This window comes from Anabrus simplex, chromosome 1 (genome assembly GCF_040414725.1).
Source record: "Anabrus simplex isolate iqAnaSimp1 chromosome 1, ASM4041472v1, whole genome shotgun sequence".
Lineage (NCBI taxonomy): Eukaryota > Metazoa > Arthropoda > Insecta > Orthoptera > Tettigoniidae > Anabrus > Anabrus simplex.
In genome coordinates, this window is record NC_090265.1 from 179,447,090 (window position 1) to 179,519,178 (window position 72,089).

Consider the following 72,089-nt stretch of genomic DNA (forward strand, 5'->3'; position numbering starts at 1 on the left):
TGACTGAGTAATTTGCACATCCAACAGACAGAGGAAATTTCACAGTTATGGTACTACTAGAACACTGTAAAACGTTGGACAATTCAGACATTGACCTATTTCTTGTAAAACTGAAGGCCATACATTTCTTTCAGGGTACGATTGAATGGATGCATTTCCGTCTTCACGGTCGTTAACAATGTGTGAAAGGTACTAATGAATTCTCTTCCTCGCAGCTTCACGCAAACAGAGGAATACCGCAAAGCTCTGTACTCGGATCTTTTCTTTTCGCACTCTTTTGTAACCCCTTCAACTCAACTTAGCATTCTTCCGTAACAGCACAGTTCAAAAGCTTATATTTTCTTTCTTTCTTTCTTTCTTTCTTTCTTTCTTTCTTTCTTTCTTTCTTTCTTTCTTTATTTTTCATTCATGTATTTATTTATTTATTTATTTATTTATTTATTTAATTTATTTCTGCACTAATTATTCCCCATGTTTCTCCTCTTTATCTGTTTGAGGTGAGCTCATTTCCTTTTAGGGAAAGCCCTTCTTTGCTTGTACCAGTCTGTATTTTATGGCCAGATGTCCTTCCTCACGCAACGTAAATTTTCAGGTGAAATTGTCAACCTGGTATTGACCAGCATTCAGATCAGAGCCGTCCGGGTGGAAAATAAGATGCTAAGTCACTATGGTAATCATACAGACACAATGTTGGCATGTGAAATTCTCTGGGAACACATTTGCTGCTTACCCGAGAAAAAACTCGAACATAAATCGCTCAAAAGTGTTACGCTCCAAGCTCCTTAAAGACAACTACATAAATCGCTAGATTTGCGGTAAAATGACTACCCAGATAAATTCCTGTTTCCATCAACAGTCTGAGATTGTTGATGAGATAGCAGTTGCACATTATGGATCTCACTCCAATGTCTATTGTCCTGTTTCCAAGGTCAGTCTGCTCACTGACCCTGCGAGTGGACAAATCCGCTTCGGTCAAGTTCTCTGTAAAGATCGATCATGTTTAGTCTACCTATCTAATTATCTGATAGAGCCCAGAAGCACGCAAACCGGCGCGTCGCATGCATCAACATTAAAATCTCTCTCAACCTATTTCTTCCATCGGTAACATATTGTATGAGTTTCAGCTGGAATTGTATAAAACTAATCGGAAGAGCTATCTTCAAGTACTTCTCATTTATTCCCATTCATTTTCTTCACATGTTCTCTTTGTTTGCCCCTATATATGTCAATTCCTTATTTAGGCCTTAAATAGTTTTTTTTTGTTTTAGATACATACTTCCTACTACATTGGATTGCCGCACCTAGTAAGCGCATTCGTATGATAAGGAAAATCACTATATTTATTGTTACGGGGTTACCCATGGACCAGTAGTGGTGAAAGAAGGTGGCGGGGTGAATGGGTCTAACTACAATGTCCAGAACAAAATTTAATATTCAAACTGAAGGTTATATTTAAAAAAAACTTTAACAACCTTTCACTTAGTGAGATAACAATGACAGTTCTGGTACAAGACTTAGGAAAAATCGAAGATTTCGGAACTTTAACACACTTGGGCTACCAGACCCTAGTTTTACAATTTTTGTGAGATCTTAATTCGAATTTACAAATGCACAAATTTACACAAGGGCAGAAATCCCCCAATACATGGAGCGCTTGCTCCCAACTCCCAATATCAAGCCTCCCAGAGGCATTCATTAATCTTATAAAAACTTTGAAAAAGAGCTAACAGGCTCTCAGTTTTCCAAGCCTATTCAAGGAAGCAGTATATTACAAATTCTGGTCTATGAAGGCACAACTTACAATAGGAAAATGATTATGCAGGGGTATTTGGTACCCAACCTATTGGGCCGTTGCGGAAAGAAACAGGTTAAGTAAATGGCCCGAAACACAAATTGAATGGAGGCGAGTACTTGCACTCCTAAATATGCATCCTTAAAACCTAAAGGGCACTAGGCCGATGAAACAGGGGCTATTCCCAAACTAAGGAGGTGACTCGTATACGAAAGAAAATTTAAGACATTACAGAAAGGAAGAAAACCACTTACAAAAGTAGTCACCTCAAACCAATATGAAGGGGAGCTCGAGAGGGTACATCACTCTCTATCCCAGATTTGCAGTTAAAGTTATATGAAGTTATTACAAAAGCCGGCAGAAGTTACATTTACAGAAAAGTAGGTTACATGTTTAAGGTTTCGGACCTCTCCCTCTGGTTAAACTGCAGAGCTAGCAAGAAATAAAGATGTGAATTGGCCATTACCTTGCTGAAGCACTGCTGCCTGATGAAAGAGACGCCTCCCGCCTCCTCCTTGACACACACACTAAGTTAGATGACGATCAAATGGCCAAGAGCCGTGAAAATCCGCATTTTATAAACCCTCGGGAAAAGTTCGAGACCTTTCATGAATAAACCAGCCACATATTCTTACTTTATTGGAGAATTTAAAAGTTACACTCAAAATAGAGGAAGAAGCCTGTGATAAGCGGAAAATTAATTAAAGAAATTAGTGATTGGCTAAATTCAAGACTGGCGGAAAGAAAAGATAAATATTGCCAACCAAAAAATGAATGAACGAAATTTAGTTTAAAAAAAACTTTTGAATGCAAAATTTCTTCAAATCAAGGTTCTTCAACTTCGCACCAGGGTGCATGATCATAGTTTATGAGCAATGACATCTGTTGAAGAAAGTCCAAACTTCTTGATAAAGGGCAAACAAAACAAGTATACATTCACACAGTACTGGAAACTTCACGTAACAAAATTACATCAAATTTTAGTGGTGCCATCTTCAGAGTAAATTTATAAGTTGGTCCAGTTTCAAGTCCACTGTTCCTCCAGTAGAAGAGTTCTATTAGGCGCAAGATTTAAATGTGCGGCGTAGAGGTGTACCTCCCGGTACATTTATTATTATCTTTTACGTTTCATAGCAAGTAAATCTTCTAAATAACCACGTATCTGTTCCATACACTGTGAGCTTGCACTCGGGAAATTGTAATTTCGAATTCTACCGTCGGCAGCCTTGAAGATTGTTTCCGTCGTTTCCTATTTTCACAACAGACAAATTCTTGGGCTGTAACATAATTTTTACAAATCATACCGCAGTGTTGCACAAGGTGTATATGCTAAGAGTGCATTGAAGCACAAGGAGGTTATTTCTAGCACCTGGTGTAAAGGTCAAGATCGTTTCAATAAGTAATGACCTTTGCATTTGCTTATATATGTAATTTGTTGTTTGTATTTACTCGTGGCGGGCTGATTCTTCGTGTGCCATTCTGTACATGTCCGACTGTGAAAATAATTTTTAAAGCAACTTCATACCACCGTGCCGGTGCTCATTAAAGCATCACACACACTTCACGTTCCTGTATGTGTTTCTCTTCCTAAAATCCACCTGTTACTATTTTCAACTATCAGCAGATATTTAAAGAAATAAACCTTCGTGGTCTGCACTGTAGAAATGGATCTTATTCAGATGGAATGAATGTTTTCCCTACGATGTTGATTTAGTACCTTAGAATAGTTTTAATAGCTCAAGTTGCTCGTGAAAATTCTGTTATCATGTGATATAGGACATTTTTCAAAATAATCTGTTAGAATATTCCCCACAACTAAACAATGAATGTTAAAACAAATATCACACTATAGGTAACAATACACATCATGGCAACATTACCACCACAATGAATGGAGCTTCCTTTATACATTGGTTAAACCATATTATTCTATCTGAATTACTTCTGAAGTAGCACGGGTTTAAAAATAAGCATGCAGAAACTGTATTTATACTTAACTAATAATAATGTCGTGTTGCGTCTGGGGAGGCCTGGTGCAGGTATTTCGAGTTGACGCCTTACAGGCGACCTGCAAGTCTGTGAGCATGGAGCTCCATCTATGATGATTCTAATGCTGAAGACGGGACAGACACCCAGTCACCGAGCAATCGGAATTGACTAATGAAAGTTAAAATCCTCGATCCGACTCGGTATCGAACCCGGAACATCTTGAAACAAAGGTCAGAACACTAGCCATTTAGCCATGAAGCCGGACAAGCCTATATTTAATAATTGTAACTTAGTAAACATCCGAACTTGTTTCTAAACCGACTTCCTCAACAACTGGTTCACGAATTTAATAAATAAGTTTCAAATTATTTAGAAAGATGAAAATTAAAAAATACTAAGTTATTTTATTTTTCGAGTTCTTACAGTTTGGTGTACGTCGCACCGAGACAGATAGGTCTTATGGCCAGGATGGGATAAGAAAGTCCTAGAAGTGGGACGGAAGAGGCCGTGGCCATAATTAAGGTACAGCTCCAGCATTTGCCTTGTCTGAAAATTGGAAACCACGGAAAATCATCTTTTGGGCTGCCGGCCGTGGGATTCGAACAAACTATATCCCTAATGCAAACTGACAGGTAGATGACCCAAACCCCGCCACCGCTTGCTTTTTCGGGTTCAGACGCCCGTTGAGCAAATGTCTTCATACCGCACGTGTGGACAGCATATTCAGTAACTCCAAGGTGGCTATGGTATGAATTCTTTCTGATGCATGTGAAATTTTGGAAATGAAAAGTCACACCTTAGTGATTCGATTTCCACGTAGAGATGGTGATGTAGTGATATTTGTTTTAAGAAAAACATCCGGGCAGCCATCTCCTTTAACACTAACTTTGAAATAATGAAGTTATTGGGAACAGAAAGACACGGGCCACAAAGGCCGCCAAAAAGAAAGACTCCCAAGGTCTCACAAAACCCAATATCGTCGAAGTTGGAATAGATAGGAAAATGAAAGCAAGTAGCCTGGCACACGTGATCCAGCTAGGGGAACCGTGGTCGCTAACGCACGCTCCCAACTTCAGAACCCTGGCCCCCGCTTTAGTCACATTTATGACACTTAGGAGATACCGTTGATATATTCTCCCACCTCAACCTATAGAGGGATTCCACATATAATAGGAAATCCCGTGGCTATAGTCACGATATCAACATACACGCTAAACTAATAACTTGAATTTTTTATATAGATACATAGTTACATATTAAGCTCACAGATCCATTTCTCACCTTTAAAGAATATTAAATAAAACACAAAATCGAAACATAAATTCCCTAAATATCCAAGTCATCGGATCAGGAATGGAATGAATGAAGCCGCCATCTAGCGAGAAGGACAGGAATCGTGCCGGCTGCCGAATCTTGTCGCACTCCCCTGGCTGAGTGATTAATGTCTGACAATTGAAATGATATTGGAGAGTGTTGTTCGAATTAAAGATGACAGGGAAGACCGGAGTACACGGAGAAAAACCTGTCCCGCTTCTGTTTTGTCCAACACAAGTCTCAAATACAATGAGCGGGATTTTAACCACGGAACCCAGTGGTGAGAGGTCGACGCAGTGCTCCCTGGGACACTAAAGCTTCTATGAATTTCCTCAATATATCGTACATAAAGAAGTTGACTACAAGGGCATAACACTGTAAAAATACTTACAATAAATGGAGAATATTTTCACACCGTTATCTGAAGCTTACACGAGAATTCAATAACTTTCAATGTCGAAAAGTTAGGGTTTTTTTATGGTGATTGGCTGGTGGATCATGACGTCATGTAATCAGCCGTTGAGCTCTAAGGTAGGCTGTAAACTAGGGAGCTGTTCCCGTTTTACGGGTCTGGACCTGCAAGCCGGCTGGGGATATTGCAATCTGGGATGTCGACTGTCTCTAAAATCCGCTTTTGATTAAAACTCTGGATCATTGTCTACCTGCGCCATTCATCTCACAATAGACATGGATTACCGTGCAGTTACTTGATCATCCATAGAAGAAACTGACAAACCGGAGTCTGTCTTCTGGAACAGACAGTCTGGAGAGATAAATATGTAGTATTTTAACGTGATTTAGGGTGGCATGATAGTTTAGCGGCATTGTCACTGGCTTCTCTCTATGCTGGCCATAGTTCAAATCCCGGCCAATGCACATGGGATTTTTGAAACCTTCTTGGGGTTTGGAATTCACGTAAGATTGGAAGTTCTATGGCTACTATCACTTTATCACTACCACATACAGAGCTATTTGGTTCCGCAATTCGAGTTGCGTAGACGAGACCTTGAGTTCGGGGGAAAATGGGTTCTAGTCCCACTGCCGGCAGTCCTGAGGAAGACATAACATGGTATCCCATTTTCTCACCAAGAGAAGGCTGTTACTGTATATTAATTGAGGCTATAGGTGCTGCCTTCACAGTCCTACCCTCTCCAGTCCTTGCATCGCCGAAGACCTTTCTGTTAGTGCAATGTTATAATAATAATAATAATAATAATAATAATAATAATAATAATAATAATAATAATAATAATAATAATAATAATAATAATAATAATAATAATAAAAATAATGTTATTGTATTTATGTCGCACTAATTACTTTTACGGTTTTCGGAGGCGCCAAGGTGCTGGAATTTTCTCTCGCAGGAGTTATTTTACGTACCAGTAAATCTACTGACACGGAGCTGATTTATTTGAGCACCTTCAAATACCACCGGACTGAGCCAGGAGTGAACCTTCCAACTTAGTCTCAGAAAGCCAGTACCCTAACCGTCTGATCCCCCAGCTAGGCACGATTTTAAGCCACTATCAAAGAAGAAGGAAAGTAGTCACGTAAAACTGCGAGCTTGCTGTCTGCATTCCTAACGTGAATTAAAAGTAAACGGCAGAAATATCACACAGGATCATTTTCTTAATAGTGAATTGTTATCTCCACCATACAAAACGCCTGGAGACCTGTTTTTGTACTTTAGAGCTGATACTCGAACTGTGGTTTATTCTCGTGTTCTTCGACACTCACTTCAGTCATTCCAATTGGATACGTCAATTTAAATCCGGAGGGAGTAGGCCTACCATTTTCATCATCGGAATGTTGGCCGACGTGTAGGAGAGGTGGTGATATACAATTTCTAATCGCTAGATTTAATGCCAATTCCAAACCTTCCCCGCAGTGTTCATATGGAATGAGGGCATATGTGATTCGTCCGTTGGATGAGGATCTTAAGACTTGAGCAGACCCTTGGTACTATCAATAGGAGTAGCTATGTGCCAGCACTGCGTTTCACCCTCTCCCTTCCAAGTATCATATATCACGTCATTCATTTCATCTCATTAACACTTCTGATGAAGTTGATATCAGGAAGGGCAACTGGTCGTAAAAAGTCTCTACGAAGATTCATCTCACTTCTTACCCGATCCCGTAGAGAAGCGGAAAAAGGAAGGAAAACATTTGTTTTACAATATGCTTTACGTCGCACCGACACAGATAGGTTTTATGGCGACGATGTGATAGAAAAGGGCTAGGAGTGGTGAGGAAGCGTACGTGGCCTTAATTAAGATACACTCCAGCATTTTCCTGGTGTGAAAATGGGAAACCACGGAAAATCATCTTCAGTGCTGCAGACACTGGCGTTCGAACCCACTATCTCCCGAATACTGGATACCGGCCGCACTTAAGCGACTGCAGCTATCGAGCTCGGTAGGTTGGACAAGAATAACAACCGAGGAAATGATTAGCTTCGTAATGACGTGTGTCCAACTCTGGTTTATATTAATAATGTCCGGAGAAACACTCAACTCACCATCCATATGGGTAAAAAAAGTACCTCTTCCAATGGGTTGTAATTGTCGATAATCGTATATCATACACTAAAACTGATTGTCATACCTTATGCTCTGATTATTATAGATGTAGAATGTTTTCATCTTGCCATAGAAGAGCCGATGAGAGGAAGAGGGCATCCTAAGGTAACATGGAAACAAACTGCTGAGGCGGCTTTAAGGAAAAGTGAAGTGCCATTACATCGGGTATAAGAACGTCGGACATACTCTCTCCGAGTTAGTCACGCCAACCCTGAGTGAGCTCGGGAGTGCCCGTTTTATAGATGCACATACGGCCAGGAAAGAAGAAAAAAAAAGTTTTTGTATTGTAAAAGAACATCTGTAGATGCCGCTATATTTGAACCAGGCATTGGCTTGTTGAAATTTATTCTCAGGTTGGCCTGCATGATCGCTGGTAGTAATTAGTCTTCAAGAGGAAGTTCAACGACATAAACTCTCTAACAATAGTTACATGGAGTAGAAACGGAAATTTTCCGAAACTTCGAAGAATGAAGTTACTATCAAAAACAACATAAGGGCCAATAAGGGCGTCAAAACGAAGGACTTTCTACTGCCCCGGAATCCAGAATCATTTGAGTCTAAAGAGTGCAAGATTCACTTGCAGGCAATTAAAACGATGACTTCCATGTGTATCAGAATCATTTGAGTCGAAAGAGTACAAGATTTACTTGCAGGCAATTAAAACGATGACTTCCATGTGTATCAAAGTTACCGATTATCGGTTCTTGGTTAACTAACCAAATCAATTATACGACCACAGACTCTGCTGAAATGCTGACTCACCAAATAGGCCGAGGCTCCTACTTGCTGAAAAACTTGGTGGACGATTTTCTCGTTCTTGTCTACGATGTATTATTTCATACCTTCGTAGATGACGTGGCTCCCAATATTGTTCTCTATCAAGATACTGGTGCTTGTTTGACGGCCCTACTATTTTACTCTAACTATTCTTCTATAATTTTCTATACACTTCAAGTCTCTCTTGCAAGTAGCCCAAGCCTCACGTCTGTAGGTGCTGGTATTACAGTGTCGGTATACCGTGGTCAGGGGTGTCGATGACCCTTTTATGCAGACGACCAAATATTACACTGAGGTGGGATTCCTGATTATTCCTGTTACCAAGTCAACGAACACGTAAATCACACTGCAATAAACGGTGATCATACTTACAACAATGCATAACGTTTAATTGCTCGCCGGAACTTAATTACCCTACCAGATGACGCTAAATATAGCAGTCGTGGGATGACATTCTTGCAGTAGTCCACCTGAATGCCGTGATCGTTAAAGCATCGAATCTACATGGCTGATCCTGTTGGTACCAGATTCAAGGACGTTGGCGTAGAAACTTTTCATCATCACAATCAGATACCGAGCGAGTTGGCCGTGTGGTTAGGGGCGCACAACTGTGAACTTGCAATCGGTGGAAAGTAGGTTCGAATCCCACAGTCGGCAGCCCTGAAGATGGTATCCGTGGTTGTCCACTTTCATACCAGGCAAATGCTTAATTGAAACCAAGGTCACTTCGTTCCCAATCCAAGCTCTTTCCTATCCCATCGTCGCCGTAAAATAATAATAATAATAATAATAATAATAATAATAATAATAATAATAATAATAATAATAATAATAATAATAGTAATTCTGGCCGGCAGGATAAGAGAGATGGTGTTATACAATTTATAAACACTTATTTGCGTACCTAAAACCGAGAATCAATTCGAAATGTCTCTCCTATGTTCATAATTATGGAGTTAGAGCGTATGATGTTCTTGATGGTGACTCGTCCGTCTGATGAGCTTTGAGCAGATTCCATGGTGTTATTCAACAAGAGTAGGCTACCTGCAGAGAGCGAGTTTCGCCTTCTGCCTACTTCAACATCATCATAATTTCACACCCAGACACGCAGTTCGCAATAGGTGTTAAACAGAAATACCATAACCAGGTGTGGGCACTCCTGGCACTTACAGCTATACAGTACTCTGAACAAATAATTCTTTCACTATTAATATTTTTATCATCGGGGTCGCTGTCCGACTCGTTGGCTGAAAGGTCAACCGACTGGCCTTCGGTTCAGAGGGTCCCGGGTTCGATTCCCGGCCGGGTCGGGGATTTTACACTTCATTGGTTAATTCCAATGGCCCGGGGGCTGGGTGTTTGTGCTGTCCCCAACATCCCTGCAACTCACACACCACACATAACACTATCCTTCAGCACAATAACACGCAGTTACCTACGCATGGCAGATGCCGCCCACCCTCATCGGAGGGTCTGCCTTACAAGGGCTGCACTCGGCTAGAAATAGCCACACGAAATTATTATTATCGGGGTCGCTCCGTGTAACGTGTCGCGCAGAAAGCTATTTTGTGCATACTCTCTGCAAAACGTAAACCCTCTCTACTTCCCAGAACTGAAGTATTGCACTCTCTTGTGCCAACAATTAGACCATTTCTAAACTAATTGATTATATGATCATCTTGTGCACTCCTTAACGACCGGCCTCAACAGAGCAATGGACCTTCAGAGCTTGCCATTCGATGTACTATTGCAACTGTGGTAGATCATACCTAAACCACGACGTAGGCAACTTTACTGATCACCAACTTTACATCGTCAGATATTACGCCGTCTGGCAGACGTAAGGTCGCTATTGATCACGTCATCACTATTGGGCAGTGAAATTGTCCGGTGAAACATAGTTATTTATCGTCGTTTCTTTTTGGTACTTGTTCATATATTAAAAACAACAGTACAGAAATGAGAAATATGAAGCATAGATGTGCCACCCTGAATAATGTGACGTATCCCGCACTTTCGCAGAACACCTAGCATGTTCCCATGAGCAAGGTAGGTAGTCAATATTGTTCGAAGCTCTTACTGCTATATCCGGCAACTATTACTTGTTTTCTTCTTGAGGGTGGATTTTCTCGGAATTTTTCGTTCTTAGGGAAATAAGAGTATCTTACTTCAAATTCCAAGCAACATGCCACAGCCGATATCAGTGGCGCAATCAGTTAGTAAGTGTGCGTTTGTTCCCTAGAGTGTGGTTTTGGTCCCCCCCTGACGTCTGTAATATTCAATATTAATATTAAATCTCGTTATCTCCTTATCAGTGGCTTTCGTCACGTCAATAGACACTTGTAGATACAAATTCAAAAAATCTATAGCAACTGAAAAATCGTTGAAGAAGTGACATTTTATTATTCCTATTATTAGGAGGAGAAGGAGGACTGGTAGTGGTAGTGCTGACCGAGTGGTGTAGGGTTACCTTGCTTGTCTCTTACCCGGAGGTCCTGGGTTCGATTCCTGGCGAGGTCAGGGATTTTTACCTGGATCTGTGGTCTGGTTCGAGGTCCACTCAGCCTACGTGATTAGAATTGAGGAGACATTTGACGGTAAGATAGCCTCCCCGGTATAAAAAAAGAAGAATAACGGCCGAGACTATTCGTCGTGCTGACCACACGACACCTCGTATTCTGCAGGCCTTTGGGCTGAGCAGCGGTCGCTTCAGGGCTGTAGTGCCATGGGGTTAGTTGGGTTAGGCTAGTAGTAGTAGTAGCAGTGGTATAGACTCCACTGTGATGGTGGCAGAGTTTCGACCTCCTGACCCTAAGATCGTGACTTGGAAACGGCAGACGGGGCGGAAAGTTTGAAGGGCGATAAAAATGAATTGAACATTCTATGTCGTATGATGTCAGTACTTAAAATATCTCTGGAGATCTCAGCCATAGGTCCCCCAACACTATTTCGATTTCTCTGCCACCTGGAAGAGGAAAATGGAGCTTTGAAATTGACAAGCACGTAGCTTCAGTGGCGTCAAATCAAGCTGCCTGTACACCGCAGCTAAAGTCATACGACCACAATACTCATATCTTGTGCATGTATTGCATTTAAATATTTGTATGACTGCTAAATTCATAATTAATCATAACTCAAACAGTTTTATGTGTTACACTTTTAGTTGTCCGGCTCCATGGCTAAATAGTTAGCATGCTGGTCACGGGTCCGATTCCCGGCAGGGTCGGGAATTTTAACCATAATTGGTTAATTCCGCTGGCACGGGATCTGGGTGTATGTGTCGTCTTCATCATCATTTTATCCTCATCACGACGCGCAGGTCGCCTTCGGACGTTAAATCAAAAGACCTCCAGTTGGCAAGCTGAACTTTTCCTCGGACACTCCCGGCACTAAAAGCCATATGCCATTTATTTTTTCCTATTTTTCACTTTCAGTTTAGTTTTAGGTATATTTAGTTATGAATTACTTACTCAGAATGTACTTAATATTATTAATTACTATTTTACTATATGTAATTTTTAACATTGTTTACCCTCCAGGGTTGGTTTTCCCCCGGACTCAACGAGGGATCCCACCCCTACCGCATCAAGGGCAATGTCGTGGAACGTGAAATATTTGATCGTTGGGATACAACTGGGAATGAGAACCAGTACCTCGTCCAGGTGGCCTCATCTCTATGCTGAATACGGGCCTTGCGGGGAATGGCTAGATTGGTAGGGATAGGCATGGAACGAGCAAGGAGGCAGCCGGCCTTTAAGTTAGGTACCATCCCAGCATTTGGCTGGAAAAGTGGGAAACTACGGAAAAACACTTCGAGGATGGTTGAGGAGGGACTCGAAACCCCGTCTACTCAGTCGACCTCTCAGGGATGAGTGAACCCCATTCCAGCTCTCGTACTACTTTTCAAATTTCGTGGCAGAGCCGGGAATCGAACCCGGGGTTGGCATCTAATCACACTAACCACTACACCGCAGAGGAGGACTGTTTAGTAGATTAAACACAATATTCTCGTCTATTTATATATAAATTTATTTTAATAATTTCAGTTGACATATAATTTTAATGCAGGAATCTTAATATATAGTCGTAAACAACTTGATGCAAACAATACATTAAAATGGTTAGATGTAAAGGAAGGCCACCCGGCTTTAATCTTGCCAGTATCAATCAATCAATCAATCAATCAATCAATCAATCAATCAATCAATCAATCAATCAATCAATCAATCAATCAATCAATCAATCAATCAATCAATCAATCAATCTTTTACGAGTGGTAGTAGTAGTGTAAGGTGACCAGGAAATCCGGGATATTTATTTTTTCGCAAATTTTTGTCCCTACATATCTCAAATCCAAATCAGCCCATGCCCAATTTTGACTATAATACATTTTCGTGTCCATTTAACTCTTTTGACTTAATATTAAACGTTTGCAGCACATTATAGCTTTTTATCTCCTTGCTCGGTATCACTGTTATAAAGAACGTTTGTTCACGGTTCACTGTGCGGGCTCGCTTTGTGTGTACACTAGGCTATAGGAGTATGAGGTGTCACATGTCACCTTCGTAACTTGCAACTCGATATTTGAAGGACATGCCTTTGATGATATGGTAAACTCTCGGTCACATTCTGTATATTTGCACGTGTTTCCAACCTTAAGAGAAACTTCACTACATTAGTCGGGTTTTGTGTCTGGTGATGTTAACACGTTGTATTTGTTAGAAATAAATGTAAAAAAGTTAGTCACCAGAGTGGATTTCATTTCCGCACATTTGTGAGAAGGGATGTGTGTGTGTGTGTGTGTGTGTGTGTGTGTGTGTGTGTGGGTGGGTGGGTGGGTGGGTGGGTGGGTGGGTGGGTGGGTGGGTGTAAAAGACACATCTCCTTCTAAACCACTGCAGCAATTTCAACCAAACTTGGTACACATGTGATGTATTATCTGGAGACGAGCACTGTGGGGGGTAAGCCATCCCTAGCAACCGTAGGGGGGAGGTCAGGGGTTTAGGTATAAATATAATCGAAAATAGTGTCGAATCAATAGTTTTCGGGGTCGCTGAAATGAATAGTGATATTCCAAAATTCTTAAAGTCGAAGTTCAGCCCCCTTTTGGGTGAGGGGCGACGGGGGAGGAGGAATTAAAAATAATCGAAAATAGTGTCGAATCCATAGTTTTCGGGATTGCTGAGATGAATAGCGACACTCCGGATTTTTTTAAATTCCAATTAAAGACCCATTTTGGGTGGTGGCCGAGGGGGAGCGAGACATAAAAATAATCCATTATAATGTCAAATCCTTAATTCTCGTGGTCGCTGAGATAAGTAGTAACACTCCGGAATGTTTGAAATTCGAAGTTCAGCCCTCTTTTAGGTGGGGGCGAGTGGGGAATGAGACGTAGAAATAATCGAAAATAATGTCGAATCCATAATTTTCGGGGTCGCTGAGATGAATAGAAACACTCTGGATATTTTTAAAATAAAATTTCGTCCCCCTTTGGAGTGGGGACGTACAAATATTACCGACAATCCGTAAAAATACTGAGGCAGCAAGATACCCCTGGGACCCCTAGGGAAGGGGCAGAATTTAATCTATATAAATAAATAGAAGTCGGTATGGAGCGATTTATATATATATATTTAGGTATAAAAATGAAAATAGATGTGAATTAGTGATTCATCTCCAGACCTTAGAAACTTAAAACTTGATACCAGAGAACCTGATGAGTTCAGGATCCCTAGAAAATTCGAAAATTCTTAAAATTTTCTGAGGGGGCCACGCTAGTGGTTTTAAATTTGGGACTCAGCTTAAGGACGCAGTCGGATATAATTATCCAAAACGATAACCAATAGATTTAATGGGCTTAAAAGTTCCCTAAAGTTCGTAATGTTTTACCCTCTCCTCCAAATCAAGAAGCGCCACAATCCATCAGACGGGCTAGAAAATTAAAATTTGGCAAAATTCCAGCTTTTAGCCTGTAACCGACGGAAAAATTCTGAGATGTTTAAATTTTTCATTTCTCCAACTCATGTGTAACTAGCATTAATAAGGAGGGACTACCATTGTAATTCCCTTCTTGATTTGACTAGTAGAAGTCAAGGCAGAATACAGTTTTGTTCAAAACTCTCCTACCCGATTGTGTCTGGCAGCAGGCAAGGGTGCAAGCTATTCAAATACATTTACCAATCTAAAATATAACTGGCATTAGGATAAGTGGCCTACTAATTATAACTGAATCTCACAAACTCGAGTGTGACTGGCATTAGACAAAGGGGCCTGTCATTATAATGATAACAGCACAACTCAATTTTGGCTGGCAGTACAGAAGACGCCTGCCATTATAATAAAGGCTCCTCAAATGTATTGTGTCTGGAAGTAGGAAAGGGGGGGGGGCGGCTATTGTAACGAAAACTCTAGAAATCGATTGTGACCGCGCAGTTTTGCCTGATGTTATAACATAAATTCCAACTCGATTCTGAATGACTGTAGACAAGAGAGCCTGATTTAATCATCACAACTCCACAGCTCGCACTTTCCTTTGAAAACAACGTATGAGGACCACCCTATGCTGTCTCTCGGAAGCACTAAGACACATGCAATTTAAAAAATTCACTGCGTGTACAGTAATTTACTTCGACATCCGTATAAAATGTAGAATACCGTAGCGAAGCACGGGTACATTTTATAACGTTTGTTGTTGTACTTGCTCTTCTTCATGGGGGTAATTCTGATATTAAGCATCATTTACGAAAATTATACTAGTGCTCTCCGTGCAAATGGATCAAGTTCCGTTTTTACTAAATGTTTCAAAAGTGAACTACTTGCCTTTCGCCTCTGTGGTGTAGTGGTTAGCGTGATTAGCTGCCACTCCCGGAGACCCGAGTTGATTCCCGACTCTGCCACGAAATTTTAAAAGTGGTACAAGGCCTGGAGCGCGATTCACTCAGCCTCGGGAGGTCAACTGATTAGAGGATGGTTCGACTCCTACCTCAGCCATCCTTGAAGTGGTTTTCCGTGGTTTCCCCACTTCTCTTCCCGGCAAATGCCAGGATGGTACCTAACTTAAAGCCACGGCCACTTCCTTCCCTCCTCCTTGTCTATCCCTTCCAATATTTCCATCCCCGATACCACGCCCCTGTTCAGCATACCAGTTGAGGCTGCCTGGGCGAGGTGTACTGATTTTCCTTCACACTTGTATCCCCGACCTAAAATCTCCTTTTTTTTTTTTTTTTTTTTGCTAGTTGTTCTACGTCGCACCGAAACAGATAGGTATTACGGCGACGATGAGACAGAAAAGGGCTAGGAGTGAGAAGGAAGCGGCCGTGGCCTTAATTAAGGTACAGCCCCAGCATTTGCCTGGTGTGAAAATGGGAAACCACGGAAAACTATCTTCAGGGCTGCCGACAGTGGGATTCGAACCTACTATCTCCCGAATACTGGATACTGGCCGCACTTAAGCGACTGCAGTTATCGAGCTCGGTACCTAAAGTCTCACGCTCCGGGACATTGCCCTTGAGTTGGTAGAGGTGGGATACCTCGCGGAGTCCGAGAGGAAAACCAACCCTGGAAGGTAAACGGATTAAGAAATAAATGAATTAAATTAGTTGTAACTGAAGGAGCATGTATTTACCAAGAAGGTGAACACAATCTTTTTTCAGATCTTTAGACTGTACTTCAAAACTTGTGTTTGAGCCTAAGTTTATGTGCGGCCGTACAAAGTTGGAGATGAATTCGTTCAGTGTTTTAAGTTCATTTATGAATAATCAATTACAATCCGATTTAAAAGAAATTAATTTCGTCTCAATAATGACAGACGCTTCAAACTATTAGGATATTTAAATATTTCCTACATTAGTAAGGTATTTTGTCCTGTTGAATAAGTATAACTCAAATCATTGCCTGGAGATACGGTACACACTATTTCTACATTGTTATTGAATTATTCTAAATCCGAGAGTAAAAGTGAAGGCAATATTGCTGATAGAACAAACTATACATTTGGGCGGCGGTTTAGAAAAGATTTCTAATAAATTTGGGACAAGACCTTGTAGGAGTAAGTTGTAATAACTTACACTCATTAATCGAAAAGTTGAAAATCCCATAAGCTGGGCATATTTTCATAAGTGGAGCAATGGCGGTGCGAGTTGGCCGCGCGGTTAGGGAAGCGCAGCGGAGACATTGGGTTCGAGCGCCACTGTCGGTAGCACTCAAGTTGGTTTCCCGTAGTTTCCAATTTTCACACCAAGGAAATGCTGGGGATCTGTACGTTATTTAAGGCCACGGCCGCGTCCTTCCCACTCCTAGCCCTTTCCTATCACCTCGTCACCAGCAGACCTATCTGTGTCGGTAAAGTAAATTGTATTAAGCGGATTAAAAGCGTTCCTGTTGATGCTGTATTTATAGTATACATTTTGCCCAGCTCCAATGGCTAAATGCATGCTGGACGTTGGTCCAAGGAGTCTCGGATTCAATTCATGGCCGGTATGGGATTTTAAACTTAATTGGTTAATTCGTCTGGATCAGGGGCTGGGTGTTTGTGATGTCTTCAACATTAGTAATCATCTTAGGCAGGGCCCCATCCTCACACAAACATGCAGGACGCCTGTTGGCCGTCTACTAGAAAAAGCGTTGGGAGCCCGCTTTCTCTCATTTGCATGACTTACCTGCATAAGCTTTGCACAGAGCCCATGGACTTGCATGCAGCGGAACTGGCAGGAATAAATGAGATTTCTTGTGTTTTGTCAGTACACTTCTGTCAGGGACTCGAGCACCGACAGGACTATAGACTACCCATTCTACTTTCAGTAATAATTATAATAGTTATATCAAGAGGGATTTGTGATATCAGAGTGAATAACTACTGGCTTTTCACCACGACTGCCATGGTTCCAATCCCAGACCTTGCATGTGGGACTTTTGGGGTTGGGATTCCTCGTAAAACTGGATCTTTCGTGGCTATGATCAAATAATCCACCAAACACGTAAAAATGGAAGCTAATTCTTCACTTGCTGAGTAACAATGAATAATAATAATAATAATAATAATAATAATAATAATAATAATAATAATAATAATAATAATAATAATAATAATAATAATCCGCCTCTGTGGTGTAATGGTTAGTGTGACTAGCTGCCACAGCCGGAGGCCCGGGTTCCCGGCTGTGTCATGAAATTTGGAAAAGTGGTACGGGTACTGGAATGGGGTTCACTCAGCCTCTGGAGGTCAACTGAGTAAACGGAGTTCGATTCCCATCTCAGCCGTCCTCGCAAAGGATTCCCGTGTTTTCCAACTTATGCGAATGCCTGGATAGTACATAACTTAACGCCACGGCCGCTTCCTTCCCTCTTCCTTGCCTATCGATTTCAATCTTCCCTTTGCTACAAGGCGCCTCTTCAACATAGCAGGTGACGCCGCCTGGGAGAGGTACTGGTCCTCCTATTCTACTGTATTCCAGACGAAATGTCACACACTCCAGGACACTGTCCTGGAGGCCGTAGAGGTGATTCCTCGCAGAGTCTGAGGGAAAAACCAACCCTGGGAAGTAAACGGATTAAATAAATAAATAAATAAATAAATGAATAAATAAATAAATAAATAAATAAATAAATAAATAAATAAATAACAATAATAGGCCTTATAATAATAATGATAGCAATAATCAACAGAGTAATTGTCTGAAAGTTCAGTTATGTGGGTTGAACTCTTCTTTTCGTAATACAGCTTGAAATTTGTTTTGACTTTTTCATTGTATTCCGAGTCAAGTGCAGTATTTTGGTCGCTATAACTTCTAACCCATTAAATTTGTCCGTGCAACAAATTATCTAGATCACTTTAGCCTCTAGATATTTTTGTAATTTAGTTAGAAACAAAATGCGCTCTTTTTGAAACCAGATTCATTCCTTCTTTCCACCTCATCCTCGTTATCCACAGATGCTTCAGAACGTCCACACATTTCATTGGTTGTAAAGAGAAAATTGTTGACGCAAAGTACAGTTCTTTCGGGATGGAATAAAGCAAAGGTTGAGATAATATTGTGTGGTGTGATAAAGATATCTTGATCCTTCATGTCACGCACAACCACTCCCTTTTATTTAATGGGCTGTAAACGAAACTGCGGTATCTCAGTGTGAAAGTCGCCGCTCTAAGCAGTAAAATGGCATTACACCAAGGTGGTCTGTAACCAAGAGGGTCATTTGGAGTTATCCTGCGCTCCAGTGGAAATCTGACAACGGAGAAGAAACTGCTCTTTCACCGTATGCGGTAAAACAAAGTACACTGGAATGCTATTTAATTACGTTGGTACAGTATGTGTTCAAAATGTATACCGCCAGGTGCCACATTATTCATAACGTTTCTGAATATTGAACCTGTTGTTAAACAAATTATGCTGTAAGAACACAAGAAATGACCTTAACTTCTCGCGTATTTTGTAGGTGGATCTCTAGAACACTGATTTTTTTCAACATGTCCCATATAGATGGCTTTCTTTAAAAACCTCCTAAGTCCGAATACTCTTCCTATCCATTATATTCCTTAAGACTGGTCACGCCTCCCAGTCCCATATTTATATGCAGTCCAAAAGAATAATTTTCGTTATGGTCATTTTCATCTGCCAATTTGTAAAGGAAAATGAACCTTAAATACATTATACTGTAGGAGTGTGTAAATTTGCCATTCAATCAACATCCCTACAATTCGGTATGTTAAGGTTCATTTTCCTTTAGACGTTAGCAAAGGAAAATGAACACAGCGAAAATTATTCTGATGGACTGCATACAAATATATGACCGGGAGGCGTGAACAGTCTTAAGGAATATAATGGGTAGGAAGAACATTTGGACATACGAGGATTCAAAAGAAAGCCATCGATATGTATTCTGCCGTCATCGAGAGAACCAAAACTGATGTATACAAAGAACATGATGAATCCATCCGCCGTCTCCACGTTGACTGGAGATTCACCGGGCTCCTTCCGAGCACATGACAAGAGCCACGTGGAGCTTACTAGAAACTTTTATTACCCCACCTTAAAATAAAGAAAGTGAGGTTGATTGGTATTAAGTTATGCCCCAACATGTAAATACGTATTAAATCATTCACAACGGCACATATAAGGAAGAGTTCACACTTTTATTATTTCAGTAAAATTAAATTCTAGAATGGAAATACCGTTTTGAAAAGACAATATTTTAAACAATTAAATAAGTACGTTACATAATTAGAATATGATAAAGGACGAACTCCTTCCAAGTCGGGTTTCTCTCCCTCCTCTTTCTCGCTGCTGTTCATATTAATGACAAGATGGCCAACATTTTTATCACAAAAATCGTCCGATTCCCAGAATCTCAGCTCTCTCTTTTTTTTTTTTTTTTTTTTTTCGCTAGTTGCTTTACGTCGCACCGACACAGATAGGTCTTATGGCGACGATGGCACAGGGAAGGGCTAGGAGTGGGAAGGAAGCGGTCGTGGCCTTAATTAAGGTACAGCCCCAGCATTTGCCTGGTGTGAAAATGGGAAACCACGGACATTTTCAGAGGAATCTCAGCACTTCCGCCACCACGTGATGAATAAAGGCACGCAACATTTCAGCTGTTACACTCGCCAGGACTTTATCAATGTCCTAATTTTAAGAGTTTTAATGTTTTATTATCACGCGCATCATACCCCTTTACCAGGCTCCACATCAACTCAGTGGGGTAAAGCTTCCAATGAGCCTTCACGAACGGACGATGTCAGAGTTTAATGATACAACATGACACGAACCGACGATGTCATAGAGGTTAAACATGGCGAGTCAAGCATACGCTCATGCGTCCCGCACTCTTCAGTTTGAATTGCGTGCTTATATTAGCGACAATAAATAAAAATTGGTTCATGCAAAATTTTCTGACTTATTTATTTGAGAAATAGTGGTTTGGAAATTTTGCATGAGTAGGATCGCAATATGCCATGACCTGGCTAACGAACTACTGTACTGTGATGTCTCCGGGTGTTAGCGGCAGCATCAACCAATAAACGTTAACACGTTTACAGCATGACTGGTTTTCTCGATGACGGCAGTGAAGACATCTCTGGCCATGAGATCCGGGGAGGACTTACCTCATAATTCGCTCTACGTGAAAACATACAGACCGGGCGAGTTGACCGTGCAGCTAGGGTCGCGCAGCTGTGAGCTTGTATCCGGTAGATAGTGGGTTCGAACCCCACTGTCGGCAGCCCTGAAGATGGTCCGTGGTTTCCCATTTTCACACCAGGCTGTATCTTAATTAAGGTCAGAGCCGCTTCCTTCCCACTCCTAGGCCCCTTCGTGTCCCATCGTCGCCATACGACCTATCTGTGTCGGTGCGACGTAAAGCAAATAGAAAAAGAGCATACAGACCTCTGGTAGCGAAGAAAAATGGGATAACCGTATAAAATGTAAGTCGCCTAATACACAACCGGACTGAGTGGTTTAGACGGTTGAGGCGCTGGCCTTCTGACCCCAACTTGGCACGTTCGATCCTGGCTCAGTCCGGTGGTATTAGAAGGTGCTCAAAAGTGCCAATCTCGTGTTGGTAGATTCACTGGCACATACAAGAACTCTTGAGGGAACACATTCTGGCACCTCGGCGTCTCCAAAACAGTAAAAGTGGTTAGTGGATCGTAAAGCCAATAACATTATTATTATTATTATTATTATTATTATTATTATTATTATTATTATTATTATTATTATTATTATTATTATTATTATCCTAATACAGCTGTAAGGGATAAAAGTCTGCAGATTCATTTTAAGTATATTGTGTTCAGTTTGGATTTAATCGGATTTCTTTAAAAAATCAACAGTGTTCTGTAAGAAAGATGGCTCCCGGACGAAACTATCTTTACACCGGTCTGTTTTCAGACCAACTTACGGGAGTGGAAGCTTGGTTGACACAGGATATTAGAAATAACAGATATGGAAATTGCGAGAATGATCGCTGGTACAAACAAGTGGTAACAATGGCAGGAGGGCACTCGGAACGATACATAAGGGCTGTCTATGTCAGGAATTAATTCCTGGAACGTTGCCATTGTTGTTTGATGCACCCTGGATATTATTTTTACCAGTACTTCTCTCAGTAGGTCAGTAGTACAGTATCGGCCTCTGGATTCCATGAACGCGAATTCAAGCCTTGCAGATGTAGTGGCATTTTTGAAGTGTGGAAGAAAGACCATTCTACACTACATGTCGTAACACGTCGGCATGTGAAATATCTCTGGGAGCACATTCGGTGTTAATTGAAAAATTTTATTAAAATCAGTAGTAGGTAACCCAATACAGTTCTGGTTCTGGTTCTTCTGCCACCTGTTAGAGGAAAAATGGAGCATTGAAATGAATATCCTGGCTTCTGTAAATGGAGCCAGATCAAACTCCCGGCACATAGTAGCTGACTCCATACTTCTTCTTTGCCGTTTGTGCCTACTGGGCTCCAAATATCCCGCTGGATGACTAGCCGAAAGTGTGGGTGGTCATGCGGGCCCATACGGGATCCCCATTGGTTCCAGATCCGACTTGACCGAAGAGATCCACTTGTTCCTGTACGCCTTCCCTCTTCTTGCCACAGCGAAGATCCTGTTGGTAAGTCTGCAGAGGTTCATGCGGGTTAGGTGCCCATTGAAGACTAGGCGCCTTTTTCTTATACAAGTAACTATATCTTTCTGTATAGCTCATCGTTGTACCGAATTCTGTTGGTGCGTCCCTCTTCTCTTACGGGTCCCAGTATTCTCCTCAGGATCTTCCTTTCCTTGACTTCTAGTTTTCTGAGAGGGCCTTTCTTGATCATCACGAGACACTCAGAGGCGTAGAGAACGGATGGTTTCACTACCGCATTATCGTGCCTGAGTTTGAGGTTCTTGGAGAGGTACTTTGATGCGTAGAGACTTCTGCAGGAGTGATAGGCCATCTCAAACTAGGTGCACCTGGTGTCTATGACTAGGTTCTCACTCTGGTTTGCAGAGATCCTATTTCCTAGGTACATGACCGCCGCCACCTTTCTGATGATGGTATCTTCTAGTGGTATTGTGGAAGGGGCTTCCTTGATATTGGTCATGAATTCAGTCTTCCTGATGTTGATCTTCAAGCCAGTCCTAGCCGCTATAATACGAAGGCTCTGCAGCTGGTGGGTAGCTTCTTCTATACTGTTAGTATCGTGAGGTCGACGGCATGAGGTTGTCTTTCTTCTATCCTAGCTTAAGTCCTATTCCTGGTGGTAACATTGCCGTCCATTCCCTTAAGATCGTCTCCAGGATGAAGTTGAAGAGAATCAAGAGAGTACATCTCTTTACCTGACTCCTGTCCTAATGGAGAAGCTCTCAGATAGTTTACCTCTGAACTTGACCTTATATGTAGTGTCCTTCAAGGTGGCCTGGACTAATTTTAAGGTCTTCTCAGCAAGGCCAAGTTCTCGCAGGGTGAAGAAAAGGGTCTCTCTGTCCGCCGAGTGGTAAGCTTTCTGGAAATCTACTAAGACAACTACCCAGGGATGTCCTCTTCGACTCTTATAGGTGAGGATGTTCTTGAGATTTTTTATCTGCTCTGGAGAAGATCTATTAGCCCGGAAGCCAGCCTGATATTCACCTAATTGAGAGTCTAGTTGTCTGGTGACTCTAGCTAACAGAGCTGCAGAAAGAATTTTGTAGGTGACCTGTAATAAGGGGATACATCTGTAATTATTGATGTCCGTCTTGCTTCCCTTATTGTGGAGTGGGTGTATCACAGCTGACGTCCATCCCTCTGGTAAGGTCACTGCTTTCCATATATATATCTTAAGATCTGGTGAATGGTCGGCAGGGACTGTTCGTCTGCGTATTTTCACATCTCTGCCACTTTACCATCTTCACTTGAGGCCCTGCTATTCTTTAGGTTCTTGATTATATCTTCTATTTCTTTCCATTCGGATGGTTGAGAATCAGGGTTCCTGGTTGAAGGGTCATGGAAAATTAGTCATTCACTAGGTTCTTCTGTATTGAGGAGCTTCTGGAAATGATCTGCAAGAATATTGGACAGTCCCTGTTGTTCAGCTGAATCTTCCCGTCCTGTCCACGAAGACGTACGATAGGGGTAGTATACTGGGTCGCCTGTATCCTGAGTCACTTCTACAGGTCTCTAGAGTTATTTCTCCGGAAGTCTTCTTCTGCTTGTTGCAGCAGGGTTCGTAGGTAATTCCTTTTGGCTCTGCGCACGATGTTTGCTGTTGCCTTTCTTTGAGTGACGAAGGCCTCTTGGTTGGCTTCATTCTTGTGCTGGTTCCATCTGATCCAGACCCTACGCCTTTCCTCTCTGGCCTGGACGCACTCCGTTGTCCACTAAAGATGCTTGCCTTTGTTGGACGTAGTAGGGATAGTTTCGTAGGTGTCATCCAGAAGAGCTTTCCGTAGGGCTGTCCAACCTTCTTTCTGTGTATTCTTCCTGAACTGACTCCGTACTATTATTATTCCTGTCCTTTTTACAACTATATGCCGTCGCTACTAATATGGATTGGGCTCAGTTTTACGGGCGGATGCCTTTTCATGTTTGTTTTATTCAGCTCGAGGGTTCACATTAATACACATCTTCATTTGTGTACGACACATCACACTACAAACCATGACTAAAAACACGTGAATAACGCTATGTGTCGAACACAAATGAAGATGTGAATTAAAATGAGTCCTTGAGCTGAGGATTAAAATAAACACGGTTAAAATCCGTGGCCGGGCCAGCAATCGAACCCGGGACCATCTGAACCAAAGGGTAGTGCACTGGCAATTCATCCAAGAAACTGGACTATTATTATTATTATTATTATTAGTAGTAGTAGTAGTAGTAGTAGTAGTAAATAGAAAACTACTTCATTAACCCACGATGATCCACCTTCCAAACTCGGGAAAAACAATATGGAGCTAACATTTAGCAGGCCATGTGTGGTGAGGTAGATTACACGAAATATTGTGAACTCGAATAATTAGACAGTCCAATATCATCTATAACTGCACGGATATAGATATTCACTATATTCATTGTTATGCTTGTCATGTCTTCATAAAAGTCATAGTTTATATCGTCTATACTCCACCCCTAATACCGTGTCATGAACATTCCCATATTGCTTTTACTCTAACCTTTTCCTAACGCTGACCAAATACAGGATAACTCAGATCAATCAGTCACTACTGATATGCATTTAGGGCAGTCGCCCATGTGGCAGATTCCCTATCTGTTGTTTTCCTAGCCTTTTCTTAAATGATTGCAAAGAAATTGGAAATTTATTGAACATCTCCCTTGGTAAGTTATTCCAATCCCTAACTCATCTTTCTATAAACGAATATTTGCCCCAAATTGTCGTCTTGCATTCCAACTTTATCTTCATGTTGTGATCTTTCCTATTTTTAAAGACACCACTCAAACTTATTCGTCTACGGATGTCATTCCCCGCCATCTCTCCACTGACAGCTCGGAAAATACCACTTAGTCGGCCAGCTCGTCTCCTTTCTCCCAAGTCTTCCCAGACCAAACTTTGCAACAATTTTGTAACGCTGCTCTTTTGTCGGAAATCACCCAGAACAAATCGAGCTGATTTTCTTTGGATTTTTTCCAGTTCATGAATCTTAGTTCGATAGAAGGCAGTTTCGGTTTAGGAAAGGTTATTCCACTGAAGCTCAACTTGTAGGATTCCATCAAGATATAGCAGATATCCTGGGTTCAGGAGGTCAATTGGAATGTATCGTGATTGACCTATCTAAGACATTTGATAGGGTAGATCAGATGCTGCTCTAAGTTCTTGTCTCATCGTCTAGTGGAATATTATGCAAATATTTTTATGCTTAACCAATTACATTTAGTATTCCTTTCAAATGTTCCTACAATAATTAGAAGACATATTATTTCTATTTTTTTACATGCATCCATTACTTCACCATAGTTAAAGCTTTTCAGAGACAATTTTCTAATACATGAGTAGATTTCTCCCTTCAGAATATCTCGTGTAGCACGAGCCCCAGGAGTGCGACCGTCTGACCGGCGCTCTGGCTGCCCCCACAACTCAAATATTCGGTGAAAGTGTGTCATGGAGATGGATGTGTGCTGACAGTTGCGGCAGCTGGGGATAAAAGGAAGGTATGTTTGGGATGAAGTCGGTCTAATGTTCAAAATCTGCGTCTCTAATCAAATATATTATTCTTATCATTATTCAGCATTCGCTTTTCCCTCACCTGTTGGGTCGCGGGTGCGAACTGTACCACACATATGTGAATTTGGCCCTGTTTTACGGCCGGATTCCCTTCCTGATGGCAACCCTATGTGGAGGTATGTAATCACTATCACGTGTTTCTATGATAGTTGGTAATTTGGTATGTTGTCTGAGTATGAAGGGTATAGTGTTGGGACAAACATAAACACCCAGTCCCCGAGCCCAAAAAATCAGACGAGATCCGGCCGGGAATCGAATCCGGGATCCTCCGAACTGAAGGCCTCAACGCTGACCATTCAGCCAAGGAGCCGGACCCCTAATCAAATGTAATATTGTTACGAAAAAACAGCGTGATTTTATTACTCTAATGCATTTATTTCAGAAAAACAGAGATCACAGTGACCGGAAATCGAACGTGAGTAATTGTATTTACATTTCGAAGATACTAACTTATGTGTTCCATATTTGGAACAACGATTCGCGATGCAGTCAACTGCACGGAGTTTCGCAGATTAAAGTTCGGAACATTAAAAGGACTTGGTCAGTTTCCTAGCAAAAAAAAACAAAAAAAACCGTGCATTCGAGAATATTGCTTTTGAGTGAGAATCTCCTTCTATATAAATAAAATCATAACGACTTCGTGTCTGTACATTGACAATTTTGGCAAAATTTCCGTACTGTTATCTGTTTCAGGTGTCATAATGACCATCTGCATATTTTTTTTTAGCTTTGGTGTCTGTCTGTTTGTCTGTCTTTCTATAACTTGAAAACTACTGGATATATTTCCACTAAACTTCATATTTAGAATCCATCTGTCCTAGGATAGGTTTTAGGGCAAATAATGTTTCTGAATCCCGGAAATGACTGGAGGTTTATACGAAACAGAAACCGTGATTTTGCACTCCCACAAAATATACACAACCAAACTTAATGGAAATCTACCTGACTTAATGAGAATTAATTTCTAAACCTTTTTTTTTCTCATGTGCATCATTTCGATACAAGGATTAATAAGGGAGATATCATTAACGGATCGTTTTTCGGTACAAGTCCCACCGGACTTAACTCAAGAGCGGGTGCGTGTAAAGCGTATTTCTTATAACTTGAATTCTACTGAAGATATTTGAACCAAACTTTATATTTAGCATACACCTGTCCAAAGGTAGGTTTAAAGATCAATACCATTTCAAATTCTCGGAATGGACAGCGGGTTTATAGGGAACCGCAATGGTGATTTTACTCTCCCACAATACATACAGTAGAAGACCAACCTGACTGAAAATCGACCAAACTTGATGGAAATCCATTTCTAAAACTTTTTCTCAGGTTCATTTTTTCGACAGGAGGATTAATAAGGGAGATATCATGAAAGGTCGGTTTTGCAGGCCAAGTCCAGCGGACATAGCCCAAAAAATGTTGTACGTGGAGCAGATTCCTTATCTATCTACATACACTGACTGACAGAGCAAATGCAACACCAAGAAGGAGTGGTCAGAACTTTATGCCAATTGCAGGGTAGACTGACGTCACTGAGGTATGCTCATGATGTGAAATGCGCCGCTGTGCTGCGCACGTAGCGAACGATAAATGGGACACGGCGTTGGCGAATGGCCCACTTCGTACCGTGATTTCTCAGCCGACAGTCATTGTAGAACGTGTTGTCGTGTGCCACAGGACACGTGTATAGCTAAGAATGCCAGGGGTATGGTGATCGGGCTGAGAAGGGCAGGTTGGTCGCTTCGTCAAATCGCAGCCGATACCCATAGGGATTTGTCCACGGTGCAGCGCCTGTGGCGAAGATGGTTGGCTCAGGGACATGTGGCACGTGCGAGGGGTCCAGGCACAGCCCGAGTGACGTCAGCACGCGAGGATCGGCGCATCCGCCGCCAAGCGGTGGCAGCACCGCACGCCACGTCAACCGCCATTCTTCAGCATGTGCAAGACAACATTAAATTTGCCTAGTTCCTTCATGTAAATTTACATATACTAAATATCTTACACTTTTATATACTGGCTGTTCCAATATCGACCAGAACAATTTCCCGTCGATTGGTTGAAGAAGGCCTGCACTCCCGGCGTCCGCTCAGAAGACTACCATTGACTCCACAGCATAGACGTGCACGCCTGGCATGGTGCCGGGCTAGAGCGACTTGGATGAGGGAATGGCGGAACGTCGTGTTCTCCGATGAGTCACGCTTCTGTTCTGTCAGTGATAGTCACCGCAGGCGAGTGTGGCGTCGGCGTGGAGAAAGGTCAAATCCGGCAGTAACTGTGGAGCGCCCTACCGCTAGACAACGCGGCATCATGGTTTGGGGCGCTATTGCGTATGATTCCACGTCACCTCTAGTGCGTATTCAAGGCACGTTAAATGCCCACCGCTACGTGCAGCATGTGCTGCGGCCGGTGGCACTCCCGTACCTTCAGGGGCTGCCCAATGCTCTGTTTCAGGAGGATAATGCCCGCCCACACACTGCTCGCATCTCCCAACAGGCTCTACGAGGTGTACAGATGCTTCCGTGGCCAGCGAACTCTCCGAATCTCTCACCAATCGAACACGTGTGGGATCTCATTGGACGCCGTTTGCAAACTCTGTCCCAGCCTCGTACGGACGATCAACTGTGGCAAACGGTTGACAGAGAATGGAGAACCATCCCTCAGGACACCATCCGCACTCTTATTGACTCTGTACCTCGACGTGTTTCTGCGTGCATCGCCGCTCGCGGTGGTCCTACATCCTACTGAGTCGATGCCGTGCGCATTGTGTAACCTGCATATCGGTTTGAAATAAACATCAATTATTCGTCCATGCCGTCTCTGTTTTTTCCCCAACTTTCATCCCTTTCGAACCACTCCTTCTTGGTGTTGCATTTGCTCTGTCAGTCAGTGTAAATAAAATCGTAACGACTGTGTGTCTGTACATTGACTATGTTGGCGAAATTTTCGTACAGCTACCATTTTAAGGAGTAATAACGACCATCTGCTTTTTTGTTTAGTTTCCTGAAAGTCCTAATTTTTACCCCCATCGCCCAAAATCCAAATTGTGGCATAATCTGCCAGACGAGCAAGAAAATTGAAATTTGGCAAAATTATACATTTTGGAAAACTTCCTTAAATTTTTCAATTTTCATCCCCAAAGAATATCGAAATATGGAGGCAATTTTAATGATGGTGCAGACATTCATTTCGAGGTATTTCATGGGATTAACGGGAAGTCCTATCACATAACGGATGGCACAACCTCCGTTCAATTTGTAGTGATCTATAACCTTGGTCTTATGACCTTTTGTCTTATCTGTATCCCTTATACGTTAGATTTGTCTCTATTTCTCGATTTTAAGTAAATTTGGACTTTTTACATGCATAATTCATACTTTCAATCACTTACAGGTAAGATAGAATCATCAAACTCTACACGAAGATTGGCCCACCCAGTAGCCATATGTGAGCCAAATGCTATGTATGTAGCTGTCACATAATTATCCGAACAGTAAATGCAACGTGAGATAATCTTACACAAATTTCACCCTATTTGGCGTTTCTAACTCAATCTGATCCATAAATAGATGAAATCGGAAAAAATATCACAGGACCAGCCATTTAGGAAGCTAAATACGGCGTCTTATGTTATAATCCTTTGTCGATATAACGTACCGTTCAGCAACAGTTAATCTGTAAATGAATGTGTGCAAAATTGTGAACATGCATATGCTTTCGTATGTCGATCAATATATATTCATTGATGTTGATTTGTAGCGATCGAGAAAGGGTGTGTCTGCTTTGTATTCAGTACTCCCCACACCGACTTTGACTGGCAGTAGGAATGGGGTCCTTTTCCAACTCCTCTATAACTGGCATTAGTAAGGAGGGTCTACCATTTTAATGAATAATTCACTTCTCGATTTGACTTGCAGAAGACAAAGGAGCATGCAATTTTGTTCAAAATCCCCTACCCAATTGTGTTTGGCTGCAGACCAGGGTGCCCACCATTATAAACAAATGCACCCATCTAATATGTGACTGGCATTAGGCATAGTGGCCTTCAATTTTAATGGAAACTCACCAACTTGGTGTGACTGGCAGTAATCTGGCTGGCAGTAGGGAAAGGGGCCTGTCATTATAATGATAACTGCACAACTCAATTTTGACTGGTAGTAGGGAAGTTGCCTGCCATTATAATAAAAACTCCTCAACTGTAATCTGTCTGCCATTCAAACGAAAACTCCCCAAATCGATTGCGACCGCGCAGTAGGCAAGTGAGCCTGCCGTTATCTTCACAAATGCACAACCCACACTTAGTTGAAAACAACGTATGGAGACCTCCCCATGCTATTTCTCGTATAACGCTAAGAGACATGCATTTTTAAAACAATCTTTTTTACTGCATGTACAGTATTTACTTCTATATCCGTATACAATATAGAATACCGTAGCGAAGCACGGGGTACATTTGCTAGTTTTATAAAAAATCGCGTGTATTTCAGGATTACAGAAACACGTCCTTGAGCCAGGTATTGCACTGCAGATCTATCAGATGCATCTGGAAGTAATGGAGGGCCATCCTCTGCCAAAAGCAACAAAGGTCTGATAAATAAATCAAAGTCAGTCTTGTATCCTTCAAAGTCTCGAAACGGCTGGCAAGTTGACTGTACTTCTATTGCATGGCCAGGCTACTAACCTTTCTCTCCTCTTCTCCCCTCGATCGCAGGCTACCGATGTGCTCGGCGCGAAAGGCAAGAGCGCGACCTGAGTGCACGCGGCCGAGGATGGTTGTTAGGCCAAGCCTGCCTTACATCTTCCTTACTTCTCTCATCACTGGTTCCTTAGTTAGCTAAATACCATCACTTTTCATATAAGTGATCCTTTCTTCAGATTTCCTGTGCAGTGTGCCTTGATCTTAAGAGTACTGGCCGTATTTAGTCGAGAACATAAAAACAATATTCTCAATAATATTTTTATTATAGTCAATTATGTGGTTATATGCAGGGTTTCGCTATGCTGCTGAGAATAATACTCTCAAATATCAAAAATGAAATGAAAGCTCACTGATGGAATACGAACCTTAGTGAGGGACGCTCTCAAATATTATGTTTCAACTAATTTAATTCAATATCGGGCAAAGCAAGAAGACAAAACGATAGAGAGGAAAAATGAAGGGGAGGAAGAAAGCTTGTAGTTTTACATGACAACTGATATCGTAATAATAGCCGGGGATCTCCAAATTGACAAGGTCTCCAAACCGCTGGGACGATTTTTGTTTCAAAGAAACCCTACATGCTTTGACTGAGATTCGAATTGCTGCTACACAGGTCATACTAAGACATATACCGTCAATAATTATTGTTGTTACTTCTTTTAAGAAGCTAAGTCCGACTCGTTGGCTGAATGGTCTGCGTACTAGCTTTCAGTTCAGAAGCTCCTGGGTTCGATTCCCTGCCGGTTCAGGGATTTTCATCGCTTCTGATTAATTCTTCTCGCTCGGAGACTGGGTGTTTTGGTCCGTCCCAACTCTCTTCTCTTCATATTCACACAACACACTACACTACCAACCACCACAGAAACACGCAATAGTGATTACATCCTTCCATATAGGGATGGCGTCAGGAAGGGCATCCGGATTTAAAACAGGGCCAAATCTACATGTGCAATGCAGTTCGCACCCGCGACCCCACATTGATAGGCAAAGAAGAATAAGAAGAAGACTTAATAAGCTTTTGGTGGCTTTGCTATCAGCCCCATGTATGTATAATGAATGAAGCTTTCGTCTGCTGGGCTGTGTCATTGTGCTTTCTTTACCCATGAATGTATTTGTAACTGAGGATGGGATTGGAAAGGGAGTGATCATAACCTGTACGTCAGACTGCATACCTAGCCGGGATGATTGGCTCATTATCAGACAGTTGAAGCGCTGGCCTTCTGACCCCACCTTGCCAGGTTCGATCCTGGCTCAGTCCGGTGGTATTTGAAGGTGCTCAAATACGTCAGCCTCGTGTCGTAGATTTACCGGCACGTAAAAGAACTCCTGTGGTACAAAATTCCGGCACCTCAGCGTTTCGGAAAACTGTAAACGTAGTTAGTGGGACGTAAAAACAATAACATTATTATTCAGACTGCATAACGTAGGAAACCAAATGAAATCACTATTGCGGTGTTCTAGAGTGATAACTTCTCCGTTTAGTTATGATATCTGTGGCAGCATGCACTTTATTCTAGTACAAAAATTTTCGAGAAGCTACCATACTATATTCTACACCACACCTGTTTTAGTTAATGGCTTGAGTGGGGGAATAGTTCGTAATTAATTTAAGTTTGGAGTAGGCATGTCGTCAACAAGCGTGCAACGTCAGGAGTGTTCGAACGTGTTCGAGAAATCAGTTAGGTGATGTATTCAGGCGCTTGGTGGACATTTTGAGGACTTTTTATATCAGAATGCAGTATCCCTGCTGGTATACTAACATGGTGACAGCTACTCGATTCGATTCTATTCGATTATCGTGCTAGTATCGTGTAGCCTATTGAGACAAAATATGACTGTTCTAGAGCCTCCGTGGCTCAGATGGCAGCGCGTCGGCCTCTCACCGCTGGATACCGTGGTTCAAATCCCGATCACTCCATGTGAGATTTGTGCTGGACAAAGCGGAGGCGGGACAGGTTTTTCTCCGGGTACTCCGCTTTTCCCTATCATCTATCATTCCAGCAACACTCTCCATTATCATTTCATTGCATCTATCAGTCATTAATAATCACCTTGGGAGTGGCGACCCCATTGTAATACTAGCCTATACATGTTTCATTCATTACATTCCTGACCCGGTCTAAGACTGGAAAACAGGTTGTAGGTTTTCATTTTCATGATTGTTCTACCTCTTTTCCCCCTTCTTTTTCTTAAGTTGCAATGTCCGTAACTCGCAAACGATTTGTTCTGAATAATTTCCGACAAAACAGTAGTGTTACGAAAATGTTGCGAAGTGTGGGCTGGTAAGACTTGGGAGAAAGGAGACGAGCTGCTTCTCTAAGTGGTATGTTCCGAGCTGTCAGTGGATAGATGGCGTGGAATAACATCAGTAGACGAATACGTTTGAGTGGAGTTTTTAAAAGTAGAAAAGATGACAATACGAAGATAAAGTTGGAATTCAAGAGAACAAATTGGGGGCAAATATTCGTTTATAGGAAGAAGAGTTAGGGACCGGAATAACTTACCAGGGGAGATGTTCAATAAATTTCTAATTTTTTTACAATTATTTAAGAAATGAAATGGCGTATGGCTTTTAGTGCCGGGAGTGTCCGAAGACAAGTTCGGCTCGCCAGGTGCAGGTCTTTCTATTCGACACCCGTAGGTGACCTGCGCGTCGTGATGAGGATGAAATGATGATGAAGACAGCACATACACCCAGCCCCCGTGCCATTGGAATTAACCAATTAAGGTTAAAATCCCCGACCCGGCCAGGAATCGAACCCGGGACCCTCTGAACCGAAGGCCAGTACGCTGACCGTTCAGCCAACGAGTCGGACATTATTTAAGAAAAGACTAAGAAAACAGCAGATAAGGAATCTGCCACCTGGGCGACAACCCTAAATGCAGATCAGTGGTGATTGATTGATTGATTGATTGATTGATTGATTGATTGATTGATTGATTGATTGATTGATTGATTGATTGATTGATTGATTGATTGATTGATTGATTGATTGATTGATTGATTGATTGATTGATTGATCCTGGCAAGATGAAAGACAGGTGGCCTTATCTTACATCTAAAAGCAAAAACAAGGCAACGTCATCTACATACAGGCCATGAAGGCCCTTGGAGGGGTGGAAGCTAATGGCTTCCGCTATCCGTAACCACGGCAGTTGATGGAGTAGTGGTTAGCTCTACGCCCGGCCGCCTTTTCCCTCAGGTATTAATCTGGCACTCATTTTCTATGTAGGCTGAGTGAACTTCAGGACCATGTGCTCCTCCGGAAGTGCAAATCTCGTTTTTAAAATTTTTCGTCTTCTTGACGGAGAATCGAACCCACGTCCTTCCGGGTTAACCTAGCACACCTTTACTGCCTCGTCCATGCAGTCCCTTTATCCTACATCTAACCAGTTTAATTCACTATTTACACAGTTGTTCTCGACTATACATGTACATAACTACGTTAAAATTACATATTGACTAAAATTATTAGAAGAACATTTATGTAGACTATAAGTAAACATGAATAGTGTATCTTACATACTAAATAATTTTCAGTTTTAATCTCAATAATATAAAATAAGTAATTATTGGGTAGTAATTAATGACTAACGCCTCTGTGGTGTAGTGGTTAGTGTGATTAGCTGCCACCCCCAGAGGTCCGGGTTAGATTCCTGACTCTGCCACGAAATTTGAAAAGTGGTACGAGGGCTGGAACGGGGTCCACTCAGTGTCGGGAGGTCAACTGAGTAGACGTGGGTCCGATTCCCACCTCAGCCATCCTCGAAGTGGTTTTCCGTGGTTTCCCACTTTTCCTCCAGGCAAATGCCGGGATGGTACCTAACCGAAGGCCACGGTCGCTTCCTTCCCTCTTCCTTGTCTATCCCTTCCAATTTTCCCATCCCCCACAAGGCCCCTGTTCAGCATAGCAGGTGAGGCCGCCTGGGCGAGGTACTGGTCATCCTCCCCAGTTGTATCTCCCGACCAAATGTCTCACGCTCCAGGACACTGCCCTTGTGGCGGTAGCGGTGCGTTTCCGAGGGAAAAACCAACTCTGGAATGTAAGCAGATTAAGAAAGAAAGAAAGAAAGAAAATTAATGACTAAATCTATATATATATAAAATAACTTGTCCTGACTGACTGATTCATCATCGCCGAGCCAAAACTACTGGACATAAAGAGATGAAATTTTGGGGATATATTCATATTAAGACGTAGGTGCTCGCTAAGAGAGGATTTTGGGATATTCCTTCGCTAAGGGGGTGAAAACGGGGGTGAAATTTTAAAATGAGTTGCTCTATATCTCAAAACTTTAAAAGTTTACAGATGTAAAAATTGGTATTTAGAATCGTCTTTAAAAATAAGGAAACACGTATTTTTTTGTTTTCAGAAAATCCCAATAGGAGGGGTGAAAAAGGGTGAAAATGGGGAAAATGGGTTGAATGCCTTTAATCAGGATACCGGTACCTATATCTCAGAAACTGAAGATATTACAGACCTGAAAATTGGTACGTTTGATCTCTTTTAAAAATAAAGAAACACGTATTTTTTTGTTTTTGGAAAATCCAATTAATGGGAGGGTGAAAAGGGGGTGAATTTTTAAAATGAGTGAATCTATATCTCCAAACTTTTAAAGTTTGCAGCTGTAAAAATTGGTATTTAGAACCTTCCTTAAAAATAAAGGAACACGTATTTTTTTGTTTTCAGAAAATCGCAATAGGAGGGATGAAAAAGGGTGAAAATGTGGGGAAATGGGTTGAATGCCTTTAATCAGGATACCGGTACTTATATCTCAGAAACTGAAGATGTTACAGACCTGAAACTTGGTACTTTTGATCTCTATTAAAAATAAAGAAACACGTATTTTTTTGTTTTTGGAAAATCCAATTAATGGGAGGGTGAAAAGGGGGCGAATTTTTAAAATGAGTGAATTTATATCTCCAAACTTTTAAAGTTTGCAGATGTAAAAATTGATATTTAGAATCTTCATTAAGAATAAAGAAACACGTATTTTTTGGTTTTTTGAAAATCGCAATAGGAATCGTAAAAATGGGTGAAAAAGGGGTTGAATGCCTTTAATGAGGCTACTTATATCTCAGAACCTGAAGATATTACAGACCTGAAAATTGATGTTTGGGATCTCTTTAAAAAATAAAGAATCACGTATTTTTTTGTTTTTCGAAAATCCAATTAATGGGGGGGGGTGAAAAGGGGGTGATTTTTTAAAATGAGTGTATCTATATCTCAAAACTTTTAAAGTGTATGGATGTAAAAATTGGTATTTAGAATCTCCTTTAAAAATAAAGAAACGCGTAATCTTTTGTTCTCGGAAAATCCCAATAGGAAGGGTGTAAAAGGGTGAATAATGGGTTGAATGCCTTTAATGAGGCTTCTTATATTTCAGAACCTGAAGATATTACAGACCTGAAAATTGGTATGTGGTATCTACTTTAAAAGTAAAGAAACACGTATTTTTTCGTTTTTTGAAGATATAAATATTGGGGGTTGAAAGTGGGGGGTGAATTTTTAGAAATGAGTGTGTTTACATCTTAAAACTTAAAAATTTACAGATGTAAAAATTGGTAGTTAGAATCTCCTCTAAAAATAAAGGAACACGTATTTTTTTGTTTCCTGTAAATCCCAATAGGAGGGGTGTAAAAGGGTGAAAAATGGGTTGAATGCCTTTAATGAGGATACTTATATTTCAGAACCTGAAGATATTACAGAACCGAAAATTTGTATATGGGACCTCCTTTAAAAATAAAGAAACACGTATTTTTTAGTTTTTGGAAATCCAATTAATGGCGGTTAAACAGGAGTGACAAATTGGGTGAATTTTTTGAAAGACTATATCTACAGAATATCTTGGAAGCGTAAAATGTTACAGACGTAAAAAGTGGGTGTTTGGAATCTCCTGTAAATGTAAAGAAACATAGGTGATTTGTTTTTGGAAATCCACCTAAGGGGAACTCAAAAGTGGTGAAATTTTAAAATGAGAATTTTTACAGTATATCTAAAAAAACTTAACATGTTACAGAAGTGAAAAATGGTATTTTTTATCTCTATTAAACATAACGAATCGTGTATTTTTATTTTTCGGAAATACCACTTGGGTGGTGGGGGGTGGGTAAGAGTGACTGAAAATGGTGTTGAATTCTTTTAATTAGGCTACTGATATCTCAAAAATGAAGATGTTACAGACGTGAAATTCGATATTTGCAATCTGCTTTAAAAGTAAAGAAACACGTATTCTCGGAAAATCCAATGAGGGGGGGGGGGGTGAAAGTATTGAAAGTTTAATTGACTTAATTGTATGAGAATGCAAACATCTAATAAAAACTAAAGTTGTTACAGACGTGAAAATTCGTATTTAGATCTCCTTTAAAAACAAAGAAAAACGCGTTTCGGTGGGGAAACCATCTTGGAGGGTGGGAGTGTAAAGGAGTTGAATTCCTTTCATGACGACACATAAATCAAAAGCTGAAGAAGTTAGAGTCGTGATAATTGGTATTTAGAAGATCTTTTACTATTAAAGAAGCAAGTATTTTTTGCGGGAAAATTCACTTACGGGTGGGGGGGGGGAGTAGTGTGAGATGAAGTGAAAAAAATAAATTATTTTTATGGGGATACTTATATCTCAAAACTGACGGCAATAGACGTGAACATTGGTGTTTGGAATCTCCTTTAAACATAAAGAAACAAGCCTTCTTTTAATTTTTTTTTTGGGGGGGGGGGTTTGCCGGTAAATAAACTTAACGGCGGTGGGGTGTAGAAGGAGGTGAACCCATTGATTTTACTGTTCTTAATGTACTTATAAGTATCCTCCTTTGCTAAGGCGGCAGCGCGCGGGCCTCTCTCACAGCTGGGTTCCGTGGTTCAAATCCCGGTCACTCCATGTGACATTCGTGCTGGAAAAAACGGAGGTGGGACAGGTTTTTCTCCGGATACTCCGGTTTTCCCTGTCATCATTCATCCCAGCAACACATAATAGTAATAATAAGAAGAAGAATAAGAATAAGAATATCATTAATAATAATAATAATAATAATAATAATAATAATAATAATAATAATAATAATAATGTTCCGGACCGTCGTCAAATGTGCGGATCGCGCTGGAAACGGCTCCTGGACGGGTAATGACTAAGAATGCAGTCCGGCCGCGGGTTCAGTGCCGCCAAAGCACCCAATATGACACCACGCCGGATCTCCTGAAGGATTTTATACATATTAAAATGATTATAGGAAAAGATGGCAAAGATTTACGGAGCCAACTGACCGGGAGGAATACCTGAGCCTAGCCCGGGAAGTACGAAATCGATTGCTGGAAAGGAAGATTGAAAAATGGGAGGAAACGTGCCGTAATCTAATAGAAAACGAGTCAGATCGGGAATTTTGGTGGATTCTCACAGAAAACGAGTCAGATCGCGAATTTCGGCGGATTATATATCTAAAACAATAAGCATTCAATTATAAATTTCAGTACAATACCGTAGCGAAGCACGGGTATCTTGCTAGTTATTTATACTTGACTAAACTAGAAAAGTTATAAGAAACGTTTATGAATTATGATTATGAATTTAACAGTATACAAGTATATGCCCATACATACACAGGTGTATGATAGGCCTAATAATGTGACTGTTAAAGCCCTCTTTCCGTCACTAACGATAATCTGAATTCTTTACCAGGTAAATCATATCTGCAGCCTTCTTGGGTCAAATTATGATCACGGAGTTCTTGTATATTGATTTGATCTGAAGCAACAGATTGTGATGTTGTTAAAATAAGCAGAATGGGAGAATGAGGAGTTCAAATTTGAGTCATTCGGTTAAAAGGTTAGCTCGTCTTATCTGTGATCTTTCATCCAGAATGTTAAAGTCCACATTTAAAACAATATCGACAGTATCTCGGAATCCTACAACATGGCTGATAAACTTTAGTACACACTCGTAATATCTGCAGACATATAATGTCAATCGTAATGTACCTTTAAACAAGGAGGCAATTAAATGCCAACTAAGACCAAGTACATCATGAAGTGACAAATTTTATGTAGCTTTACATGTCGTTTCTGAGGAGTGCTACTCATTCTCACGGTTAGTTACAATTGTGCACAATGTGAGAAATTATATTTCTTACTGCTATATATTTAATGACGTAATAACTAAAGTAGAATTTCGATGACGCCGGTGTAGAACTAGGAAGGTAGCTGATGTGGCGTACATTAAAACACAGCCTCATTATTTGCCACGTAATAAAATGGAAAACGACGGAAAGTCATCTTCAGAACTGCTAACGGTGGGTTTCAAAGCCAACCATCCCCAGAGTAGAAGCTTTCAGCTATTCGATCAGTCTCGAGTAGCCAACTGAGACAAAATATAATTCCTTCTTCTTCTACTTTCTTTTCCTCTTCTTATTACAGATTTTTCCAAATACTGTCGTTCTATTATACTTTGTAAAGAGCTCTTGGAAAGAAGGCAGTCTAGTGAAGTGGCTTCGCAGTTCCCGAAATGATTTGGGTTCAAATTCTAAATGCGAGCACGTTTAAAATCTTCTTGTGTATAACCAATAATATTTTTTCACTGATTCTAAAGTTTTATTATCCCCCATCAACAATACAACTCCTTCCACCACCTGCAAAACGGCCAAATTCATATAGGCGCTAGTAAACTGATACTTCAATTAGTATGACTTCCATCCTTCATAATTAGGAAGAAATATATTTTGCAATAATCCAGATTGTATGTTGAGTGGGCGAGACAGAACAAAATATATTATCTTGACGTCTTGAGACGAAGTTGGCGAGTTGAATGCAGGCTATCTCTGGCAATAGCCTGTCTGAAAATCAACAGCCAGTTTCCAGTCGTTCAACGGGGTCAGGAATGGAATGAATGAAGCCCCAATCTAGCGGAGGGGAAAGGAATTGGGCCGGCTGCTGAAGCCTATCACACTCCTCTGGGGCAATGATTAATGATTGACAGATGAAATGAAATGATACTGGAGAGTATTGCTTGAATGAAAGATGACAGGGAAAACCGGAGGAACCGGAGAAAACCTGTCCCGCCTCCGATTTGTCTAGCACAAATCTCACATGGAGTGACTCGGATTTGAACTACGGAACCCAGCGGTGCGAGGCCGGCCTGAGCCACAGAGGCTCGCAAGAGCCTATTTGAAGGTGCTAAAACGTGACGGTCCCTTATCGATAGATTTACCGGCTTGCGAAAGAAACCGTGCGAGACAAGTTACCACTATCTCAGTATTTCCGAAAATCATAATAGTATTTTTGGGACATAAAACCAATAACATTATTATACATAACCCTGGTTTGAAAAATCCGATAACGTACGAATCTCTAATTACCAGGCTTCCACAGACTATTAGTTGACTAAGAAAAGGAAATTAGCAAAATTATTTCTTCCGGATTTCCACACTTTATTAGTAGACCAAGAAGAGGAAATTAGAAAATTTATTTCTTATTTTCTACGAAAGCTTTGAGGAGTAAAAGTAAAGGGGGTTATAAGTAATTGCTCTCACGTTCTGCTCAACTCTATTTCTTTCCCTTCACCACTCCCACAGCCATAATTGCTCTTTCAGTCACATTGCTAGACTTTTTGATGGTCGATAGGATCTCCAATTGTCTCTAACGGGGCATTAATCATGGCGAGGCGAGCTATGGGTGGCTGCAGCTAGTTAAAACCCTCCGGCAGCGGTGGTGACTGGATCGGGTAGTATTGACCGAGCACCTACTGTACGTGAAACGGCACGCAGCGCGCTCGCAGAGGTCAGGGGTCAGCCGACGTTAAACCACAACATATCATTATTATTATTATTATTATTATTATTATTATTATTATTATTATTATTTCCGCCTCTGCCGTATAGTGGTTAGCGTGATTAGCTGTCACCCCAGTAGGCCCTGTTCTATTTCCGGCTCTGTCACGAAATTTGAAAAAATGGTACGAGGGCTGCAACGGGGTCCACTCAGCCTCGGAAGCTCAAGTGAGTAGAAGAGGGGGGGGGGGTGTCCAATTCACACCTCAGCCGTCCTTGAAGTGGTTTTCCGTTGTTTCGCACTTCTTGTCCTAACTTAAGGTCTCGGCTGCCTCCTTCCCTCTTCCTTGTCTATCCCTTCCAATCTTCCCACCCCACACACCAGGCCCCTTTTCAGCATAGCAGGTGAGGCCACCTGGGCGAGGTACAGGCCCTCCTCCTCAATTGTATCCCCCGACCCAATGTCTCCCGCTCCAGGACACTGCCCTTGACGTTGTAGAGGTGGGATCCCTCGCTGAGTCGGAGGAGGAGCCCTGGAAAATAAACGGATTAAGAAAGAAGGAAAGAATGAATGAATGAAAGAAAGAAAGAAAGAAAGAAAGAAAGAAAGAAAGAATTATTATTATTATTATTATTATTATTATTATTATTATTATTATTATTATTATTATTACACCCGCGTCATTACAACTATTTTGTTATTGAATTACATATTGATTATTCATTGCATACTTGAGGCAGTAAAGGCGTGCTTGATTAAACCGTAAGTATGTGAGCGTGTTTCTCCACCAGGAAGTCGAGAAACAAATAGGAATGATGGTTCTACTCCCGGAGATGCACACGGATCTGAGGTTCACTCAAATTTCACCAAAAATGTATACGAGGTTAATTCCTAGATTGTAAGTCTTTCCGATGCAGGACTAAACCCTTCATCACATTAAGCGCCGAGGTTGCGAATAGTGGGAGCCTCTATTTTCCACTCCTCAAAGGGCCTTTATTGTCTCCCACTGTGGGTGAGGGTGATAGAATATATCCTCGGTATGCCCTATCAGATGTATGAGTTGATTGAAAGGAGGATCAGGGGCTTTCAACACCTGGTGGAAATAATTCTGTACCCCTTATAATGTCCGCCTCTGTGGTGTAGTGGTTAATGTGATAAGCAGCCAGCCCGGGAGGCCCGGGTTCGATTCCCGGCTCTGCCACGAAAAACTGAAAAGTGGTACGAGGGCTGGAACGGGTCCACACAGTTTCGTTGGAGGTCAACTGAGTACAGGTCGGTTCGATTCCCACCTCAGCCATCCTGGAAGTGTTTGTCTGTGGTTTCCTACTTCTCCTCCAGACACATTCCGGAATAGTATCTAGGGTAACTCAAGGCCACGGCCGCTTCCTTCCGTCCTACTTGACTATCCATTCCAATCTTCCCATCACCCCACAAGGCCTTTGTTCATCTTAGGAAGTGAGACCGCCTGGGCGCGGTACTGGTCCTCTTTCCCAGTTTCATCCCCCGACCCAGTGTCTCACGCTCCATGACACCGCCCTTTGAGGCGGTAGACGTGGGATCCCTCGCTGAGTCTGAGGTAGAAACCAAACCCGGAGGGTAAACGGATTAAGAAAGAAAGAAAGACGCTTGATAATAATAGTTATTAAAAATATATAATTAATTTCCTTTTTTGTAGTAGGCCTACGTTCTTCCTTTCGCACTTAAGTAACATAAAAAAAACATATGAGAATGAAGTCGACTCTCATTATACTAAGGAAAAAAATCTGTAAATATTCACAGCCTGTTTCCAGTCATTCGACAGGGTCAGGAATCGAATGAATGAAGTCCCCATCTAGCTGCGAGGATAGGAAGTGTGCCGGCTGCCGATGCCTGTCGCACTCCACTGGGGCAATGATTAATGAATGACAGATGAAATGAAATGATACTGGAGAGTGTTGCTGGAATGAGTTCGACTCCTTGGCTCAATGGTCAGCGTTGAGGCCTTCGGTTCAGAGAGTCCCGTGTTCGATTCCCAGACGGGGCGGGAATTTTAATCGCCTCTGATTAATTCTTCTGGCCCGGGGACTGGGTGTTTGTGTTTTTCCCAACATTTTCTTAATATTGAGACAACACACAATACTACCAACCATCACAGAAACACGCAATAGTGATTACATCCCTCCATAGAGGGTTGGCGTCAGGAAGGGCATCCGTCCGTAAAACAGGGCCAAATCTGCATGTGCGATACATTTCGCACCCGCGACCCCACGGGTGTAGGAATGGCTGTACTGATGTTCCTTGCTTGTTACTCACAGCAGGAAGTGACCAAAGCATCGAGCTAGAACAGAACATTTCGGAAGACCTCGGGAAACTGATAATAAAATTTTGACTAATAACCCCTATTAGAAGAGATGTCGGCAATATCAATAGAGAGGAATCACTTAATAAGAATTATTGGAATCATTTGATGAAGCTCACTTCTCTAGGAGAAATATAATTAAATATGCACCGAGAAAAGTTCGCCCGTCTATTGAGAAAAGGTGAACCGAACGAGGCGAGATCATCTGGTCAGAATACGCGGGAAAGTCACCCTCGGAGTTAATTAATTAATTCATAAATTAAACCCGTGAAAGAAGCAGGATCGGAAAAATAGGCGGAATCTCTGGTGTGAGTTTCAGAAAAATTGATCTAGCGGTATAGAAGATGGGCTGATTGAACAACGAACGGGATCGCGTTGCCACGCGTCCCTAGATTTCATACAAATGCTCCCTCTGACCGCGAGGGGAGCACTCAACGTTCATCTGACCGAGAGTGTGAACCTGCGTATTCGACACCAAGAAGAGAACTTACAAAAATTCAAGAACTAGGTGATAGACTTGGGATCTCGAAAGCCGTATTGGCTTCAGAGCGGTAGGAAAGGCAAGTGTTGGGAAAGTTCAAGTTAGGTTTAATAACAGCAATACTGCAGTCATTGTAGTGCGATGGGGAAATTGTAACACCGTGTATTAGGGATTACGAAGGATGACACCGCATGGTATATGTGGCGTGTGTAGAATTAAGTGTGTTGCGATGTTGATTTTGTGTTTTGTCCTCAGAAAGTGTACCAGGAAACACTGTAGGTGTGAGGTCATGTGTAGCCGCGAGGCATACATAAGTTTTGAACTTTTTAAAATGTGAAATGAAATATTAAAATAAAAATCAGTTAATTATGTTCACCCCGGTAAGGTTGTAATGATGATAAAGTAAATATAACAATTATAAGTGTGATAACGTCATATAATAATAATAATAATAATAATTGTTACCGTGTTTTAGCGGTAGTTATGCGTAAAAGAAGGTGCGGGTGTGAATGGGTTTCAAGCTACGAAATTATAGTGCATGTAAAATTAATTTAAAATTTAACAAGGTTATATTTTCTTTTCAAAAACAAGGCAATAACAGACATGGCAGGTACAATGTAGCAAAACAAGGGGAGTTACAATATTTACAGGTTTTGGGCTTCACGCCCTGACTTCAGCGATCAGCTCAGTTTTACCACAAACACAAGTTTTAACAAAGGGGCAGAAAACCCCATTCATCCCTAGGAGCCCCTGGCTCCGAATTACACAGAAAAGCCTCCACGAGGCATATGACACTCCATTTTCAAAAGAGCGATCCGCTCTTAAAATTTAAGCCTCTCAAAGGCCACACCAAACTCTACCTTCAAGCTGTCCTCTAAGGACGTATTCACAGGGGTAAAATACCCAACCTACTGAGGTCTATTACATGAAAAGAAGGTTGATTACATGACCTCTAAAATAACAATTTGAGAGGAGGCTAACCGCACTCCTTGCTTAAGACCAACTTGGCACTAGGCCGTTAATACAAGGGCTACTCCCATACTACAGAGGTGACTTAAAAAGAACCAATTTACATTACGTTAACGAAGAATAGGTAGAAAAAATAAGTTCACCTCAAAACAAATGTGAGTGGGAGCTTGAGAGGGTTAGCACTCTCTATCCCAATATGTAGCTTTACAAGAAAAAGATGAAAAGAGTAATTACATTTTAGGAACAGGTTACATGATGGAAATGCTTCGAACCCGCCGCGAGTGTTAAACTGCCTACCTAGCCAGAAAAGAAGTTATTAATGGGCCATTACCTGGTGTTGAACGGCTGACGAAGAAAGAGGCGCTTCCCGCCTCCTGCTATGTACTTAATACACTGAAAGATGGAACAGAAGTGGCCCCGAGACCCTAAAATCAGCAGTTTATATCCTCTCGCGGAAGATTCTAGGCGTTAGGGGAAAGAAAACACCCTCCCACAAAATTTTTATTGGCTAGGGAAAAGAAACCCCTACATAGAGGAAGAAGAAACACATTATTGGTGGAAAATTAATTAAAGAAATTCGGGATTGGCTAGATCCAAAATAAGGGGAAAAAAGGGGTATACAGCCAACTTAAACAATGACAGAAAGAAATTTAACAAAGAACAAACTCTTGAAATAAAAATTTCTCCAACAAAATAGTTCTTTGACTCCGCACTAGGTCGCACTATTGTTGATCTTCAGTAGTGTCCTCTAGAAGAGAAAGTTCACACTTCTTACTTCAAGCGAAACAAAAACACCTCAAAAATGACACAGTTCACAAACTCAAAAATTTCCAGGTAGTGACATCTTCTGAGAAATTAGTAGATTAATAGTGTAGATAAAGTTCAGACTTCCTCCAGAAGAGGAGTTTCAACTGGCGCAACTTTTAAATAAACAGAGTAGAGGTGTACCGCCCGGTACAATAATAATAATAATAATAATAATAATAATAATAATAATCACGTTAGGAGTAAATTGAGATAATAATAATAATAATAATAATAATAATAATAATAATGCATTCATAGCGAAATCCAGTAAAGTGAGATCAATTTTGGCACTTGGAAATTTAATTTTGTAACACCGTGCATTTGTCAGATAAAATCACGGCATGCTGTTTTTCTCCTGAGGTCTGAAAAAATAGAGAAGCCTCTTTGATATTATTATGAAACTGTTTGATTGTGGGATGACTTGTACTTAAAATTTGATTAAGATTCGGAGGAAAATAAATTCAGGAAAAATGAGGAATGAAATATTTATGAGAATAATTATGAAGAAAGTTTGAGACAGAGTAATCCCTGCATTTGTATGAGTGGGAAGTTCTAAGCAGAATGCCGAAGTGAAAAGGCCCTGTATTTTGATGGAGAGGAATTTTTATGACAGGGTGTATATGTTGATGTGTAATATTTCTGAGAAGGGGTGTATCAGACGAGCGACATCCTGTAGCGATCCTGAATTATGTTAAACGGAGCGATTGAAAAATGTAAGGGTTGTCAAATCCAAGTGAGTGCGTTTAATGCATATTTTAAGTACAAGTGATATTCTCCCATGATTAGTATTTTATGTAAGAGCATTGATAACGTCAGTTAAGCCAAGCTGACGATTCTGTTTAATACCTGCGAAGTGCATTTTGTTATAACTGACCTCACGAACAAAGTACATTCTTACACTCGGTGGAGGTAATACAGTACTTGGCTAATGGAAATTGAATTTTATTCTGTATCTTTACGAGGCGAAAAACATCGCGAATTGGAAACATTACGGCTGACGAGTGAGTTTACCAAATTAAGAGTTTACCCTGCATATGCTATTTGCTTTACGTCGCACCGACACAGATAGGTCTTATGGCGACGGTGAGATAGGAAAGGCCTAGGAATTAGAAGGAAGCGACCGTGGCCTTAATTAAGGCACAGCCCCGGCATTTGCCTGGTGTGAAAATGGGAAACCATGCGAAACCATCTTCAGGGCTGCTGACAGTGGGGCTCGAATCCCTTATCTCCCGATTACTGGATATTGGCCGCACATAAGCGACTGCAGCTATCGAGCTCGGTACCCTGCATATGTTGATAAGAGTTTACTTCATTGGAGAGTTTACAATAACACACGTTTGCAGTGTTGACATTGCAGGTTATTTGGAGCCTCACACTCTTAGGCCATGCCGCGAATATCGTGGTGGTTGTGATCATTGTTTTCATTAACATCACATACTATCATACGCGATTTGAGTTTACTTTTATTTAGCGAACTTCACTGCATGTGTCTAAATTTTAATGAGTGGTAGATTGAACTAATCAAACCCGTTATTTCATTTCGGTTTCAACCTTTATGGTAGGATATGGGCTTAGTTAATAATATTCCAGATTCGAGTTCATTTCTGTAGCGGATTTTACTTCATGTGTTTCAATTCCACTGAGAATTAGATTGAAATATCCGGACACTGTTTTAACTTTCCGATTTCGCACGACAGTATCAATGATGTGTAAATACCATAGTGTTGGCTCAGTGATAGGTTCGGGATGACGCACGTACCTAATAATTGTTAGGGGTGTGTAGACCCTTTAGTGTAGTCTCAACGATAGGATCAGGATGCCGTTTGTACATAGCAAGTCATAGGTTAGGCAATTTTAGGCGTTTTCATGAATTGACTTGAACGATGAGAGAGCCGGCCGTAGTGGATGAAGGTATTGAAGATATTAGCAGGTACAATTTAGGTCACGCCTCGGTATAACCTTTACTAGCTGGAAAGTGCTTCCATAATAGCGTTGCAACAGTAGTGCCTTAAATGTAAGGGTTCTCCCACGTGTAAACCTGGCTAATGGAGACTTGTCCCTACTACTTAGCCACGTGCATTCAAGCTCGATGACATTTCATGTTCTATTTTACATTGTATTTCTTTTAATTCGAGATTTATTATTCGGATGTTCGGTATGTCAGTGCAGTGTGTTGAAACTCAGTTATTTTTTGTATTAAGGAATTTCCACTACGAGTACGGTTTCGATTTATCAGCTGTTATCGTATTTTTTTTTAATTTTACCTTATTCACATTACTTAGGTGAGACGTTGGTCCACCGATCACTTGTAGCTTAGTTTAAGGGGACAAGTGTAGGTATACAGATTTGTAGTTGTAGTCGTAGTTATGTAGAATAGGAAAATTTCTTCTTCTTGTTCTTTATCTGGTTACCCTCAGGGCCGGTTTTTCCCTCGGACTCAGCGAGGGATCCCACGTCTACCGCCTCAAGGGCAGTGTTCTGGAGCATCAGACTCTGGGTCGGAGGATACAACTGGGGAAGATGACCAGTACCTCGCCCAGGCGGCCTCACCTGCTATGCTGAACAGGGGCCTTGCAGGGGAATGGGAAGATTGGAAGGGATAGACAAGGGAGAGGGAAGGTAGCGGCCGTTGCCTTAAGTTAGGTACCAACCCGGCATTTGCCTGGAGGAGAAGTGGGAAACCACGGAAAACCTCTTTCAGGTTGGCTGAGGGGGGTATGAACACACCTCTACTCAGTTGACCTCCCGAGGCTGAGTGTACTCCGTTCCAGCACTCGTACCACTTTTCAAATGTTGTGGCAGATCCGGAAATCGAACCCGGGCGGAAAGATTTCATGTTTTTTACATAGTGTGGACTTGTACTTCAACTAATTTAACGACGTAACTGTTTCATAACCTGAAAGTTGGTTTAGTATGAAGACATTTCGAGTGATTGATCGCGACCGACGATGGAATGGTAGGGTCTAGGGTTCAGAGTTTCGTTCTTGGAAGAACATTATCAGATTCTATCAAATCACACTGAAGAAATATTTAGAAATACATGTTTATGTTTATTTCTGTTTAAATACCTAGGAACTTGAAATCTGGAACTTATCTTAAAAATGTCCTCCTTTGTCTCTACTTCAGCATATCGGTATTTTCGGCAGCCAGAAGAGCCTAATAGTTATAAATTGAGTCGAAACCGAAAAGAGATGGCTTCTGACCCTGCAAAAAAGACGATTATTGAAATGTTCTGTGTTATCGGTGCTCCTTTACTATGTGTAAGGCTAGGCACTAAATGCTTCATCAGTGAACCGATTGCAGGCTTCTTAAATGTACTGCAGAACGTTCAGGACTAACCTCCAGCGGAGATGAGCGGCAGGCGAATAGGGATTGCGCATGTCAGTTAACAATAGACAAGGGAATGTTATTGTCGATCAGTTTTATAGGCTTAGAGCACAGTAGACCACTACATTTAGCTGTCTTCCGACTCGGCGATATTAGGGCATTCGAAGTCAAGGGAGACTTTTATTTTCATCATCATTCATGTTAATTTTCTTTACATTTTCCTTCTCATATCGAAATTTATGTTAATTACTTTCCCGACTAATCTGGCCTGATTTCAACACGATTTTATTTTCATTATAGGCATAAAAAATTTATTTTCGTCAATTTCAGCAAAACGTATGTTTTCGTCCCAATTTCACCAAAACGTTCTTTCAATCTATTTCATCAAAACGTTTGTTTTCGCCCCGATTTCAGCAAAATGTTCTTTTCATCAATTTCGACAAAACTCCTCCCAATTTCACCAAAACAATCCTTTCGTCAATTTCACCAATTCTCGCCCCAATTTCACCAAAACTATGTTTTCCTCAGTTTCATCAAAACTCGTCCGAAGTGACATTACGTCTAAACTGATGGGCGGAATGCCATCTAATTTTGCACAAACATTCACAGAGGAATCCATCACGTGGGAGTGTTTTATTTCGATAGTAGATCAGAAAATATATTTGAGAAGTTGTTTGGAAAATTTCGCGTAATACTTTGCTCCCAGACAGGTACCACGGTTACCTAAGCATAACAATGATATAAGTTTATTGATATTGTACCGTATCAAATCATGGTCCAATTAAATTGGTTTAACACTGTGGAACATTCTGATTTTAGCGCTGAGGAACGAGCTTAGGAACGCTGGGTGACCGTGTGTATATACGTGTCGAACCCGCAGGAAACAGGTTGCGACGCTGTTCCCGCAGACGTAACAAGGCACGAGGCCGTAAGTTTACTGTTGTAAATCACGCCGATGGCTTGGGTACGCGAGAAGAAGAGAGAGTCGGCAAACAGCATGCAAGGGACAGAGCGAGAGATTTGAAAGCGGGGAAATGTCGAAGAACGCCAGGCTGGCCTCTAACACGAAATATCCAGGTCTGGAATCATTTGAATTCGATCGCGGATACTAGTCACAGAGCCATATCCCACTGATCCAAGAAGAGGGCAACTCGTTTTAATATTTTTGGAGTAGATTAAGACATAAACATGGTGTAACTGTGTCCGTTTTGTTAATTTCAACTTTTTGAAATATCTGTTGATAAGTAACTGGCCGAACATAAAGCGAGCCGAGTGTATCTCGGGGATGTACTGTACCGCGCGTCCCTCCACTCAGTCTATAAAAGAAGAAAGCGTTAGTGCAACCGTCTCATTCGTCTCATTTGTCTCCAGTACTTCAGTGCCTGCAGTAGCTAAGTGATATTTGAGGAGTGCGTATTTTCAACGTGATCAACAAAGCTTATTGTATCAATGATAGAGCAGACTTAGTAACGATGTGTTTAAGCTCACCCGAGCAACGTTTACTCCGTTAATAAATGTTTTAACACAAGTTCGCATTGTGTAATAATTCCGCGTGCGGCTAACGACGACTAACCGCTGAGAAGGACTTGATCGGAACCAGGAAGTATCCCTTAATTTTGTAACTATCGTCTGACAGGACCTATGTCTCGATAGGGGATATTGTCAATTTTATCCTCACCAGGGTTACGACAGTGTATTCGTGCACGAACTAAGCGGTGAAGAGAATTGACAACCGTTACCAGGTTACAGGGATATATCTGCAGCACGTGAGCGAAGGCAGCACATCATGGGATCAGAAGGACCAAGCCAGCAGACTCCTAGATCCGTTGACAGCAACGCTGTCATCAAATAAGTTACACCAATGCAGCGGTTCCAAGGGTAACGCTAACGCCAACGCCAGAAATGGAGATAAAGGTAACTGTTTATAAGCATGAAATGTAGTGATCAGATTCACATGTGGCCCCTTCGTTAAAAGTAAATAGTAATTGTAATGTAAGCCAGAGTGGCATTGGTTTGTTTTAATTAATTGTGTATATAACGTTTGGGAGTGGATATATGCTATACCCCTGTTTTACTTCAGTGTTATTTAGAGTTGGGGTGCGAGGGCTATGTCAATATGTAGTGTAGATATTTCATTAATATTATGTGTCTTATGTGTATTCGTTTCATGCAGACACTAAGATATAAGAGTTGTGAAAGTCATCTATAATTTAAAACCATCCAACATTAAATAGGTACCATTAATACAGTTTTCTTAATCACAATATTTTCTTTAAAAATAATAAAAACAGTAACGAAGTATAATTTCTCAGAAGAATGAAGTAACCTTAAGAGATTTCGAAATTACCATCCCCCTTTAGGAGGTTTTAACAGTATAAATGATAAAGCTATTACGTATTTATTTTACACATTTTAAAATTATTCAGTTAAACTAAAGGTCGGACTAAGATTGCAAAATTTCATAGAGGTCCCAAAGTCGAAATCATTTCTGCTGAACAAATAAAATCCATGAGTCGTTTCTGACCAGCCCCAGGAGGAAGGATAAACTTGAGGTAGGTAACTTACACGGAGTCCTTGGGAAAATACTAACGCCTTCGCGTTAGCAATGCAGTTACTCACTCAGGCCCAGGATTACGGGATACAATAAATAAAGATGAGGACGTCCATCAACTAAATAAGAATCAAAAAACTGAGGGCATAAAGCCCTTTAACCAAATGCCTTATCAAGGCATTAAAACGTATGCCTAAACCATACACTCAAGCGACCGCAAACCACCTCCGTATTCCATAATGGCTAACAATCAATTTAGCTCGATCGGCTAGGCCACACGAAGCAGAAGCTACTCCAGATCGTGGCAAGAGGTCTGATTGGCTGGAGAGAAGACGAGCCTCCAGATAGACTCGCACTAAAGGTAACCCGACACGGGACCAGAAAAATAACTCATGGCGAGCAGTTACATACAGAATACATTAAAGATAGAATATAACTCCTAGGGTGGAGAGGATGCAAATGAAACCTTGCGACATAGAGCCGCATAGAAAATAGTAACGAAAAATTCTCAAGGGACACAGATTTCCATGGCGATATAGCCGGACCAAAAATGTAGTGGGAGAGGCCTAAATACGTCACCTTGGTGACATTTTAACATAAATTTCAATATGTTTCAGAGAAATGAAAGGCTCTGGTTTAATTTAAGTATAGTTCGCTGAAGTGCGATTTTCTTCAAAATTTCAGCAACATAAAATCAATAGTGCCTAATCTAATTTTGCAAACATTAACAATATTTCGTTGTCGATACTTACCCTCTAAAAAGTTTTTAATAAAATAACGTGTGTTTAATTTTCCTAAAATTATAAAATAATAGGTATTTGTATTTATTTTGTGTGGTATCTTTATGACCCCACAACACCGTTTATGACCCAAAGTCCCCACAACACCGGTTGAGGTTTAACGTAGAATACCATGGCAGATGGGAAGCCGATGGAAGGCGGCGGAAAATGCTGTTCTCGGTTCACCCATTGAGAAATTTAGAAACCGCTTCTGGAGAGACAAAGAGCTTGGACTTTGCTTTGTAAACAATAGAAACGTATACCAAGTGAAAATTATATTTGCCAACATCTGAGTTTCAATAATCTGAAGAAGTTGGAAAGCATGAAAACTTATTTTCTAAAAGGAAATTTGTGTGTCAACTATTATTATTATTGTTACCGTGTTTTTGTGGTAGTTATGCATGAAAGAAGGTGCTGGGTGGTGAATAGGTCTCAAACTACTAAAGTGAAATTAATTTTAAAATTTAACAAGGTTATATTTTCTTTTCAAAATTAGGTAACAACAAATAGAACAGGTACTTAGTAGCCGAAACACGATTTAAAAAAAATACATTTACATAGGTACCCCATTTGGGGCTTCAAGAGTCAGAAACATAATTCTTGAGCAATGAGCCCAACCTTACAATGAACACCATACAACAAAGGGGCCGAAAACCCCCAAACATGCCAGAAACATTTGCTTCCAATTACACCCAAAAGCCTCCTTGAGGCAGAAACACAATTTTCAAGAAAGGGCAACTTCCCCCTAAAATACCAGCCTATCATAGGCCACTCCGAACTCCACCTTTAAGCTGTCCTCAACGGACATAAACACAGGGGTAAAATACCCAATCTACTGAGGTCTATTAAATGAAAAGCAGGTTAAGTAAATGACCTCTAAAATAACAATTTGAGAGGAGGCGAGCTTGCACTCCTAATACACTTTGATTAAGACCTACTTGGCACTAGGCCATTAATACAAGGGCTAATCCCATACTACAGAGGTGACTTAATAACAATTTACATTACATTACGGAAGAATTGGTTGAGAAAAATAAGTTCACCTCAAGACGATGTGAGTGGGAGCTCGAGAGGGTTAAGCACTCTCTATCCCGATATGTCGTTTGAAAATAGAATAGATACCAGTTGTTTTTACATTTTAGGAAAAGGTTACATGGTTGAACACTTAGAACCCGCCCCGAAAGTTAAACTGCAGAGCTAGCAAAGAAAGAAGTTATTAATCGGCCATTACCTTATTGTTGACCGCTGCCGAAGAAAGAGGCGCTTCCCGCCCCCTGCTATGTACTTAACACACTGAAAGATGGAACAAAAGTGGCGCAGAGACCCAAAAATCAGCAGTTTATATCCTCTCGCGGAAGGTTCTAGGCGTTAGGGGAATGAAAACACCCGCCCACAATAATTTTATTGGGTAGGACCCCGCAACCAATACAAGTTGGGGGAAGATACACCAGATTGGTCAGAAATTAATAGAAGAATTTCGGGATTGGATACATTCATAACAAGGGGAAGAAAGGGGTAAATATTGCCAACTTAAACAAAGACAGAAAGAAATTTAACAAAGAACAAACTCTTGAAATTAAATTTTCTCCAACAAAATAGTTCTTTGACTCCGCACTAGGTTGCACTATTGTAGATCTTCAGTAGTGTCCTCTAGGAGAGAAGGTTTACACTTCTTACTTCAGGCGAAACAAAAACACATCAAAAATGACACAGTTCAAAAACTCAAAATTTTCCACGTGGTGACATCTTCTGAGAAGGTAAAGAATTAACAGCGTAGATAAAGTTCAGCCCTCCTCCAGCAGAGGAGTTTCAACTGGCGCCCATTTTAAATTAACGGAGTGGAGGTGTACCGCCCGGTACAATTATTATTATTATTATTATTATTATTATTATTATTATTATTATTATTATTATTATTATTATTATTATTATTTACACCTCAAAGCGAGAGCATATGACGCTGCTGATGGTGATACGTACATCAGATGGAGACGTTCAGCCTTGAGTAGATTCCTTGGTGCTATTCGACTGGAGTAAGCTATGCACCGACACCAGATTTCACTCTCTTCCTTCCTATTGTCATTAACTCTCTGATGAGGTTGATGTCAGGAAGGACGTCCGATCATAAAAACTCACTACGAAGGTACATGTCGCTTCATACCCGACCCCGTAGAGAAACAGCACTTGGCTTGGACATACGATTATTTACACCTCAGATCACGTATGCACTTATCTTACATAGTCTATATGATATAAGCCTAATAAATAATTACATTGTTGTAATCGTTCCAATGTATTTGAAACTTTATGGCTTCGATTATTATCTAAAGGCAATAATATTTTACACACATCATTTAATTTGATCATGTCATTTATTATAAATCTAAATAAATTCATTAAGGTTCCCTTCATTTTTAGGTTAATTTATTTAAGGTGTTTTCATTTATTGGGTGGTATAATATTCTGTGAATAACAGTAATATTCTATTTTAACTGGTATTTTTGCTATTATATCTGAAGGCAATTTGTTCAAATATTTAACAACAATTCAGCATTTGTTGAAAACCAGCTAATACAGATTTTGCCAAACTTCAGAAGAATGCCAGTCATCGACGTTGTACGGAAAGGAATGGATCAGAATGCAGCAGAAAGGGAATCGATAATATTTGAAATTCGAGCAAGAGGTCCGACGAAAGTGAGACTTGAGACCTCAGTAAACAAGAGTGGCGGTGAATGGATTCTACCACCGTATATGAAACCAAAGATCAACCATAGATCAACTGACGAATGTAAATGTACTCTCTGTGTCAGTGACGTGGAATTAATCATATATTAGATGGTTTATCTTGGACAAACTCATGCCTTGACAAGCAAGTGATGACATGCATCAGTAAGCTATGTTTACAAAATTGTAATAACATTGTGAACAACAAAATCTTACTGTAAATTCTGGGATAATGAAGTTCGTACTAATTTTCCTCTTGGATGTTAAGCTTTCCGTTTACCAGTTATCCCGTAATCTCCGTGATCTGTATGGAGATGTTACTGCATTTATCATCCTTGATATATTGCCTGCAATTTTTATGGCAATAAGTTCAGAACCTTGACCTTCGAGGTTTACACGGTTCGCTGGTTAGCACGTTCATTTCAGAAAGTCAGTGGAATTCACGGTAAATATCTCCCCTTTAACTAGCACACAGAGACCCGCTATACGATACTGTTTACACTCTCTTATTACCGCTGACGGGAGCCCAGCTGGTACAGTATTAGCCTGTTAAACTCACCATCCAACTAATTGCTCACCCGTCAGCTATTTGATTAATGGCTCAAAAGTCCAGGAGAAGGGGTTGTCCATCTCACCGTGCCACCGTCCTGTCCTAATTGAGAGACTTGAGCAACAAATCTAAAGCTGAACTGCTTGAGGAAAAGGAACTCTGCTTCACAGAGATGTGAGTAAATAACCAACGGAATTCCATGAGATACAGTTGTCAGCTTCAGTGATTATCTATCCAGCACGTATTGACACGCTCTGTTAGTAAGTGGCATAAATATAAATGTAAATTAATATAAATTAATATTCAAGCAATGCTTTATTTCAAAAACCTGTTGTGTATAAGGAATGTTATCCATTTCACAGATACATTTTTACTGTAGGCATATACATCGTATGCTAAGAATGCATAGCATAAAACTGCGTGCATGATATTTTTGAAATCAATTAAAACCGACATAAGAATATGAAAGTAAATTTTCAGTTCACCCAGTATGTCTGTAACTCCATTCATATTAATTCTATACACATGCTTTCCTGAATTCAGATATAATAATTTTAGAATTCAGAACGTAAAAAATATTTAATTTCCTCACTACAGTTATCCGAAACGAAGGTCTCTACTATAGTATTCCACATTTCTCTTGGAATTTTTGTTTCTATGTAGTCTAGTGAGACTTTAAAATCTAAAACACTCTTTTGAGTTATCTGATTAAACTCTTCCGATCGTATTACGAGAGGATCATATCTATGAACATGTCCAATTGCATGGCATATGAAAAGTCATTTATTAAAGTCACCTGGATTTGAGAAATCAAAATAAATCGGTAGTGTTTAGTTTTTATTCGATCAACTGGAGAGCATTTTCACACTCTCACAGTTCAGGGCGTCTGAGGAAAGCTATCGCAAATGCATTTTTGAGGTTTCTTTAATCGTATGTGACTTGTTTTGGCCGAGTCTTCTTATGGGTACAATGTTGTATGTTTCGCAGGAATGCAGATAAGATATGTGATACTATCATATGTGCAAGGAGAAAACAGTCATAAGCAATGGTAAAACTGTTCAGACTTATGCCGTCCACCGCACTTTTTATCGTAGTGGCTCTTGCGACCGTTTACCATAGATAGAACTGTTGATTCGACTTGCTTTAAGTGCAATAACATTTGCGCCTCAGTAGCGTATTTCTAATCTACTGTAAAGTTAATAAAATATCACTTACGATAGTTTACCTCTGACATCCATAGTTAACACGTTGAGACTACATTCGAGTAACACTTCATAAGAGAAAATATCTACTGTATACAAGAAACTTAAAAAAATATACATCAAAATGATGCGTGTCATCAGTTCAATTCTGGCATCTAAGTACTATCGATAACTGTACGTTAACGCTGATCGAACACATATTTTAACAATTAGAAAATGTTTACACCAACTGACGGCTCAGTCTTACCAGATAGGTTATAAGGATAATAGAGGAAAGTAGGCGTAAAATCTTGTGATAGCGACCTTGGCTCACTCTGGAGGCTCGCAGTGTAGACGTAAAACCGGTCATCAACAGCTGTGAAGTAATTCAGGGACAAATGTTAGTAATATTTAATTGTTTAAAGAGAATATGGCTGGAATATGCAGTATGTGAGTGCAATATTCACAGAGGGTCATGTGCGTCAAAGTCTTTCTACAGATTTCCGAAAAATAAAGAAATGTAAGAACGAGTTTAGATGTATGGCTAGATTTATGTTTACACAACTTCAGCTTATATAGAGTGAATACTTGATTTTACGGCAGTAGAAAGTGATGCACTAATGGATATTACTGGTTTTATTAGTTGCAAGCAATGGGTTATTTGGAGCAGACGACCAGACCTGGATGATATATTCAAAAGAGATGGACCAGAACGTTTGAAAACAAGCTACGTTCTATCTTCAGATCATTTCCTACAGACCGAGCTCGATAGCTGCAGTCGCTTAAGTGCGGCCAGTATCCAGTATTCGGGAGATAGTAGGTTCAAACCCCACTGTCGGCAGCCCTGAAGATGGTTTTCCGTGGTTTCCCATTTTCACACCAGGCAAATGGTGGGGCTGTACCTTAATTAAGGCCACGGCCGCTTCCTTCCCACTCCCAGCCCTTCCCTGTCCCATTGTCGCCATAAGACCTATCTGTGTCGGTGCGACGTAAAGCACCTAGCAAAAAAAAAGCATTTCCTACAGAAAGACTTTAGAAACAAGAATTTATTAAGTCAGGGGTAAGTATTTCGAACACATTAGGATTTCAGATTATGTAGACTTTATATAAGATAGCTTTATTACTTTTTAATTTTTAATTGATCTTTCCAGACTTTGGCCTGGATCTATCAACTCAGTTTTGCCATCTGCGAAGGAAATCAATCCAAGGAAAAGCCCAAATAAAAGGAAGAGATAAGAGGAACTGGAGTCAGAAACAACAGTGGCTGGTGAAAGAGAAGTGGTGAGCAATGACAGAAACGTGCAGAGCGTTGCAAAAAACAGTGTCCAGATATAAGAAACAGAATTTTTGTTGAAAGCTAGGCTAAGTAGTTTAAATCATACTAAAAATGGGAAATAAAACTACAGAAAAGTATATTATCAGTGACTGTGAAGGTAATTTTCGTAGTGGTGTAGCAGATAACTTTATAAAACTCCAGATTAAACTTAAGCACAGAAATTCTCAGGGTAGGAGATACTCAGATAAAGATAAGAGTTTTGCTTAGGCCCTGCATTTCTGTTCTCCAAAATCATACAGGTTCTTGCGTACATACTTTTGTTTACCTACTACTAGGTCATTGACAAGTTGGCTACAAAATTCAGAGGTAAAGCCTGGTATGAATGGAATGGTTCTTGATTTGTTACAAACATTTTATCTGTGAGAATAGATGAAATGTCTCTTAAGTGTCTGTTGACCTATAGTGCTCAAAATGACTCGTTCGAGGAGTTTGTAGACACAGGTTCAGAAATCTTGTCTGCCTTGAATGTCGCTGAAAGTCTATGGTCATTATGGTTAAAGGTCTCTACCTGAATTTCAAGCAAATTATAGGATATTATTTGACCAGAGATGCTATGTCAGGGCAGAGCATTAAATATATGTTAATTAATGCAGTAGTGAACATTCAAGACACTGGACTAGAACCCAAGACCGTAGCTTGTGATCAAGGGGCAAATAATGTTAAAATGACGAACATTCTGTGGGTCAGTTCAGACAAACCATATATTGAAAGAAATGATGAAAAGTATACTCTTTCTATACTGCCCCTCACTTGATTAAATCACTGAGAAACAATCTAAGGAAGTATGATTTCAATGTAGGAGGGGAAATTTGTAGCTGGTCTCATACTGAAGAATTTTATAACAAAAAGTCAACCATTGTGTCCAGAATAGTTCCAAAATTAACAAAACAATGTATTTCACTTCCCACCTTTTCACCAATGAGATTGTGTTTCGCTGTTCGAACTTTGAGACATTCCTTTGCTTGAGGTATAAAGGTGTATGTTAAATTTAATTCTCTACCACCCTCTGCAGCTATTACAGCTGATTTCATTGAAATGTGTGACATTCATCTTCAGTTGCTCAAAATGCAATAGCCCTAAACAGTACATCAAACCCCTTTTCAGTAATTCTAATCATTTTTAAAAATTGGTAGAAACTGATACATTTCTACGGCAGATCACTGCGTTACACAGAGGTCCTAATAGAAAACTTAACCCAATATGTATTCAAGGTTGGATAGATAATAACACTGCTCTTGAGCTTTTGCGGTCAGAATTGAAGGAGCGATTTGATTATCAATTTCTCTTCACTAGAAGACTGACACAATATTGTCTGGAAAATGCATTTGCCATTCTCAGGGTAAAGGGGGCAATATTGTCACTCCAGATGCATCTAAATTTCGCAGTGCAATAAGAACTGTTATGATAAATTTCTTATTATCCCCATCAAAAGATAGCAGTTGTAGATGCAGCAGTACTCCTAACTAAATACAATTATTTGAAATTCAGGTACACTGAGTCTGCCTCTGTCGTGTAGTGGTTAGTGTGATTAGCTGCCACACCCGGAGGCCCGGGTTCGTTTCCCGGTTCTGCCACGAAATTTGAAAAGTGGTACGAGGGCAGCAACGGGGTACACTCAGCCTCGGGAGGTCAACTGAATAGAGTTGGGTTCGATTCCCTACTCAACCATCCTAGAAGTGGTTTTTCCGTGGTTTCCCATTTCTCATCCAGACGAATGCCGGGATGGTAACTAACTTAAGGCCACGGCCGCGTCTTTCCCTATTCCTTGCCTGTCCCTTCCAATCTTCCCATTCCCCCGCAATGCCCCTGTTCAGCATAGCAGGTGAGGCCGCCTGGGCGAAGTACTGGTCATCCTTCCCAGTTGTATTCCCGACCCATTGTCTCACGCTCCAGGACACTGCCCTTGAGGCGTTAGAGGTGGGATCCCTCGCTGAGTCCGAGGGAAAACCGAACCCTGGAGGGTAAACAGATAAAGAAGAAGAGTTATATTGTGAATGAAGATGAAATATTTGCGAAAAGAGACCTAATTGTAAGGAAGAAAATGATATCATCGACAATAATGTGCGAACTATACAGGTAAATGCAGACAATTATGTTTTTGGTTGGGCAATCTCAAGACCGCCACACCATGAGTGTAAAAGTGTTTTGATATCAATTGAACTTCATTCCCATGACCCTGAAAACTTCCTCATATTAGTGAAGAAATATGAATCAAGTAACATGACTTTTCCCAATGAATGTTCTCACATTTTGCGTTCTAAATGTACAGTGTTTTTCGGAATGATGTAAATAAATTCATATGTGAAAGCACTCAAGGTGCCAAATACAAGTTACTGAAGACCTTAATGAATGAATATGTTAGTGTAGAAGGTATGTGTGACAATATTGTTATTCCTTGTTGGCCCCATAAATATTTTTCAGGCCTCAATAAAGCTTTTATAAATAAAACAAATGGTCCCTACACATCTCAGCAGGAAAAGAAAAACGACAAATTACAGAAAGTAACGCATATGTAATTTCATATTCAAGTGCATTTGGATGTACATAATAGAGTACATAATTATACCGGGTGAGTCAGCCGCGCCTGACGTTTTATGCTGTTAGGCATCCCACCGAACGTCAGTGAGGTGATGGTCGATTTTCCTTTGCAGTATACCAAGCTACAGTCGCCTTGAAAGCAGTTATTGCGTCATCACTGTACGACTTTTGCAAAAACATGTATGCGACAGGTATTTACACAATACATAAAACTGTCATACGGTTATGTAAAATGTACGTGCCCATTATAAGCTTTCGATTGGTATAAAATTATGGCTAAAAGTGATGGCATACTGATAGAAAACGTGTGTGAGTTTGTGAAGCGGGACGAAGTTTTACACCAAGTAAGCTTTCTGATAAAGTGGAGGTGACAGTCATCGTGGTGTAGTGGACTAACCACATACGTGTTGACGTATGTTGCGTTGGTAGGTGGGTTCAAATCCCATGAGCGATAAATATTTGTATTCACATTTAACTCTGAGCATCAAATAAGAGGCCATTCGTGCATCATTCGACAAATAGCATGCATCAAATAAGAGGCCATTCGTGGTGCATCATTCGACCAATAGCATGCATGTTGAATGTGTAGTGGCCTGACATTTGGTGTAACCTAGCAGGCCTGGTGATTTCTTCGCTATGTATTCAACAGATGTTGACATGCTCCTCATCTACGGCGCCACAGGAAGCGCAGTGCCTGTACCAGGAAAGATTTCCACACAGACAACGTACGTTTAGGAGAGTGGAGCGACGTGTGCGTATGACTTCGTCACTTTCCCGAACAGGTCCTATGAGAGAGGCACAATTTACGTCCAGTCAAACTGCTGAGATGGTTTTGGACGTTTTCCGGGCGAATCCTCACACGAGTGCCCGGGCAGTAGCACAACAGGCCAACATCAGCCAGTCATCTGTTGTAAGAATATTGCATTCCAGGTTTTTCGTCCATATCACCTGCAACTACATCAAGAACTCCACGGATGAGATTTCTAAACTCGTGTTGATTTCTGTGCGTGGATACTGACGCAAGTGGCAAATGATCCAGCGTTTGCATCTCATATTTTGTTTTCGGACGAGGCACGATTTCGTAATAATGGCTCTGTGAATCGTCATAACATGCACTACTGGAGTGTTTAAAATCCCCACTGGGTAAGGCAGGCAACATTGCAGGCACGATGGGGAGTAAATGTCTCGTGTGGTATATTGGGTGATCAGTGATCACCTAATTGGACTATATTTCTTTGAGGAACATTCGACAGGAGCCCGATACCTACATATTCAAGACCAACTACCATTGCTGCTAGAGGATGTGCCCCTGGGTGAGCGTGTAACCGTGTGATATCAACGCGATGAAGTCCTCCTCACATGTCAGCAGATGTTCGCAACTTCTTAAATACACATCCTGGTCGATAGATAGGAAGGGGGCGACTTAACACCTGGCCTGCTGGATGGTCCGATTTGACGCCACTGAACTTCTTCCTGTGGGGCTATTTGAAGAATGTAGTGTACGCTCACCAGCTGGAAAATCCTGAAAGCCTTCAAAACCTTATTACGGAAGCCTGTGAATTCGTAACTCCTAGAATGCTACAAAGAGCCCGAATGGCAGTTCAACGGCGTGGTGAAACTTTAATTACTGCAGAACGCTATTCGAACACTTGCTGTGCTAACAGGCTACTACTCAGTCGAACAGATTCAAACCCCAACCATTTTATCCTGGTCCAGCCCTGCTTATAAAACATCCACATAAGCATCCCTAATGGCCTAGAAAAGTGCCTAAATAAATAAATAAATAAATATATAAATAAATAAATAAATAAATAACCCACGACGTGGGGGCATTCGGTTACATTGGCTCTGTGGATGATTCTCGAAGTACAAAATGCGAATAAAATTTACAGGCTCAAGTGGGATTCGAACACACCTACCAAAGACAGCTGTGTTAACAGCACCGCACTTAACCTATGACACCTCGGCGACTCCAGCGACTAGCATCCCCAAAAACCTACTAGATGGACTACTACTTCCGCTTCACAAATGCACATACGTTTTCTATCAGTATGGCATCACTTTTAGCGCTATTTCATACCCTACTGAAAGCTCATAATTGGCACGTACTTTTTACACAATCATATGACAGCTTGATGCATTGTTAAATGCCTGTCACATACGGTACATGTTTTTGCAACTGTAATGGTGCATTGCATTGAGTGATTAAAAGCGGTTTTTTCTTGGTATACGGCCAAGGAAAATAGATTATAGACACCAGTGACGTTCGGCGGGATGCCTAACAGCATAAAACGTCAGAGGCGGCTGACTCACCTGGTATAATATGGTTGTCAGTATATATGTTTGTTTGTTTTACTTATTTTTTTGCTAGTTGCTTTACGTCGCACCGACACAGATAGGTCTTATGGCGGCGATGGGACAGGGAAAGGCTAGGAGTGGGAAGGAAGCGGTCGGGGCTTTAATTAAGGTACAGCCCCAGCATTTGCCTGGTGTGAAAATGGGAACCCACGCAAAACCATCTTCAGGGCTGCCGACAGTGGGGTTCGAACCTACTATCTCCCGAATACTGGATACTGGCCGCACTTAAGCGCCTGCAGCTATAGAGCTCGGTAGAATATATGGTTGCCTGGCCGGTAGTTGTACGCAAATTGCTACAGATATTTGTCAGGACTACATTTTAATTTGTGGAAAATAGCATGTGTACAGTAGACTAAGTAATTTTTGAAAGTATGTAGTTGTCACTCTTCATGAGAAATGTGAAAAATGTAGACAGTAAGCTATCACATGAAAAAACCAGTAGTTTTGGTCTAGCTGTTGGCCTAAAATGGACGTTACTTTTCACGCCTTATTTCGTGACTAATAAAATGTTGTAACACCAGATGAAACATTTTGTACTTCAAAAACTATTCCATAATTCCTTCAAAACTTAAAACCAGTACATGTTCGTGTACAGGTGAAATTTCGAGATTTCTGATTCAGGTATTATGTCATAGCAGCCACAAAGAGCAGTCGGCAGCTGTTCGTTTTTACACTGCGAGCAGCTAGATAGTGGTAGTGGCGCTGTCCCGTCGGGAAGCTATGCACTTCCGAGAGAGTTTCCGCTATTATCTTTATAACCTATGTGGTCTTACTATGATTCTATGTCGACGAAATTAAATAATATTACTAAATTTCTTCTTCTTTCTTAATCTGCTTACATTCCAAGGTCGGTTTTTCCCTCGAATTCAGCGAGGGATTTCACCTCTACCGCCTCAAGGGCAGCGTCCTGGAGCGTGAGACAATGGGTCGGGGATATATCTGGGAAGGATGTCCAGTACCTCGCCCAGGCGGCCTCACCTGCTATGCTGAACAGGGTTATTGCGGGGGAATGGAAAGATTGGAAGGGATTGACCAGGAAGAGGGAAGGAAGCGGCCGTGGCCTTAAGTTAAGTACCATCCCGTCATTTGCCTGGAGAAGTAGTGGGAAACCAAGAAAACCACTTCCGGGATGGCTGAGGTGGGAATCGAACCCACCTCTACTCAGTTGACCTCCCGAGGCTGAGTTGGACCCGTTCCATCCCTCGTGCCACTTTTCAAATTCCGTGGCAGAGCCGGGAATCGAACCCGGGCCTCCGGGGGTGGCAGCTAATCACACTAACCACTACACCACAGAAGCGGACACTAAGTTAATTTACGACCTCAATACAGGGTCCATGAAAACGAAAAAGAAATCCAAGAATATTTGAGAATCTGAAATACATCCCATATCACAACAACCGAGTGGCAACTCAGCTAGTCAGTAAATTTAATTACGTTAACTCCCAAAACGTATCAATCATCCCATCGAATGGTTCACTCAATTCAACTCCCTTGAACCTACGAAATGTCATGTAATGTTTCCTACAGTAAATTTTAACATCGTCCGCCTCTGTGGTGTAGTGGTTAGCGTGATTAGCTGCCACCCCCGGAGGCCCGGGTTCGATTCCCGGCTCTGCCACGAAATTTGAAAAGTGGTACGAGGGCTGGAACGGGGTCCACTCAGCCTCGGGAGGTCAACTGAGTAGAGGTGGGTTCGATTCCCACCTCAGCCATCCTCGAAGTGGTTTTCCGTGGTTTCCCACTTCTCCTCCAGGCGAATGCCGGGATGGTACCTAACTTAAGGCCACGGCCGCTTCCTTCCCTCTTCCTTGCCTATCCCTTCCAATCTTCCCATCCCTCCACAAGGCCCCTGTTCAGCATAGCAGGTGAGGCCGCCTGGGCGCGGTACTGGTCATACTCCCCAGTTGTATCCCCCGACCAAGAGTCTGAAGCTCCAGGACACTGCCCTTGAGGCGGTAGAGGTGGGATCCCTCGCTAAGTCCGAGGGAAAAACCGAACCTGGAGGGTAAACAGATGATGATGATGATGATGAAATTTTAACATCAACGTGAAGTTGAAATGAAACGAAACCTTGTTAACTGCAACCTACAACAACTCCAATACAATGATTAGGCTATCCAATTACTTGAGATCGATGTGTAATCTACTTCTTAAGCTTTTTACTAAAAGGTGTTGGATGGACACTAATAACATTAATAACAACATAGTCCTTCTTGTAAACAGCCATGCCAGGGAAAGGAAAGGTAGCAACAACAGACAGCCCCGTGAAGCGCGCCCTACAGGAAGCTCTGAGAGACAAGGAAACACTCCCCATCATACAAGACCAGGTAGCCAGGGCCGTTATATAGCAGCTTAAAGCTACGATAGATTTTAATACCAAAGTAATCGAGGAGATGAGGGAAGCGTTCGAGGCCAGAGACAAGACAATATCAAACCTCAGGGAACAGCTCGAAACTAAGACTGATGCTTTCGAGCAATATCAGCGGCGGCAATCACTGCGTGTGTTCGGGGTGCGGGAATCGAGTGGCGAGGACACGGACAAAATTGTCATCGAGCTAGCTGACAGTATTGGAGTACATTTAACGCAAGAGGACATAGACAGAAGTCACAGGGTACGCAAGATGAGTAGAGGTAAGCCGCGTCCGATAATAGTGGAGTTCGTGTCGTACCGCAAACGGAACGAACTATTCAAATCTAAAAAGAAACTAAAAAAGGAACGGGCAAATTAATCAGAAAAGACCTCACGTCAATAAGGATGAAACTGTTGCAAGAAGCGATCACTAGATTTTCTGTGTCCAATTGTTGGACAATAGACGGTACAATTATTGTGAAACACAATGGTGTTAAATATCGTGTATCGAGCCGAGCGGAATCTCCGCACCCATACCTACCCAGCCCCCAAATACTAATACCCTTACAAATTCTTTTAACAACTTCCCAAATTCCTTACAGGTAGTAAATGCTAACGTTTAAAGTCTAAATCCTCACTTCCACGAACTCCGTAACATAATTGCTAATGTCAACCCTCACATCGTCATGAACGGGGAAGCCTGGATGAAACCTTGGTTGTCAGATTCTCTTGTCCACCTCGAAAATTATACAGTACTTTGATCCAAAATTATCGCACAGGTAAAGCTGGCGGCGGAGTAGCTATGTACATTAGGAACGACCTAAAATATAAAATAATCTAAAAAAAATTAGTGAATACTGCGCAAGGCCTGAGTTCATGTTCATAGAAATTGAGGCTTTAGGTGTAAAGTGCTTACTGAGTGCAGTGTAGCGCCCACCCAAGATTGGATACATCGCCGACCTTGAGGACATCCTACTAGACCTCTTACCCAGGTATGAGCATGTTTTATTATTAGGAGACCTCATTACTGACATCCTTAACGACAAAATGACTGAGACTAAACAACTAATCAACATATTTAAATCTTGTAACATGAGGATTTTGCCACTTAACGCAACACATCACACAGCCACGTCACATACATTACTGAACTTAATTGTGACGAATAACCCTTACAGGGTACTGACCCACGGGCAAATATCTGCTTGTAGACTATCCAATCATGACTTAATTTATTTAGCTTATTCACTTAAATGCCCCAAGTACAGACCTAAATTAATTACATTCCGAGACCAAAAAAGTATAAACAACGAAGCCCTATTAGAAGACGCTGCAAGCATACCTTGGCATAATGTCCATATTTTAGGTAATATAGATGATAAAGGGGAGGTCTTAAACACACAACTGCTAGCTCTTCTCAATAAACACGCGCCAAAACGCACTGCTCGCGTAACACGCCCTGCGGCTCCATGGATGACTCAGGAAATACGAGACTTAATGACAGAGAGAAACAAAGCTTTCAGAAAATTTCAAACTAGCCAAGTACCAAACGATTTTGACCTGTACAAGACCCTTCGTAACAGTACCACACAGGCCCTAAAGAATGCTAAAATAAGACACTCACAGAAAATTTTGCTAACCCGGAACACGACAACAATCTGGAAAACCGTTAAAAAATTGGCATAGGTAGAAATAATATACATACTGCTGACATTAAACTACCACTGGATGATTTAAACTAATACTTTACTACAAGACCCGTTAACATTGACGAGACAACAAAAGAACAGACGATTAACAAAATTCTACACAATGGCAATACTGACAATAGAGGAGAACAGTTATATTTTTCACTCGTAATTCCAACAGAAGTGAGACAAATTGCACGATCAATAAAAACAACTGCGACAGAATGTGACGAGATTGTTCCACAGTTACTGTTAAAATCTCTAGACGTAATCCTTCCAACTCTAACTCATATCATTAATACCTCACTGATAACCGGCATATTCCTTTCCCTTTGGAAGTGTGCAATTGTTCGCCCACTCCCCAAGACCAGCAATCCCGTGGAACCCAAAAACTTTCGATCCATTTGCATTTTACCATCTCTGTCCAAACTTTTGGAGAAAATAGTTCACAGACAAATAACAGCATATTTAATAACAATATGCTTCTCACAGCACAACTACTGCACTAATTAAAGTTACAAACTACATAGGGAGGAATTACTGTTTTGACTCTTCTAGACCTTAGTAAGGCCTTTGACTGCGTTGACACGGACATACTAATAGCAAAATTACGTGCTCTTAATTTCTCACAAAGCAAACTATCCTGGATGTATTCCTATCTCTCTGATCGCCGGCAGTGTGTATCTACAGGTGAAAATTTCCCTTCATGGCAATCTGTAGAGACTGGAATACAACAGGGGTCAGTGATAGCGCCACTCCTATTTTCGATCTTCATTTCAGGATTAACACAAGTAATTAAACATTGTCAATATCATGTGTAGGCAGACGACATACAAATATATACACATGCACATCTTCGTGACTTACCGACTGCAGAAAATAATATGAATGACGACCTAGGAAGTATACGTAGGGGGACCGATGACCATGCACTAAAAATCAATGCCCAAAAATCGCAGTGTATTCTTTTAGTTACCCAAAAACCCACGCACGACTTACACACGTCCATACCCACTCAGTAACATTAAGAGGCACTCAGTTACAATTCAAAGACAGTTAAAAACTTAGGGATGATAATGGATAAAAACCTTAGTTGGAACGATCATGTAACAGGTATATGTCAGCGTGTGTTTTATTCCTTACATTCCCTTAAGAAACTCAGAGATTTACTCCGCCAAAATGTAAGAAAACTGCTTATCCAAAGTATGGTAATGCCAATATTCGACTACTGTGACGTAGTATACAGTAACCTGAACGCCTCACTTTTCATCAAGCTCAAAAGGCACATAACGCATGCGTTCGATTTATTTCAGAGAGCGACGAAATTTACAAACTGTTTCCCTGTTACATCGTATACTGAACCTTAACACACCCCAATACCTTGCCACACAATTCCATTACCTAACATCACCTTCTAGTATTCCTACCAGATCATCATCCACCTCAGTACTAAGCATTCCCATTCACCACTCAACTGGCCGCCAGCCGAATTTGAAATTCCCTACCTGCTGAAATTAGTAGCGTGTCAAACCACCACCGCTTTAAGAAACTTTGTCAAACCTGGTTAATAAATAATCATATTTTCTTATAACATAGGGAGATTAGATCATAGCTAAGTTATTAGGTTAATTAAAACATTTAATTGATACCTTAAGTTATTAAATTGTAGATGATTTAGTGTATATTTAACTCTTCATGTAGGTGTATGTATGGTCGGACAGAATAGCACGATTCATAGCCTGAGTCCCGCCATATAAAACAAGATAATAAATAAATAAATAAATAAATAAATCAACAGTATTCTGTAAGAAGGAAGTCAGCTCACGGGCGAAACTATCTTTAAATCGGTCTGTTTGCTATAAGGGAGCGAAATCTGGGTGGACTCAGGATATCTTATTCATAAGTTAGAAGTAACAGACATGAAAGTAGCGAGAATGATTGCTGGTACAAACAGGTGGGAACAATAGCAGGAGGGTATTCGGAATGAGGAGATAAAGGCTAATTTAGGAATGAACTCGATGAATGGAGCTGTACGCATATACCGGCTTCGGTTGTGGGGTCATGTGAGGCGAATGGAGGAGGATAGGTTACCTAGGAGAATAATGGACTCTGTTATGGAGGGTAAGAGAAGTAGAGGTAGGAAGACTACGATGGTTAGACTCAGTTTCTAAAGATTTAAAGATAAGAAGTATAGAACTAAATGAGGCCACAACACTAGTTGCAAATCGAGGATTGTTGCGACGGTTAGTAAATTCACCGAGGCGTGCAGACTGAACGCTGAAAAGCATAACAGTCTATAATGATAATGTATGTATTGAACCCATGACCTTTGAAACCCTAAGAACATTATGCATAAATCGACAATCATTTAAAAGTTGGATTCTTGATAGCATGGATTTGACACGTGACGAGGGGGTGATTACATTCGGTCCCACGCTCTGGGGTACGTGACGCCAGCCACACGTGTCAACGGCGGAAGAATCTCAAGTCATTTCTGTGAACTATTTCAAAGCGCGTGTACATGGCGTGATCCAAGCCAAGTCAAAAAAATATAGTGCCTATCAAAGGAGGTCAATCATCTCACAAATCGAACCCGTATACATTTTAAATGTCCATGAACACTACCGCCAGCAATGTAGCAAGCATGTAGTCACTTTCAAAACTCTTGAAATTACAGTTTAGGTAAGTCAGAAAATTTATAGAAATTTTCTTGGCGGCAAAGGGAGATATCCGAAGAGAGGGGGTAACTGCTATAAATATGAAGGGACGCCATGACGAAGTCTCCTTCTCCGGCATTTGTGATACAAAGCGGAGGAAAAATTGTTGAGCTGCTCTGCGAAATCAAACCAACGAAAGTAGACTGAGTTCAACGGCAGATTTTAGCCATTATGGCTAGGTCTTGACTCCATGAGGAGAGCCCTATGACGAAGAATGGTGTGACTACATGAGGTAGGTGACTTTCCATCTTACTACCTCTTATATCTTGTCTCATGATCTCTAAAAGTGTATTTGAATCGGGATATACGACGCAGTGGTCACCCCTACTAAGTTTTGTAAATGTGAGAGTACGACTAAAAGAGTCATTTGTTTTATTTCCCACTTGGATTAATTTTTGAAGTCTTGCGAGTGCCGTATAATGTTGTAAAAGTTATTGAATAGGGTTTCGAAGTGATATCACGTCCAATGTAGATCGTCATCCGTGTGAGTGTACTGCCTATATTTTATGATGTCAAATTAAGATGTTCATTCGACGTAAAATTTTTCTGTCTGCAATTTGACGTTAATAATTTAGGAATCCATGGTTACTCATTTTCAATCGAGTGGAAGCGCGCTGTCGGGTGAGAACCTAGGGGATGAATTTGGTCACGGAGAGAAACGTTTTTCTAGGCCCATTTTAAACTGTGTCTGACTGACAATAAAAAGATCTAGTAGAATGTTTCAGTCATTTTCTCGTAAAAATCAAGTTATTAAATACGATATCCTTTATGCGAAGTTATTCATGGTGAATGCATTGTGCGATATTAGACTTCGAGATTTCTAGTGAGGATTTTATTAAAGTTCTTTGTCGATGATAATTGTGGAGCTGGGAAACAGAGGTTAGTTTTGTTGATATGAGATTTGTGAATCAGGTTGGACCTGTCATTGAAGCCGGGACATGGAAGCCCGAGGAATGTTTTATATGAGTTGAGATGAGATGTGCGAATCAGGTTAGAGTCCTGTCATTAAAGCCGGGACGTGATAGCCCGAGGAATATTTTATAATGTTGGGAATGGAAAGAAATTCATAGAAATCCATAGCAGTGTTAATTGGCGACGCGTATAATTAGTGTGGGCATCTTGAAGCTTAATCTGTGCATTTTGTTGGTTAGAATATCGTATTTGTTTAATTTTGTCGGCAGAGTTTAAAGAGAGCATTTTGAGAAGCCAGTTGACTGGAATAAACCAGGTGTTTCATGTAACTGCCAAGCGAACTTGGGGACGAGAGGCCTCAGCTGTGATAACGGGACAGGCGTGGAATTGAGATTGTACTGTATTCTCGGCCGGGGAAAACGTTAAAATGCTGGATTTAGTTGAAATTCATAGCCGGTAATGATCTGAGTATTGTGAAATACTGTAAAATTTGTTTAATTGGGGACGTAATGAACATTTGAAATCACGAACTTTGAGTATAAGGAACAGAGTAACCAAATTCAGGGTTGTCCAAAATATAGAGCGATGGTCGTGATGATTGGTTTGTCTGTGAGGGGTGTGCAAAATTCATAAATGGTATTACGAGATATGACATCGTAATTATATGGCGAGTTGTTTGGTTTGTACGTAGATTATTAGGATATCCAAGTGTTAATAACGGTTAGGAATAGATTAGATTTTAAAGTGTGAAATCATGAGACAAGATATATTACTGGACATGAATTATGTAACAATTCTTTTCCAGCCAGACAAACATCACAATATTGAATTCACATCACAGCTGCGTAGAAATTTGTGAAGAAACCAGAGTCCTCGGAGATAAAATTTACTGTTCTTTAACATTTCGATAAATCATTTAAATTTATTTAATTATTAAATTCAGTGAAACCGCATTTTGAAATAACTTTAATCAAGCGAATAACTTGGAGATGCATTCTGGAAATTTTAGTTTGTTTTCTGGGGAATATTAAAATGTAAAGTAACGATTAAGGAGACATATCCGAAGGAAATGGATTTTACTGCCACAAAGTTTGTGAGCATTGCTATTGTTGTAATTATTGAACTTTGATTGATTGAGCAGTGAATGGGCTGGGGATAGTAAATGGAAACTTTGGTCATCAACCGATGTAACTTAATTGTGTTTAGCCTTCAGCCTAGAAACTTGGATGGTCAGGGGGTCACCAACCTCAGTGACTTAGATTAGGGCCATATGCCATTGTAGCATCATTTCCTTGCGGTCATCATCCACAATGACTTTAAAGTAACTTAGAAGATTAGATGTCGGTCCATGACATAGACGCAGGTCACATCGATTCAGTTAAGGGTCCATGCCGTAGAACCACTGTGTGGCACACACCAATTGGACTGCCTTAATTATACCCAGAGTCCAGAGTTCGTGTTACGAGGGCTGGACCATAACGAATCACTATGATGATACATGTGGTCTCACATGGAAGCCGAATTTAAGGATTTCCAGACTTTCCTTTCTTAAATAATTAATAATTGAGACAATGGTTTCTAGTAAGAATGCCCATCAGGCAGTTACGTTAAAGTATCACACCAGTGTTCTGACCTTTATGTTAAAATGATTGTGGTGTCCAGTGGACACAGTTGACTTCTATGACACCGTTGACATATCAGATTGCTTCAGAATTTTCCTGAATTTATAGGAATCTTTTAAAAAGACCTTTCATTCCAGTAGATAGATTAGAATTACTGAACCCTACCTTTACCTCAGCAAGTGACGAAGAACCCGATACGACCCAAGAGACAGATCTCATGAACTTTGCTGATAGGTAAGAAAGGTAGGTATCCCTCAATATGGACCAAAGGGTTCAGTATGTATAAATAAATAAGTAAATAAGTAAATAAATAAATAAATAAATAAATAAATAAATAAATACATAAATAAACGTGGCCTTACATAGACCTACGTTCTCACTTAAGACGCAATGACATCACTTGATACGGAACATCAGGCATCTATTTTACGTGGGCATTTCATTACTCTTAAACTGGCTCTGTATCACATAAATATTTCACATCACAGGAGCATTGTTCGCACAGCCTGTCCCAAAATGTAATGCATTATAATTCTCACACGGGCATTTCTAGCATAAACTGTCACAAAACTTCCTTCTCATCTTTATCTGGAGGGGATTTTAATTTCCTTCAAATATATCAGAACCCGTTTAATTCATCCATACAAGTCATCCCATAATTCCCAAAATTGTCCAACACAAATTTTACGACGACAAATATAATTCTTGACCTCAAGAAAATGGCATATACACTTCTTTATAACACACGTTATTCCTTAACTAACTA